Source organism: Durio zibethinus, chromosome 7, assembly GCF_047325235.1.
Source record: "Durio zibethinus cultivar Kanyao isolate XHJ-2024 chromosome 7, ASM4732523v1, whole genome shotgun sequence".
In the NCBI taxonomy this organism is placed as follows: domain Eukaryota; kingdom Viridiplantae; phylum Streptophyta; class Magnoliopsida; order Malvales; family Malvaceae; genus Durio; species Durio zibethinus.
Genome location: NC_143168.1, coordinates 19,392,767 through 19,464,855, shown reverse-complemented (window position 1 = coordinate 19,464,855; position 72,089 = coordinate 19,392,767). Strand labels below are relative to the sequence as shown.

Sequence of the window (72,089 nt, the reverse complement as noted above, 5' to 3'; positions counted from 1 at the left end):
TTAAATATGTATTATATATAGCAGTGATTGATAAACTGTCAATTGAGAGATTTTAAAATTAAAAATTTTGAATTTGAATCTCAATTATAATTCAATTATATTTGAAAATGTTAAGGGACCACATCCACTATATTAACTTTGTAATGCAAACCCATTCAGTGATTTCCCTCACCTAGCCTAGCCTTGTAGAGAGGAAGAGGAAGTCCATAACTCATTTTTCTTTTTTGATGCAAGAGAGGTAAAAAAATCCCTAGTTTAGGGAATGAATGAATTGATATTCCTGAAAATTTTAATTAATGTTAGATTGGTTGTTCGTTTGTCAATAAAAAACAATACTTGTCTTTCCCTTAAATTTATCTGTATCATGAAAAATATTTCAATAGAATGATTGACTAACAGTTTTTTATTTAGATTTTTATATATTTTCATGAATATTTGATCCTAATAATTAAGTGTTTTTCATTCTTCTACCATTTATTTAAGCAAATAATAATAATAATAAAATACAGCCCATTTCCAATTGTCTCACCCAACACTTGATTTTCTAAATGGAATAAACTATGAATGCTTTAATTTTTTTATCAACTGGTTCTAATGTCTATTTTAACAACAAATTTATTTCAAAACATGATAATATATGTGTAGACTTTGATGCAACTGATTGAGGATGGGGGCTTTCAAAAACAATAAATTGGAGATACACATACAATTTTTCATTAGTCCTTACTCCTTAGACCTGTCCCGTAACTTTTACACGTTTTTTACATGTAGTGCTGTGTTCTCTAATATATAAGCACTTATGGTTCTCATAACATGCAAAAGTATATTTAAAAGTGGACTATCATTTCTCCAACTAAAAATAGAACAGATTTTGGTACATTAGTAGGATTAGATATTTAATAGTAAATTGCCATTAATCATATAGTCTATTAATAAAGTGTTTAATTTTTAATTTTAATTATCGAAATTTAATTTTTAATAATTTTAAATATAATGAAATATTTTATGGTAAGTTTAAGTATATGAGCTGTGGACATTGATTTTGTCCGGGTCTACCTTTTTTATTTTATTTTATTTTATTTTCAAAATTTTTTATTATCAATAATAATTTTGATAATAATATTAATAATAATATTAATTTAATTAAAAATTAAAAAAATTAAGAATTAAAAATCAAAATTATTAAAATATTAATTAAAACAAACAAAAACAAACAAACAAAGGGAGAAGAAAGACAAAAAACAGAGGGCTGGTACGACGACGTCGTCGCCCCCTGTCCAGCCCTCTGCTCAACAGCCACCCTACCCAGTCCCATCAAACCTTTCAGCCCCCGACCAACCCCTGTCCAGCCACCTCTACAACTTACCCCAGCCCACCTATAGGCATCCAAATCCCCATCTTTAAAACCCTCCAGCTTTTCCCCTTAATTTCTCTCCCTAGAACAAAAAACAACCACTCAAACAGAAACTAAAAAAATGCAAACAAACCCCCCAATGTCGAAACAGAAAGCCAAAAAATCAACACGAAAAAAACATAAAAACAAAAATCACAGTCCTCACCGAATCGACGAGGAACCCAATACCAATGAGATACTTGCAACAAAAAAGAGAGATCATTAGTTTGAGTCTTTAAGAAAAAAAAGAAGGGGTCAAAAACTTCCAAACTCGATCTACGAGAATCGAGGCTATTTTCGGTGAAAAGGGTACCAGATCTGAGCTCAGGAGGTTGAACAAAACCTTTTGGTCAAAAAATTTTTTTTTTTCAATCACCGGTGACCACCATCGACGGTGACCCAGGAGGCGGCTGACGCGACGGTCTGAGGATTGGACGGCGAGAGCCTCGAAGCTCTCCCCCAAAACTCTCTCTCTTTTTTTTTTCTGAAACAAAAAAGAATGAACTGAAAAAAAAAAACTTACTTTTATAGAAGACATAAGACAAAAACAACGCTGTTTTGAGCATAAGACCAAAACGACGTCGTTTCAAGCATAAGAGGATCGCGCATAGACCGAACCTGACCCGAGATTCGCACAAACTAACCCCCCAACCTGCCTCAGCCACCCTCCAATCGGTTCGGACAAACCACTAGTAAATCGATCGAATTGGTTTGAACTGCTTGGCCACCAGAACCGCTCATCAGCCTGCTCAACCAAACCGCACGTCGAACTGATCCTTTTTCCCTTTTCGATCCAACCGAACCGTCGTTGACCGATCCGATTCAGGTAAAAAAAATTTTTTTTGAATTTTTGAATTTTTTATATATTATTATTTTTGTTATTTTAATTTTATATATATATATATTTATATATGATAAGTTCTTAAATTTGTTAGGATAAATTTTTAATTGTTTTAATAATAATAAAAATAAAAATAAGTAAGATAATAATTAAAAACATATATTAAAAATGCTAAAAAAAAGGTAATAATAATAATAATTTTTTTTATTATTTTCCCTGCCTAGATGTTGGAGGGAATAAAAATATAATCCTAAAAATATTTCACCTAGATGTTGGAGAATTATTGTTAATAAATTTTCATAAAAAATATATATATATGAGAATTTTTTAATTAATTTTCAAAAATTACTAAAATCGAACTTGCTCCGAAAATTCACCTAGATGTTGGAGATTTTTAGAGATGTTCGTATTTTCTTAAAAAAAAAAAAAACGAAACCTTAAACACTAATTCTTAAATTTCAAACCATAGGTTTCTAAAACCCCTAAAATCCAAAATCCTTTAAATTCAAACCCTTAAAGTCCAAAATCCTAAAATCTTCAAACTCTAAAATCTAAACCTTAAACCTTCCATGCCCTAAAATTCAAGCCTTAAGACCTTTTGAACCTTAAAATCAAACCATAAAACTCTCAAAACTCAAACAAAAACCCTAAAATCCGAGTCTTCAAAATCTTGAAACCCTAACCTTAAAACTTCTACTCAAGCCCCTACCCAAAACATTCTGAAAATTCTAAGGACACGTGTGAGAATCTCATTTGAAATGATTTGTTCCTAAATGCTGCCTAAATGATAGGGTATTACGGAAGCTTTATTTCATTAAGTTTTTCATACGAGTTCTTAATTCGCATTAATAATAACTTTAATAAATAAAGGAGTATAACAGTAAATTGGGATCTTAAATATAAATAGTTGCTATGTTGAAAAGTCGAGGTAGTCTCATTATACTTAAGAATCCAACTTTAAAATTGCATTTCATGTTACATAACATTCATTGGCATACATACGTTAGCATGTTATTATTAGTAATTATTTGTATTATCCCATCTTTAATTTTTATTTACTATTTGATGATAAAATATTTTATAATAAAAAAGAATAATACTTTTAAAAATTTTTTTGTGATATTATGAAATAAAACAAAAAAAATAACATTATGAAGGAAATAATTCTTGGAATTTTGCCTAGATGTTGGAGAGTCAGTAATAATTATTTTCTATAAAGATTGTTATTTCATTTTAAAGATTATCGTGTTAAATCTTAAGCGAAAAGAGTTATTTTAAATTCTGTCTAGATATTGGAGAATTTTAAAATAATTCTTTAACTTTAAGATTTTTTCAATATTCCTAAACAAAGAGCTTTAACAAAATTTTATTTTTTCAATTGAAAGGAATTAATGTTAAAATTTAAATTGAAACCATTTTTATCCAACACCGAAAATAACATGTAGTTAAATGGTACCAATTTATGGGCATTACGGGGGTGCTAATCCTTCCCCATACGTAACCGACTCTCGGATCCAACCTAGATTTTCGTAGATCAAAATTTATCTTTTTGATAAACTTTAAACTTGCTTTTATAATTTTATTAAAAAAGATAAACTTTTGGGTGGCCAATCACACCCTAATAAAGATTGGTGGTGACTCCCCCATTTATTTTGACTTTAAAATTCCTTTACATCTAGCGGTCTCAAAACCGTTATGACAGCTTGGCGACTCCACTGAAAACTTTTAATTCAAGAGTCAAGCCAAAACTTTTAACTATGTGCTATTAAGAATTGTTGGATTTAATTGGTTTTATTTGACATTTCATTTAATCTCCTTTATTTTGATTTTTCAAAAATATATATGTTAATAAATAAGATAAATTGTATGTTAGTTGTTATTTTAATTTTGTGTTTATGGTATTTCGATTAATACGTTATTTTGCACACACTTTGTATATTCATGCATGAGCTCTAGACCCGGGCTCTATCCCTTTTAGGAGGAAGTGAAGTAGTTACACTCTCGTGAGGTGATAACCTCTGTATTTGCTAGCGAAACACTTCTACTTAGATTGAACCCATTCTGTTAGTAGCTCGTAATGGGTGAGGATCGGGGAGCCTTACTAGTCTATAATGGACGATAATGTGAGGAATAGTTTGCGAACCTTTAGACATGTAAATCTTAACTCGACATACAGTGAGTTGTAAGGTCCAACCTTTGGATAGAATCATGCTGTCCTTTTCACGAGAAAATTACCTAAACTAGGATACTATGTATATTCTGTCATGACATATATTATACTTGTTCATTCATTTACTCATTCTTTATTTATTTATCTTATTTACATTATTAATTTGTTTAATTCTTTTGTTGTTTTCAATTTTGTTGCATGCATCATATAGGTACTATATTTCTTAGAGGGTATTATTTTGGACCAATCTTCAGCAAGAAAAATTTTCAAAAAACCTAAAAGATGTCATTCGTGTATAAGAGCTACCTAGAAGTCAAGAGCCAATCAAAAAGTATTCAGGAAAAAAAAAGATTGCTTAATAAATGGTCACATATCGGTACTACCACAGTCAGTGCATATGGATCTCAGTCAGAATGATATATCAGAATTGAAAGCTATTTGGAAATAGTGGGGAATAGAGAGAAAATAATCTTTTTCTAAGAAATACGAGGATGTGGCACTACTTATGTCAATGAAGGTTGATGAACAGTTGATGAGAGTCGCAATACAATTCTGGGATCCATCTTATCGATGCTTTGTATTCAACCAATAAGATTTGGCCTCCACGATTGAAATATATTTTTCTTTACTCTAAATAGAGTCTACAAATGAAGATAAGATCTATTGAAAGAAGCATAAGTCTATCAGATATAGAAAAAAGTTAGCTAGGATCACGCAAGTAAAGGTTAAAGAGATAGACAAGAAGGAAAAAAATGGGGTTGAGACTATTCCATCAGCTTTTTTGCTCGAGTACATAAAGAAGTATATTGATACTGATCAGGGGTTGGATGTGTTTATTTTAGTCGTGTATGGATTGATGATATTTTCTAAGGTGTTAGGACATATAAAAGCATCAGTGGTTGATTTCTTTGAGTAATTAGATAAAGGTGTAAACCCTTTACCAACTATTTTGATAAAGACTATTAAATCACTTAATTTTTGTAAAAAAAAGGTGAAAAACGATTTATAGGATGTGCACAATTACTTTTCTTTTGGCTCAGAAGTCACTTTTGAAAAAAAAAGACATTATTTCGACCATTCTCTGTTCATTTCATCCCTATCAAGGAGTTTGTTGCTAAAGAATAGAGGAAAGATTGGACAAAAAATTAGTGGTTGGCATTTTTTCTATAGCTCACTAGCGAGAATGTAACATGGAGGGCACCATGGATGCTTTTGATGGTCATCTTGTATAGTTGTGTAGATGAGTCATAGGTACCTTTGTTAAAAATATGAAGGACAGTGAGTTATGCACCTCTTATGGTTCAAAGACAATATGACTCACGACAGTTCATCCTTATGACTCATAGACTCAGTTCATTAGAGTTTGATTATGGGACATCTAGTTATGTGAAAAGGTTTTGTGAAATCATCAAAGCATGGAAGCAGGTCAACGAATGAGCCCAGCTAGATTTATAGATAATGTTACAGAATGTTATCTTACGTGAATGATGAAAAGAGTTAATGAAATTAGGCATCTACCAATCGATGTTTCGAAAAAGTTACCAACTCTTATTTTAGTATCGATATTGTCAACTTTTGAGATCACCCAATGAGAATTTGAGATTGAAAGAAAAAGGTTAGAAAAAGAGAAGATGGTTATGATGAATTAGGTTAACCAATTGAGATATGATTTGATGATGAGAGATAATGCAATATAGAAGTTGACCAAAGAACGAAAAGTATTAAAAGAGGATCTATAAAATCTGCATCAAGAAAATAAGAAATTAAGGTTAGACAGTAGACCTTTGAAGGGATCTAAGAAGGATATGGAAAAACTACAAGATATGGTGGAGTATTGGAAAAATAGAGCTCGAGAGAACAAGAAATGATCTCTGCACTCATCAAAGAATAGCATGAATGGAAAGAAAAACTTTTCAAAACTTTTTAAAAAGGTAGCAAGGTACCAAAGAGAAAGTGAGAAGCTAAAAGCCAAACTTATGAGGGAACAAAATAGGAACTCCAATTCGTAAAATGAGAAAAAAGGTCTAGAGCATGAATTAATGAGCTTGAAGCTTCAATTGACAAGCAATTAAGGTCACATAGATAAGATTTTGACTGAATGGCAAGAGAGAGAGGATTATTGGGCTCGCACTTGCAATATAGAGGTGGATGCTCAAGAGATATGAAGAGTTGAAAGTTTAGGGAGGTAACAATACATCAAACATTTGACTACTCAAATCTACAAGGCTGTTCGAAAGATGAGCAACATTGTTAAAAAGGCAAAAGTATTAGAACAAGAGATTATATCAACCCAAGGCCACAGTCAAAGATTATTGAACTTTTTATATGAAACTAGGGAGCAATACGCTCAAATCAAATATTTTTATGGTTTTAATATAAGAATGATCGGATGATGTATAAAGACTTCTATGGCTAATGAAAGTTTTTTTTTGTTTCGATCGATCCAAGACAATATCTTAATTTGCATTTCATTCATTTTATGCATGCATTTGAATAAATATAAATACTAACAACAATATCAACAACATTATATCATGCGATCTAATTCATGGTTAATAAACTAAGATTCAAAGATAGCAAAGTCGAGGAATCAAAATTAGTCAATTTCGCATAGATATTATACTAGCTCTCAGACTTGAGTTATGGAAGAAGAGAATACAGTCAGATTTGAAAGGGTCGAAAGCGCACAGAAGAAGATATAAGAAAGAATGATGAAAATACAATAAAGCATCGAAGCACAAATGGCTGAATTAAGACAATTGTTGTCTAGTTTAATGAAAAGAAAAAGAATCGTTGGTGCGTCAAGGACAAGGGATAAGGTTAATATGGAAGAGCCATTATACCCTTCGGGTTTCACTCTGCCTCAAGCTCAGGTTCAAGTTCCTCGGGGTATACACATATAGCCACTAAGTGCACAGCCATACCCCTATGTCAATCATTCTATAAGTCAACAACCAATACATTTGAATACTAACTCGAGACCTATCGTAGTTGATCCCATCACAATGCCAAATCTTAATGACCCTGTTGAATAAGAGAAGTCCCGTGAAATGTCAGAACTTGTTATAAATTTAAAAATTCAAAACAAGTATGATAAACTTGAAGAGATGCTCAAAGCGATTGAAGGTAATGACATTTATGAAGTTGTTGATGCCAATGAGTTTAGCCTAGTGCCTGACTTGGTTATCCCACTAAAATTCAAGACTTCAGATTTTAAGAAATACGATATAACAAAGTGTCATTCCGCTTATATTACCATGTTCTATAGAAAGATGATGGGTCATACTCATAATGACAAACTATTGATACACTATTTTCAAGATAGTTTGACTGGTTCAGTAGTAAAATGATACGTGCAGTTAGATCGGAGCAAGATCCATTTGTGGAAAGACTTGGCCAAATTTTTTTTTGCTCAATATAAGCATGTCTTAGATACAGCCCCTGATAGACTATCATTACAAAATATAGAGAAAAAATCAATGAAAACCTTCAAGGAATATGCACATCGGTGGAGAGATACAGAGGCTCAGGTCCAACCACCACTGACTGAAAAAGAGATAATGGTGCTATTTGTCAACATACTCAAAGCCCTGTATTATGACAGATTGGTAGGGAATGCCACAAAAAACTTCTTTGACATGGTAGTCTAGGGAGAGATGATAGAGAACGCTATCAAAAGTGGTAAAATTAAAGGGTCCAAAAAAAAGATAGTAACTTTAAAGAAGAAAGAGCAGGAAATATATGCTGTCACTCACAAAAATCTCTCGCACCATCCTTTTGTCTCATATAATCCATACCATTTTTACTATCCTACCGCCAACCAAATTTCTCAACAATCATACTATTACCGAACACCCCAACAACCACTGCCCAGACCAAGCTTTAACCCTTAACCATCTAATTATACATCTACACCTCCAATTCGACCATTTACCCAACCAACCTACCCAAATAGCAATAAAAAAAACTCACAAAATAATAACAATCGAGAAAGACCTCATTTTGACCCAATTTCTATGTTTTACACTAATTTATACTTTCAATTAGTGAGAGGCCACCTTATCATTCTTTCTTATGTAAAACCATTAAAACTACCTTACCCAAGTTGGTATGACCCTAACGTCAAGTGCGATTATCATTACGGAGTTACATGACACTCTATTAAAAATTGCATGATACTTAAACACAAGGTGCAAGGTTTGATAAATGATGGGCTTTTATCTTTTGATACTAAATTCAAGCCAAGTGTTAGTGGAAACCCTTTGTCAGATCACACCGAAGGAAAAATTAATATAGTGGGTAAAGAAAAATATGTGAAGATTAAAAGATGGATGGATCAAGTGAAGACCCCTTTTGAACGGGTGTATGACTATTTGTATGAGGCAGGTATTGTTCAACCATTACTTTTGGATGACAATGGAAGTCATGAAGACCCTGACCATTTTTGTAAATACCATAGAGAAACAATTGGACATTCAATTTAAAATTGTGAGGTCTTTAAACGAACATTACAGGGTTTGATGGATGAGGCCATCATTGAGTTCTATGATGAATATGATGAAAAAAGTGTGAATACAGTGGGTGACGAGCATCCTGGCAAGTCTTTTATCCCTAAACCTCTCACTGTCTACTATGATGAGAAATCAAAACCCCTAACTAGAAAAACCATCTCCTCTTTTAGGACACCAATGACCATTTATGTTCCTAGTCCATTCTCTTATCAAACTGACAAAGCAGTTCCATGGAGATATGATTATGATGTGATGATACGAGGGTCTCATATGACCTTAAATGATATAAAAGTATGAAGAATACTACCAACATAGCGAGAATAGGAAGAATGACCCGAAGTGGTCAAATTTACACTAATAAAATATCAGAAAGGGCCAAAAAAAGAAAAAGATAAGAGAAGAGAAAAAGACATAGGGGAAAACCAAGATTCTCAATTGGTAGTAAGCTCAGAAGTGTAAGTTAACAAATCGATGTCAGAAAAATAAGCTTGTGAGTTTCTAAAGATCATCAAGCACAGTGAGTATAGTATGGTTGACTAGTTAAACAAATTGCCAGCTCGTATTTCCTTACTGTCGCTATTGTTGAATTTTGAGTCGCATAAGAATGCTTTGTTGAAAGTGCTCAACGAAGCTTATACCAAGCATAACATTTTTATTAAGAAGGTAGATCACATGGTTGGAAATATTATAGCCCCAAATTTCATCACCTTCAATGATGATAAAATACCTCTAGAAAAATGCGATAGTGTTAAGGTTTTACATGTTATTGTCAAGTGTAAATCCCACACTATGGCCAAAGTGATGATCGACAATTGATCATCTATTAATGTTATGCCTCTGATGACATTGTCAAAGCTTTTGGTAGATCCCTCTCATATGCGAAATAGTAATATGATTATAAGGGCATTTGATAAGGTACGAAGAGAGGTAATTAGTGATATAAAAATCCCACTGCAGATTGATTTTTATACCTTTAACATTATTTTTCAAGTAATGGATATAGCTTCTACATATAATAATCTACTGAGAAGACCTTAGATTCACAGGATTAGAGTTATACTTTTATCTCTATATCAAAAGGTAAAATTTGTCGTGAAAGGAAAATAAGTCTGTGTGGATGGTAAGAAAGATTTATTGGTAACAAAGACCTTAGTTACTCCTTACGTTGAAGCAGTAGAAGAAGCGATCGAATGTTCATTTAGAGCTTTTGAAGTAGTAAATGCTACTTACATCAGAGAAAGGTCAAGGATACCGATCCCTCAATTATCAAAAGCTACAGATATGGTGATCAAGCAAACTGTTGGCAAAGGTTGGTGAGCCAGGCAGGGCTTAGAAAAAACTCTACAAAGAATTACAAGAGCACCATGCTCGACTAAAAATAAAAAAAAATAGGGGTTAGGTTATAAGCCTACGGCTACTGATAGAAAGAACGTAATGCTAGAGAAGAAAGAAAAAAGAATGGCATGCCTCAAAGGGCAAGATTCAATTGATATAAAAATGATGTTCCCTTTTTTGTACGAAACCTTTCGTTCAGCCAGACATCTCTATCCTGGGTCAATGGAGGTTGAACAAAAGAAACCAGTAATGAAACTGGAGGAAGCTTTCTCTCGATTTTAAATTGGAGCAAATGAAGGGATAATGCAGGATGAAGAAATCTTTTTTCCTTTTTAGGGGACTCGAAGAATGGTGTACCATTTTTGTTATCCTTGAACCTTTTAACTCAAAAATTCCAATTGTTTCTGCCCAAGAGCATGCGAAGGTTAAGTGTATGGGCTTATTTTCATTGTCTTAATAAAATGATGAATGCAATGCATTTCACTTATACCATGTTCTCTATTTTTCATTTTTTTTCTTTCATTATCATTCTCTTTGCCTTTGTCAAGATCAATATATATTTCTTTGTGATTATACCCATTTTCAGGTTTTTTAATAATGAATATTATGGATGACCAAGGTAATAACACCGATTTTGATTTTGAAAATTCAATTCACATTAGTAAGCTTGATAATGATGTTAATTCAGAAGACTATGATTTGTCCATGATCTATTGAAATGGATGGAACAAGAAAAAAAAATTATAGAACCCCACTATGAATCAACTGACCTACTAAATTTGAGAGATTGTGAGAATAAGAAAGAAGTTAAGATTGACATTTCATTATCACTGATCGAGAAGCAGAAGCTGGTGAGTTTGCTATAAGAGTACATGGATGTATTTGCATGGTCCTATCAGGATATGTGCGAACTTAGCACAGAAGTGGTTGAGCATAGGTTATCTTTAAAACCAAAATGATAATTAGTACAGCAGAATTTAAGACGCATGAAGCCAAAAATATTATTGAAGATAAAAGAAAAAGTAAAAAAGTAATTTGATGCTAGTTTCTTATAAGTGGCCAAATACCCTGAATGGGTAGCCAATATAGTCCCAATTCCAAAGAAAGATAGAAAAGTTAGAATGTGTGTGGATTATCGAGATTTAAATAGGGCTAGCCCAAAGGATAATTTTTCATTGTCACATATTGATACTCTTGTGGATAACACTGTTAAGCACTCCATTTTTTCATTCATGGACGGGTTTTTCAGCTACAATCAGGTCAAAATGGCTCACAAAGATATGGAGAAAATTACATTTGTGACAATATGGGGTACGTTTTGCTATAAAGTTATCCCTTTGGGCTAAAGAATGCTGGTGCCACATATCAAAGGGTAATGATCACTCTCTTTGGGTCACTCTCTTTCATGATATGATGCATAAAAAAATAAAGATATATATTGATGATATGATAGCCAAGTCCCAATAAGGTGAAGATCATGTCATTAATCTCAAAAAGCTTTTTGAAAGATTACGGAGATACCAGCTCAAGCTAAATCCAGCCAAATGCATATTTGGTGTTAAATCTAGAAAATTGTTAGGGTTTATAGTTAGTGAAAGAGGTATAGAAGTAAACCTTGATAAAATTTGAGCCATTTGAGAATTGTCTATACCATGTACGCAAAGGGAGGTGAAAGGCATTTTGGGGTGATTGAATTATATTTCGCGCTTCATATCCCAATTTACCTTAAAATACAATCCAATCTTCAGGTTGCTTCATAAAAATAATCCTAATAAATGGGATGAAGAATGTTAGAATGCATTTGAAAAGATTAAAAAGTATTTGATAAGCCCACCCATGTTAGTATCACCAGTTATAGGAAGACCATTGATTTTATATCTAAGGATTCAAGAAAAATCAATGGGATGTGTATTGGGGCAAAGAGATGAAATTGGCAAGAAAGAGCATGCTATATATTATTTGAGTAAAAAGTTTATGGAGTATGAGGCCAAGTACCCCCAAATAAAAAAAATATGTTGTGCCCTGACTTGGACTACTCGTAGACACAGGTAATACATGCTCTACCATATGACATAGCTAATATCGAAATTAGATCTCTTCAAGTACATTTTCGAAAAACCATCTTTATCAGGCAGGACAGCGAGTTGGTAGGTCATGCTTTCAAAATATGATATTGTGTATGTGACACAAAAATTTATAAAAAAGAGTGCAATTATCGATATTCTTACTGATCGAACTACAGAAGATTATGAACTTATGAAGTTTGAATTTTCAGATGAAGATTTAATGACGATCCTATAGGATAAAAATGAATAGCCTATAAGAAAAATGTGGAAAATGTTTTTCGATGGGGCATCCAATATAATGAGGCATGCATTGGGGTAATGCTAATATCCTCAGAAGGAAATTACTATCCCTGTACCACAAGCTTATATTTCAATTGCACAAATAATATTGCTGAATATGAAGCATGCGTCATGGGGTTATAAATGGTCATTGAAAAAAAGATTGAAACACTAAAAGTATATAGGGATTCAGCCTTAGTAATTTATCAACTAAAGGGTGAATGAGAGACCAGGGACCCGAAACTAGTGTTATATCAACGGCACATAACCAGCTTGATAAAATAGTTTAAAGAAATCCAGTTCCAACATGTTCATCGAGAAGAAAATTAGATTGCTGATGTCTTGGCTACTTTAGCAGCGATGTTCAAGTTAAATGATAGTATGGGAATTCAGCCCATTAGAGTACAAATGAAAATTTTACTAACCCACTGTACAAACACGAAAGAAGAAGTAGATCGACAACCGTGATACTATGACATTATACAATATATCAAGTGTTAAAACTATCCAAAGCAGGCTTCAAAAAATAATAAGAGGATCATTCGAAGATTAGCATCAAGTTTTATGCTTGATAGAGAAATCTGGTATAAAAAGAGTCAAGATCAAATTTTACTAAAGTGCGTCGATGCTGTGGAAGTAAGAAGGATACTTAAAAAAGTACACGAAAGAATTTGTGAAACACATGCTAACGTGCATATGATGGCTAAACAGATTATGAGAGCTGGTTACTACTGGTTTACAATGGAAAATGATTGCATCGGCTATGCTAAAAAGTGCCATAAATATCAAATTTATGTAGATAAAATTTATTTCCCTCCAGTCCCGCTGCATTTTTTGACACCACCATGGCCTTTCTCCATGTGGGGAATGGATGTGATCGGACCCATAACCCCGAAAGCTTCAAATGGGCATCGATTTATCTTTGTGATAATCGATTACTTTACAAAATAGGTGAAAACAGCTTCGTATGCTAGTATTACGCGATCAGTGGTGTGTAAATTTATAAAAAGAGAGATAATATGTCGGTATGGGCTTCCGAAAAGGATTATCTCAAATAATGCTAGCAATTTAAACAATAAAATGATAAAAAAAATTATGTGCATAGTTCAAGATCAAGTATCATCATTCAGCACCATATCTCTAAAAAATGAATGGTGCAGTAGAAGTTGTGAATAAGAACATCAAGAGAATATTGGGAAAAATGACTGACACATATAAAGATTGGCATGAAAAGTTACCTTTTGCTTTGCTTGCCTATAGAACATTAATCCAAACCTCCACAGGGGCCATCTTGTTTTCATTAATGTATGGGATGGAAGCTGTACTGCCAATCAAAGTAGAAATTCGTTCTCTGAGGGTGTTGATGGAGATAAAATTGGATGAGGCAGAATGGGTTCAGGATCATTTCGAGCAACTGAATCTTATTGAAGAGAAAAAGCACTCAGCACTCAGCACTCAGTTATGGATAAATGTATCAAAGAAGAATCATGCGAGCACATGACAAAATGATATGACCTCGATGCTTTCGTGAGGGCGAATTGGTTTTGAAAAGGATTTTGCCATATAAATATGACAATAGAGGAAAATGGATACCCAATTAGAAAGGTCCATATGTGGTAAAAAAGGTATTTTCTGGTGGAGCTCTGATCCTTGCAGAAATAAACAGAGATGAATTACCAAATCCTGTAAATTCAAACACGGTCAAGAAATATTTTGCTTAAAAAATTAAAAAAAAAACATAAAAAAATAATACCAAAAAAAAAGAGAAAGTGATTCAGAATGAAAACTAGAAAAATGAGGTTTAAATAAAAAAAAGGGTCATGTGAGATGAAAACCTAAAAAGACGGCTTAAATGAAGGTGGAGCTCAAAAAAAGTTTTTCAAAGAATGAAAGAGTAGCACCAAATAGACGAATTGTCACCAGAATTAAAAGAGAGGATTTTTTTGGGCAAGTTCTCATTAGTCACAGATGTGGGGAAAGTATTGGTCATATGAAATCACAAGTGACAAGATTGCAAATGTAACAAATTTTTGGAAAGGACCTGGTCTGAGTAGGTCGAGGTCGTCCAAATGTTCATTATTTAGATAACCGATATTTGATTCTTAAAATACTTGTGAGTTAACTATTCTTTATGTCTCGAAAGGCTTATCTTAAACCCAAAATACCCCGTTACTGATTGTGTTTCACACCCAATTTTAAACCTGAAATCATTGCATTTATTATTTAAAATTAAGATATTGATTGATGAAGTTCATAATAGACCAACACATCACTCGAAAAGAGAATGCAATATGAGGATGACAAAAATAGTAATACGGGGGTAAAAGAATGAAATGAAATTGATTGATTACTGAAGACAAAGAAGAGAAAAGGGATAAAAAATAAAAAAAAAAGAAAGATTTTAGGGCGATTAAAAGCCAAATGCGTCCGTCATAAGACAGAGATTCTGATCGAAAATTGAAAGTTTTAAAAGGATGAGATTACTGGAAGTGGTTTTTAAAGTTTGAAAGAATTGAACCAAAAGTTGAATTAACTTGGATGAAAAAGCATGATATAATTCGTTGACAGCATTTTTGTCTTTTCATTCATCACAATCATTGCAAGCATTACATACCTCTTAATAAGTTGCATAGAAATGTTATTTATGAGACATCAAGAAGAATCAATATTTTTCTTTCTTAAACCAAAGATGATGGCCTTGAAGGTGGTACGTTAGCACAATCCCTAAAATCGAAACTGTCGATCTATAGGGTATCCAATCTCTTACTTTTCAACTACAACTCAGTCTTCTATAGTTCCCTGACTCGTGGTTTAATCCCAATCATTTTTATTTTTTGACTTGCAGTTTAGCCCTAGTCGTCATTAGTCCCAGTCGTCACTGTTTAATATTGATCATTTTTATAGTTTTTTGACTTGCGGTTTAATCCCGATCGTTTTTATTTTCTAACTTGTGATTCAATCCAAGTTGATGTTACTTCGACTCGCAGTTCAATCTTGACCTCTTTATTTCAAAGTCACGGTTTAGTCTTGATTGTTGTTATCCTTTGACTCATGATTTAATCCCGATCTCCTTATTGTTTGACTTATGATTCAATCTAAGTTGACATTATTTCGACTCGCGGTTTAGTCTCGATCTTTTTAATTCAAAGTTACAGTTTAATCTCGATTGTATTTATTCTTCGATTCGTAATTTAATCCCGATCTCTTTATTCTCTGACTCATAGTTCAATCATGATCTCTTTAATTCAAAATCGCAGTTTAATCTTAATTTTTGTTTTCTGACTTATGATTCAATCCAAGTTAACGCCATTTTCTGACTCACGGTTTAATCCCAGTCTCTTTATTCTCTGAATCGTGATTTAATCCTGATCTCTTTAATTTAAAATTGTAGTTAATCTCGATTGTTATTTTCTGATTTGTGATCCAATCCGAGTTAACGTTATTTTTTGACTCGCGATTTGATCCTGGTCTCTTTATTTTTTTAATTCGCGATTCAATCTCGATCTCGTTAAGTCAAAATCGTAGTTTAATCTCGATTGTTGTTATCCTTTGACTTGTGGTTTAATCCCGACCTCCTTATTTTTTGACTTGTGATCCGATCTAAGTTAACATCATTTTTTGATTCACTGTTTAATCTCGATCTCTTTATTCTCTGATTCGCGGTTTAATCTCAATCTCTTTATTCTCTGATTCGTGACTTAATTTTAATCCTTAGTATTTCTCTGACTCATGGTTTAATCCCGGTCTCCTTATTTTTTTTGACTTGTGACTTAATCGAAGTTCAATCATGATCTTGTTATTCCTTGACTCGCGGTGTTGTCCTGATCACTTTCCTTATTATTCGACTCTCGGTGTTACTTTAATCGATTCTTTATTTTTCAACTCATGATGCCATTATCACTTGACCTGACCTTAAAAAAAAAAATCTACGATTTACTTCCGAGCAAAATCGTTGTCTTTGTCTTTGCCTTATTCTTGATTCTCAGTAATGTACAAAGAGGGACAGTTGTAGACACCGATTTTGTCCGGGCTTACCTTTTATATTTTATTTTATTTTCAATTTTTTTCATTATTAATAATAATTTTGATAATAATATTAATTTAATTAAAAATTAAAAAAATTAAGAATTAAAAATCAAAATTATTAAAATATTAATTAAAATAAACAAACAAATAAAGGGAAAAGAAGGATAAAAAAACAAAAAGGTTGGTACGACGGCATCGCCGCCCTTGTCTAGCCCTCTGCTCGACAGCCACCCTACCCGTCCCATCAAACCTTTTAGCCCCCGACCAACCCCTGTCTAACCACCTCTACAACCTATCCCAGCCCACCTACAGCCACCAAAATCCCCATCTTTAAAACCCCCCGGCTCTTCCCTTTAATTTTTCTCCCTGGAACAAAAAAAAACCACTCAGATAGAAGCTAAAAAAATGTAAACAAACTCCCCAACGCCAAATAGAAAGCCAAAAAAATCAACAAGAAAAAAACATAAAAATAGAAATCACAGTCCTCGCTAAATCGGCGAGGAGCGCCAAGGAGATACGTGCAACAAAAAAGAAAGATCATTAGTTTGAGTCTTTAAGAAAAAAAAAAGGGGGTCAGAAACTTTAAAACTTGATCTACAAGAATCGAGGACGTTTTCGATGAAAAGTGTACCAGATCTGAGCTCAAGAGATTGAACGAAACCTCTTGATAAAAAATTTTTTTTTTTATCACTGTCGACCACCTCCAATGACGGCCAGCGCGGCAGTCCGACGATCGAATGACGAGAGCCTCGGAGCTCTCCCCCAAAGTTATCTTTCCTTTTTTTTTTTGAAATAGAAAAGAATGAACTGAAAAAAAATTGACTTTTATAGAAGACATAGAAGCAAAACAACGTCGTTTTGAGCATAAGACCAAAACGACGCCGTTTCAAGCATAAGAGGATCAACGCGTGGATCGAACCCGACCCGAGATCCGCTCAAATTGACCCACCAACCTGCCTTAGCCACCATCTAGCTGGTTCGTATGAACCGCCAGTGAACCGGTCGAACCGGTCTGAACTGCTTGGCCACTAGAACCGCTCATCAGCTGGTTCAATCGAACCGTACGCCGAATCGACCCCTTTTCGATCCAACTGAACCGTCATTGATCAAACCGTTGATCGGTTCGATTCAGATAAAAAAATTTTTTTGAATTTTCTATTTTTTTATATATTATTATTTTTGTTATTTTAAGTATTTTTTTTATATATTTATGCATGATAAGTTCTTAAATTTGTTAAGATAAAAATTTAATTGTTTTAATAATAATAAAAATGAAAACAAGTAAGATAATAATTAAAAACATATATTAAAAATGCTCAAAAAAAGGTAATAATAATAATATATTTTTTATTATTTTTCCTACCTAGATGTTTGAGGGAATAAAAATATATCCTAAAAATAATTTCACCTAGATGTTGGAAAATTATTGTTAATAAATTTTCATAAAAAAAAAGAAATATATAAGAATTTTTTAATTAATTTTCAAAAATTACTAAAATCAAACTTGTTCTAAAAATCCGCTTAGATGTTGAAAATTTTTAGAGATGTTCACATTTTCTTAAAAAAAAATGAAACCTTAAACACTAATTCTTAAATTTCAAACCCTAGGTTTCTAAAACCCCTGGTTTCTAAAACCCCTAAAATCTAAAATCTCTTAAATCCAAACACTTAAAGTCCAAAACCCTAAAATCTCCAAATTCTAAAATCAAAATCATAAACCTTCCATACCCTAAAATTCAAGCCTTAAGACCCTATTAACCTTAAAATCAAACCTTAAAACCCTCAAAACTCAAACTAAAACCCTAAAATCCGAATCTTTAAAATCTTGAAACCCTAACCTTAAAACCTCTACACAAGCCCCTACCCAAAACATTCTGAAAATCCTAAGGATACATGTGAGAATCTCATTTGAAATGATTTGTTCCCGAATGCTGCTTAGATGATAGGATATTTAGGAAACTTTATTTCATTAAGTTTTTCATACGAGTTCTTAATTCGCATTAATAATAACTTTAATAAATAAAAGAGTATAACAATAAATTATGATCTTAAATATAAACAGTCACACCTAAGCTCTGCCTAGATGTTAGAAAGTTGGGGTGGTCTCATTATACTTAAGAATCCAACTTTAAAATTGCATTTCATGTTACATAACATTCATTGGCATACATATGTTAGCATGTTATTATTAGTAATTATTTGTATTATCCTATCTTTAATTTTTATTTACTATTTGATGATAAAATATTTTATAATAAAAAAGAATAATACTTTTAAAAAAAAAATTTTTTTGTGATATTATGAAAGAAAATAAAAAAATAACATTCTGAAAGAAATAATTTTTGGTACTCTACTTAGATGTTAGAGAGTCACTAATAATTATTTTTTATAGAGATTGTTTTTTCATTTTAAAGATTATCGTGTTAAATCTTAAGCAAAAAGAGTTATTTTAAATTATGCCTAAATGTTGAAAAATTTTAAAATAATTCTTTAACTTTAAGATTTTCTCAATATTCCTAAACAAAGAGCTTTAACAAAATTTTATTTTTTCAAATGAAAGGAATTAATGTTAAAATTCAAATTGAAACCATTTTTATCCAACATTGAAAATAACGCATAGTTAAATGATACCAATTTATGGGTGTTGCAGGGATGCTAATCCTTTCCCACACGTAACCGACTCTCGGACCCAACCTAAGTTTTCATAGATCAAAATTTATCTTTTTGATAAACTTTAAACTTACTTTTATAGTTTTATTAAAAAAGATAAATTTTTGATGATCAATCACACTTTAACAAAGATTAGTGGTGATTCTCTCATTTTATTTTGACTTTAAATTTTTTTTTACGTCTGGTGATCTCAAAACCGTTACGACATGAATTGACTAAAAAAATTTTTGCTCTGAATATCACTACATGGGCAAAGTAACTGTTTGAGTAAATTGTATTGGTCTAATTTTAGTTGGTTCTAGATTAAACTGGGAAAAAAAAAAGAGGAGAATATAGCTTTATAAGTGCCTTTTTATGGAGCTAGATAATAAGATAACTATTGATTATCATGGATCATGCAACCATAGAAGTCTTGTTGATGTGGGTTGCGTAGCTGATGAAAAAAAAGATGGTGAAGGAAAAATGGATATAGAGGGATCGTTAAGCTTTATGGGTTAGGCAGGAAGATCTTGAAATTGTCACTAAAAAAGGCAAAAGATCACAATTGTATGCAGCTTACCCCCACTCTCACCATTTTTTTTTGTTTTTTGACCTTCGGCATTGCCAATCCCCTGTCCATTTTCTTAATCCCCGTTTGTTTTGACAGATAGAGGGAAATGGGGAGTATGGGGGCACCCAAGGACAAGGAAAGAGAGGTCAACAACGTCATCACGTGTTGTCTTCTTCTTCTTCTTTTCTATGATTATATAACTGTGTGACAGGTAAAACACTTTGAAACATTTTTGGTCTTTGTTTGTGCATTTGTCCATATGTTATATCGTGGAGGTTTTTCTACCAGAAATGGAATAGATTACGACCTGTTTGTAAATTATAAAAATATATTTATAATTTATAAAATATGTTTATAACTTATAAATTTTAATTTTTTTTTGAATTCATTTAAATAATAAATTTATTTAATTCGAATCGAACTAAATTTAAAATAATTTAGAATCTAAAATAATTTGTATATGAGATAATTCTAAGTTTGAAATTATCCAAATTCAAAACGTTTTGAATTTAAAAATATTTAAATTCCAAAAAATTCGTATTTGAAACGATCTGAAATAAATCTTAATCCAAAAAATTTAAATTAAATATAATTCGATTCAAAACTCATTGAATAGGCTCGTTTGCAACAAAAAAAAAAAAAAAGGAAGAAATTGAGCAATAATCCAACTAATATCAACCAGTAATTAGTTGTATCAAATCAAAAAATTAACCTCAACCTACCAAAAATACAAGATGCATCACTTTATTAAACGAATTCAAAATTATAAAAGGTAAAAACTCATTTTCTTTGTGCTATATACTTTTTGTTAATTTAGTATTTAAAAAAATAAAATTATAAATTTTGTACTTTAACTTTCATTCTATCTTTTATTTTGATATCAATATTGTTAATCAATTTTTTGATATAGTATAAAAATTTAATAAGATATTGACACATATCAAAATGTTCAATCAATATTATATTATCAATTGTCATATTAATATTAAAAAAGTATTGAAAAATTCAAGGACTTTCTTAAAAAAATTTTAAAGTCCAAAATATGTTTTAAAAATTATAAAATATATAAAATATTTTTAAAAAATTTAAAAAATCTCAAAATTTTAATAAAAATAAAAAAATAACAATTCTATAAAAACCCAAAAATGAAAAATTTAATAAAAAATTTTCTTAAAATTCAAAAAAATTGACAAAAACTTAAAAAATGAAAAAAAATCTAAATTTTGAAAAACTCTGAAAGTTTTTCAAAAATAATAAAATTTCAAAAATTCAAAAAAATCTCAAAATTTTGAAAATCTGAAACTTCTAAAAAATTTAATTTTTTTTTTTAAAATAAAAAATCTTAGTAATTTAATAAAAATCCTATAAAATTCAAAATAAATTTTGAAATGTTCAATAAATATATAAAAATGAAAATTTTAATAAAAATAATTAAAACTAAAGATATTATTATTTTAATTAAAATTTTTATTTTTTATATTTTTTTTGAATTTCTTAGAAATTTTTTGAATTTTCTTTGATTTTGTATTAAATTGTTAAGTTTTCTATCTTTTAATTTTTCATAACTTTTGCAGTTTGTTTCAAAATTTTTAGGTTTTTTAATTCTTCATAAATATTTTAATTTTTTTATTCTCTATATTGTTTCATATTTTTTGAAAATTTTTTTAGAAAATTTTAAAAATTTTCATATATTTTTTAAAAACTTTAGAATTTTTAAGTTTTTGTGAATTTTTTTAAAATTTTTTTGTTTTTTTAATTTTTCAAAAATTTTTAAATTTCATTGAATTATTTATTAAAATTTTGAGTTTTTTCTTTTAAAATTTATTCATTCATAATTTTTAAGTTTTTATACTTTTTAAAATATTTTAGTTTATTTAATTTTATATAATTTCTTTAAATAATTCATTTTTTAAAAAAATTTTGAGAAAAAAATTTAAATGTTAACATTATAATTGATGATGTAGGATTTATTAAATTTTTTTTATAAATAATTATATTTTATTAGATATTTATGTCATTTTTTTCATTGATTGTTGAGTTAATGACGTTAATGCAAAGTAACAAAATAAATAACGAAATAAAAATTACAGTATCAAATTAAAAATTTATTTTTTAAAATTATCAAAATTGATATAAAATATATAATAAAAGGGCTAAATGTATATTTATCCTTAAAAAAAATAAAAATAAAAAAAAACCAATCCAAAACAGGATTTAAAGCAGTGAATAATCAGCTACCACAGAAAAAGACAAAGCACACCCTATAAACTCAGAGTCAATTTTCTCTTTTGTCACACCATCTCCACTTATCCAAACAATGGAAACTTGGTTCCTCATCCTCCTCACCATTTCCATCTCTCTTCTTCTCAAAGCCTTTCTCAACCTCTTCTCCCCTTCCAAAACGCTTCCCCATAATCTCCCTCCAGGCCCTTTCACTTTCCCTATCATTGGCAACATTTTATGGCTCCGCAAATCTTTCTTCGAAATCGAACCAATCCTCCGCAGCCTCCATACAAAGCTTGGTCCCATGGTCACTCTACACATTGGTCCTCGTCCCAACATCTTCGTCTCCGATCGTTCCCTTGCTCACCAGGCTTTAGTCCAAAGCGGTTCACTATTTTCAGACCGCCCCGAAGCTCTTGCTACTAATAAGATCATGACTAGTAACCAACACAACATCAACTCTGCCCCCTATGGCCCAACCTGGCGGCTTTTGCGGCGGAATCTGACTTCAGAAATCCTCCATCCTTCACGTATAAAGTCCTATTCTCATGCACGTAAATGGGTTTTGGAAATTCTTCTTGATAATTTAGAGTCAAAGGCTAAAACTGGAGAATCGGTTCAGGTTTTGGCTCATTTTCAATATGCTATTTTTTGTTTGCTAGTTTTGATGTGTTTTGGTGATAAGCTTTCTCAAGAGAAAATCAAAGAAATTGAAGCTGTTATGCGAAGGGTGCTGTTAAGTTTTGGAAGATTCAATGTACTTAACATTTGGCCTAGAGTGACCAAGGTTTTGCTTCGTAAGCAATGGAGGCAGCTTTTTCAACTACGTAAGAATCAAGAAGATGTGCTGATTCCTTTGATAAGAGCAAGAAAGAAAGCTAAAGAGGAGAAACTAAGCAAGGACAGTGATGATTATGTTTTGGCATATGTTGATACTTTGTTGGATTTGGAGTTACCAGAGGAGAAAAGGAAACTTGATGAAGGAGAAATTGTTAGTTTGGCCTCTGAGTTTCTTAATGGTGGCACTGATACCACCTCCACCGCTTTGCAATGGATTATGGCCAATTTGGTGAAATACCCATATATTCAGGATAAATTAGTGCTTGAAATTAAAGGGGTTGTGGGAGATGAAGAGGAAAAAGTCAGAGAAGATGATTTGCCAAAGATGCCTTATTTGAAAGCAGTGATTTTGGAAGGGCTAAGAAGGCACCCACCAGGGCACTTTGTGGTGCCTCATCGTGTGACAGAAGACACAGTCCTGGGAGAATTTTTGGTCCCCAAGAATGGAACTATCAATTTCATGGTGGCAGAAATGGGATGGGATCCAAAGGTGTGGGAGGATCCAATGGCATTTAAGCCTGAGAGGTTCTTGGGAAGTGATGATAGTAGTGGTGAAGCGTTTGACATAACAGGAAGTAGGGAGATTAAGATGATGCCTTTTGGAGTTGGGAGAAGAATTTGTCCTGGACTTGGCTTAGCCCTTCTTCATCTGGAGTATTTTGTGGCAAATTTGATTTGGAAATTTGAATGGAAGGCTATGGATGGAGATGAGATCAGCTTGGAGGAGAAGCTAGAGTTCACGGTTGTGATGAAGAATCCATTGAGGGCCCACATTTCGCCAAGGAAGAGACAAGGTGTTGATTTTCTACTTAGAAATTAAATTATATAGGTGGAGGTCAGATGTCAATTTAGCTATTAAGTATGTGCTTAATATGTATGCATGTTTCTTTCTATACATGAATCTAGAAAACTTTATATAGTAAGTAGTTTTCGACATGACTGCATCAATTGATCTGATAAGGAATACCAGTTAATGAATGGGGCAGCCTAGACCGTTACTTCTCCCAGAATAATTGGCAACAAACTTTATTGGTTTCACACCATTTAAGCTTTTCACAAACATATGGACATGGTATTCTGCTTTTGGCAAGGTGTCCTGGAATTTTTATGGCATCCCCTGGATTTCTGTCACGCAAATTTCATTGGAAAAGCTGATATTTTAATGAGTTTTCTTTGAAGTTTTCTTCATAGTTAAAGTTAATTAATAAGACACCATCGAATGGATCACTTAAATAGCGAAAAGAGTATATTCTCTTTTTGTTGCATAAGATTTGAATATATTAAGAAAGTAATTTTTTTTATAAATTTATTACATTTCACGTAAATAAACTTGCTACTTGCTTGAATCAGTCTAAGAAGGGATTAATGGATAAAACCCAAAAACCTATCACTGCTTCAAAAAATTATTTACCAAGACAAGTAATAGTTATTATCATCCAGTTGGCTTGGTCAGTTACTTATTTTTTGCTTTATTGAATAAATAGTGGGTTAAGAACATTTGATCTTAATCCGAATACAATATGCAAATAAAAGAAATAACATGAAATGAATCAAAGTTACTAACAGCTTTCCTAAATGTCAAAAAAAACATGCATAGAAAGTTCAATCTTGGAAAGCACGACAAAAAATCAACCGTAGAGTTTTAGTTATTTTATTGGAAGTCAAACACATTCAAATCCTTCCATAAAACCCTCCGCATGACTTCTTGGTGTGAAGCTGCTGTTTTGTCCCTAGTAAATTTGTAATCCACGGTTCCCACATGCGAAGCTGCACCTTATAAACTTTGTTGTATTGCTGTTTTAATTGATATGCAATAAATAAATAAATAAAAACAAAGCTGAATCACTACTTCCTATGTATGCATTTTCTGGTCAGGATGAGTAGTTCATATCACAATTGTAAACACAATATAAAAATATAGAAGGTCAATTATTGTAATGGCTTTATATTTTAATAAAATTTAAAAGTTAATCTCTCCATTATAATTTATAAAAATATAATTTTTATATTATTTTAATTTGATATTTTTACTTTAATAATTAATTTTATCAAATTTTTATCGTTAAAATATTGAAATAGTAGTTGATTTAATGATGTAAGTATTGACTTTATTGATGTGATATTAACTTTGTTAATGTGACGATAACTCTGCTAGTATGACGATATGAATAAATGAAATCGATTGTCAAATTGTATAAATGATCCTTGTATTCATACAAAATTTAAATTTTAGTTTCTTTAATACAATTTATAAGAATCTTGTCCTTATATAAATTGAATTTAACAATATTAATCTAAATATTAATATGATCAATTATTCTATTAACTTTGCTAACTTTATCATTAATTTTTAGAAAATCATCTAAAAATTAAAAACATCTTAAAAATTTTTAAAGAATCTAAAAAATTATAAATTTCAAAATATTAAAAAATATATGATTTTTCAGTTTTTCCCAAAATTTTAAAACATTAAATTTAATTTTGTTCAAATATTTTAATTTTTTTAAAAACGTCATATTTCTTGAATTTTTTTAACAACTTTTTTATTCTAAAAATATTAATTTTATTTTTTCCCAATATTTTAATTTCTTATAAAAATAAATATTTCTTGAATTTTTATGAAAAATCTGATTCATTTTTTTTAAAAAAATATATTTTTAAAATTTTTATAAAAAATTAAAATATTTACCAATATTTTATTTTTTAAAAAAATAATATTTTTGAATTATTTTAATAAAATCAGATTTTTTTAAAAATTAATATTGAAATTTAATATTTTTAAAAATGAAGAAAAATTCTAAATAATTAATAAATTTGAATTTTTTAAATTAAAACCTTATTCTTCTTAAAAATTTTAAAATATTAAAAAAAATTTAATTCAATGTTTTTAAAACATTCAAAAAGCCTAAAAATCATATTTTTTTAGTTTTTATTTTTCTAATTTTTCAAAAATTTTTGAATTTTTTATGACTTTTTAATTGTGAGATGGTTGGATAAAAAGACAAAAGTTACGTAAGTAAAATTAACGAATAGTAATTGACCGGATTAATAATTGAATCAATATTATTAAATTAAACATGTACATGGATGATATTTTTATAAATTATATCAGAGAGATTAAAATTTAAATTTCATGTAAATATAAAAATTATTTACATAATTTACCAACTGATTTTATTCATCTATACTATTATATCAACAAAATCAATGTTATAAATCAATATCATATCAATAAAGTCGATATAACGTCAACAATTATATTGCCTATGTCATTAATCAAATGCCATATTAGTATTTTTAATGGTAAAAATTTGACGAGATTAATAATGGGATTAAAATTATCAATCGAAATACTATGAAAATTATATTTTCATAAATTATAATATAAGAATTAAATTTCAAATTTCGTTAGAATACAGGAACCACTATCATAATTTGACTTTAAAAAAACATAAAAACAATATAATTCAAAATTTTAATAAAATTCATATAAAGGTTTGGTAAAAATTAAAAGATATATTTTATGTTTGATATGTTAACATAAATTATAATATTATAATATTTTCTATTTTATAGTTGTTTAATATGAAATAAATAGGCACTATTATATTAATTACCAATCCAATTTTTTGTTAAGAAGTGACAGCGTTTATCGTGGCCTTCCATTTTTTAAGGTTTTTGGAATATACATGCCATCTAAATTCAAGTTTGCTTGTCTTTGGTTGTAGCAGCTTTGGAACCTAATTTCATTGGCAGAAATTAAGAGCAAAAAAGATGACAAATGTTTTTAGAATTATCCTGTTGTTACAACTCAAATATCGGGTACAAGGCCTGGAAAGCATTTTGCAGTTCAGACAATAAAATTGCATAATCTGTTACTTTGCGCCTTAGTTATGGTATTTTGTCTGAATGATCATACAAATTAATTACAACGCGTTGAATTTTGTTAACAATAATTTAAATTCTGTTCTTTTATAATCCAGACGTAATCTAGCTGTTTTGTTTGTCTACATAAGTGAAATGCAGACACTAATTGGTGCAAATTTTATTTTGTTTTTTGTGATTGGGCAAAATTTTCATGTGTAGTCTTGGCGTTGTCGGTTGATATTTCGAAGGACACCGCTTTCCTGGCATTGCCCATTTGGTTTGGAAGCTTTCGCTTGATTTTGCATTGAATTTTGGTCAAGATGAAGGGGAAAATCTTGTGCAAAAAATTGGATGGATTGGAGAAGTAGAACAAAATCTTTTATATCTTGATTAGTACGAGAGGGTAATACCAATGAGAGCTTATCTCAGTGGCATCGGAGCACGCCTTGGACTTCAGAATTTTGAATGGATTAAAATATTAAAAAAGTGTTTGAATAATTTTATATTTTAAATAAAATTTTATTTTTTATCGTGTTTAAATAAAATTTTATTTTTGAATTTGAATTCAAATAAATTTTTATTTTCAATAAAAATTTAATTTGTATTCAAACAAATTTTTATTACAAACAAAAAATTAATTTATAATAAAAATTTATTTAAGTACAAATTAAAATTTATTTAATTTATTTTGATATAAATTAAAATTTAAAAATTTATTTTAATACAAATTAAAAATAAAAAAATTATTTGAGTATCATAAAAATATAAAATTTATCCAAATAAAATGATAAAATGATAAAATTTTAAAATTTTTTTATTATTTTATTTTGACCCTTTTGAATTCCAACATTATTCGTGACCCAAAATAATGGGTGCCAGTAACTCGACCAAAGTGCTAATAACCTCTTCTTCAATCACTTGGTCAAGAAGCTGTTAATATATGTTATTTAATTACGTTGGAGGCCCATGCTCATAGCAAACGCAGACACAACGGCCCATTAAAGATAATTTGGATTTGTTTCGTCCATTTCAGCCCAAAGGGCAAAGCAGAGAATTGACCAAGTGTTTGTTTGAAGGCCAGCCTCATTCTCTGAATCTCTATCCAATTCATCTTTCAAGTTTCAAGTAAAGCCCTCAATTCTCTCACAGTTTTTTCTTCAATTATTCAGTTTCTTCTACAACAATTCCTTATCCATTCCCATTTTCACCAATTTCCAGGGTCATCCATAAAACCCAGAGTTGAAAATGGTGGCTATGGCAATGGTCACAGATTGTGGGAGTAGTAGATGGAGTGTGGTGTCTTTAAAGTAAACTCTGCCGCCACTCACTTCCACAGCTTGTTCCATTAAGTTACCATGTCGTCTTCATCCTCCGACCAAATCCCCTCAGCTTGTTCGCTCTTTCACTGTTCTCTCTACTGTTAACCCTCTCCATTCCCTCGGCTTCTCTGGTAATACTATTACTTCTCTCCTGCCCCTTTCATTTTCATACCCTTTTCTTATAATCACTTCAATTTTCTTTCTGAATATTAGAGATAACAAATTGTAGCCCCCACCTTTTATTTTTGTGTGGTGAATGAAATACATTTTTTTTGTACTTTTATAAAGAACAATTATGCTAGAATTAATGTTAAATTTTTGTTCATTTGGCATCAATTACTGTGCTTAAGTTGTTATACTTGTGTAATGTTATCATTCAAGTTGTTGTCAGCTGACTCTCTATCATGATAAGTTAGAAACTAAGTGCCAAGAATATGCTGAACTGTTTTATTACTGTCTTAATCCTTTAAAAGCTATATGGTTTGAGAGGAAGACTGGTTTATTTATTTATTTTTATTTCATTTCTTGATGCAGAACAGAGACAAGCTGAACAAGGACTGGTTTTTTTTGTTATTTCTAGTAAGGTGTTTTATGGGTTGTGCTTGTGATGCCCAAACACAGAAGCTGAGTTGTGTTTGTGTAAGGGTTGGTTTAAACAAAAAATGAAAAAAAAAACAAAAGTTTAATTAATTGATAAGTTTAAGCAAAGTATGGATCGTCTAAATAGTGACCTTTAAGTAGCTCAAATCCCATCAATTTAGCATTCAACCAAGAAATCAAGGCATACCTCCTTGAAAGTGTATCTGCCACAATGTTGAGATTTTCCTTCTTGTACTTTATGACATAGGGAACCTATTTGGTAAGTCTTCTATTCAGCTTATTCTAATTCAAGTGCTTCAAGGATTCATGATCAATATTAATCACAAACTCCTTTAGCAATAAGTAGTGCTGCCATGTCTCCAAAGCACGAATTAAAACATAAAACTCCTTATCATAGATAGAAAAATTTAAGCTAGCCCCACTAAGCTTCTCACTAAAGTAAGCAATTGGGCTCTTTTCTTACATTAACATAGCTCCAATTCCCACCCCCAAGGCGTCACATTCAATCTCAAAGGTCTTCGAAAACTCAAAAAGGGTTAATATCGGAGCAAACCATAGTTTCTCCTTGATAAGCTCAAAGTTCCCTTGTGCTTCTTCACCCCATTAGAGTACAACTCCCTTCTTTATTAACTCAGTCAATGGAGCTAAGATGGTGCTGAAATTCTTCACAAATCTCCTATAGAATGAAGTGAAACCATGAAAACTTCTTACTTCCAAAACATTGGTTAGAAATGGCCATTCTTAAATTGCTTTCACCTTTTCTTTATTAACTTCAATCCCATGCTGGAACATCACCTAACCAAGAAAGATAACTAAGTCTTGACAAAAGTGGCACTTTTTCAAGTTTCTAAACATTCTCTCTTGTCATAAGACTTCAAATACTTCTTTAAGATACTGCACATGCTCTTCTAAGTTTCTGCTATACATCAAAATGTCATTAAAATGCATCACAACAAACTTACCAATGAATTTACGCAAGACATATTTCATTAGTGTCATGAATGTGCTTGGTGCATTTGATAAACCGAATGGCATCACCATTCACTCATACAATCAATGCTTGATCTTGAAAGCTCTCTTCCATTCATCTCCCTCCTTCGTGTGAATTTGATGATACCTGCTCTTCAAATCCACCTTGGAAAACAACCTTGACCCATGTAGCTCGTCAAGTATGTCATTAAGCCTTGGAAGTGGATAACAGTACTTGATAGTGATCTTGTTGATTGCACGGCTATCAACACACATCTGTATAGTCTTATCCTTCTTAGGAACCAACAAAGCAGGTACGAAATAAGGACTTATGGGCTCCCACAATGCCCCTATCTAACATCTCATTCACTTACCTTTGTAGTTCTTTGGCTTCCTTGGGATTGCATCTATAAGCAAGTCTATTTGGCAAAGCAGCCCTTGGAATAACATCAATTTGATGCTCAATCCCCTTAATTGGTGGTAATCCCATTGCAACTCATCTAGAAAGACCTCTGCAAACTCCCCTAATAACTTCTTAACTTGTGGTGGTAGTGGATAATCCTCCCTTTGAGTCACTTCTTTGACAAGCAACATTAACACCAAATCAGAATTTGACAAGGCCCTCTGCACTTCTTTCTTTTTTACAAGCAAGCTTTCGTTCTTTCCCTTTTCCATCAATAATTGGTCCTTTTGCACTTGTGTGAGCTGAGTGGTGCTAATTAAGGGTGTAAATGATACATTAGTATTCGTAAGTTACTCGGGTTCGATTCGAATAAAATTCAAATTTAATTCGATTATTATCGAGTCGAGCTCGAGCTCGACTCATCGATTGAGCCGAGTTCGAATATTCTTATACCCGGTTTAAGTAGCTCACGAGTTTAATCGAGTTTTTATATTTAAATATATTTTTATTATTTTAATTAATAAAATATCTCAAATTCGAATTCGAACACAAATAATCAAACTTTTGTCGAGTATACAAATCAAACTTATTTTTATATATTAATCGAACGAGCTCGAGTAGCTCGATTTCGATCACGAATCGAGCTCAAGCTAGAAAAATGAAACTCGATTGAGTTCGAACCGAATATTGAGCCACGAGTTAGGAGTCGAACTCAAACTTCTCACTGTATCGATTCGACTCGACTCGATTACATCCTTAGTACTAACACAATTTATTTCCCATCCTTTGTGCAAGAATAGGTATTTTTGAAAACATCATGTATAGTACACCTATCAAACTACCATGGTCGCCCTAGCAAAAGATGTCCCACGCTCATTGCTACAACATCACATGGCACTTCATCTTTGTAGGTCTTCTCAATCAAAAACAGCATCATCACTTGCTTGATAACTTTGATCTCCCCTGACTCATTCAACCAATGCAGTTTGTATGAATAAGAATGCTTGATTGTGGCTAAATTTAGGTTCTCCACCAAAGTAGTGGATGCCATATTTGTACAACTCACCCCATCAATAATCACACCACAAAATTTTTTATTGACAGTGGACCTAGTGTGAATGATGTTTTTCCACTGCTCATCACTAACCTTAGCTTGTAAATTCAAGGCTCACCTAATGACAAGTATTCACCTTCATTTGGATGTTCTATGGCATCCTCTTCTAACCCATCTTTTTCTTCTTCTTCAAAATTTGCCTCATCCTTACTTTCAATAGTATTTGTGCTTTTCAAACAATCATAACCCTCTTGTTTGGACATTTAACTACTATATGCCCCAAACTGAGATACTCGAAAAACTTGGTATCTCAAGCTCTCCTTGGAGGTGTAGGCTCAACCACCTTGTCTTTCCCTTTCATTACTTCAACCGGTGGCTTGCTCGAACTTTCTTTCTTTTGCTTCCTTAGAGTCGCCTTAGAAATAGCCCATGGAGGTATAGACGTAGATCCATTCCCCTTGCTCCCAATCGGCTTTGAAACACTAGATCTACCTTGTCCCCTTTTAAGTTGCCATTCAACTTTTACGACAAGCTTAATCACATTTTCCAAAAATACATAAGGCTACAACTCCACAGTATGCACAATCTCCCTATTCAGCTCTCCTAAGAATCTTGCGATGGTCTGCTCTTGAGGCTCATGCAACTAGCACCTCATCAACATCATCTCAAATTCCTCGACATAATCTTCCGCGCGCATAACCTTTTGTCAAAGACTTTGAAGCTTGATGTAGAGTTCTTGGGGGTAATATTTTGGAGCAAACCATTTCTGCATTAATCTCTTCATCTTACGTCAACTTTGAACTTTATCCTCTCCATCAGGCTTCCTTTACGTCTTGATGTTCTCCCACTATAGATTAGCATAATTTGTAAACTCAAGGGTAGCAAGTATACACTTTTTCAATTCAGAATAATCATGGCACTCGAACACTTTTCTACCCTTTGCATCGACTTCAAGTACTCCTTAGCTAAACTAGTACCCTTAAAAGTTGTGATTGTTTTCCTGAGGTTGCTTCCTCCTCTGGCCATGGTATTCATCCATGCCGCAATCTATACCGACTCATCATCATCTTTGTCGTGATCATGGGTAGCCTCTTTTTGTACTTGAGGCCCTCGTTGTCTTGCGGGTTGTTGCACTTCCAATCTTTCACAACCTTGAGTCAAACGGGCAAATTGTTCCATCATTTCTTCTTGCCTTCGCTGGATTTCTAGAACTTGTCTTGCCTTCTCTGGAATCCTAGTACTTGTGCTTGCTCCAGAGACATCCCCTTCGATACTCCTCTTTTGGCCATATCTCCAATCAACATCAAATCTATAAATATTCGACTCACAAACCACAAAAACTTACGCTCTGATACTAATATGATGCACCTCAAATTCAGAAGCTGAGTTGTGGCTAGTATAATGATTGGTTTAAACAAGAAAAGAAAAAATAAAGAACATAAACCGAAGCTTAATTAACTGTTAATTTGGTACACCACAATCAATCAAACAATGGGTTGATTGGATACACTCTTAGAAGAGAAAGAAGGAATAATGATAAGAATTTGGGTAATTTGCCACAAAACAAGGGTGATTTTTTTTTATAAGAATTGAAGAAGAATGCAATGCAATTCTAGTTATTATTCTCAATAATGATTTGTGGCTATTACATTACTAAGACATTTATAACTCTAGAATCTAAGATATATTCTTGATTAATGAAAGAAAAATCTAGGAAAGAAAAAAATCTAAGATACTTAATAAATAAGATCTTTTACCAGATCTGGTGAAAGATAAAAATCTCTAAAACTAAAATAGGAAAGATAACGTACTAAATCTAAAATAGAAAAGATTACAAGTAATTAACCTAATAATCTTCCAAGATTAGTCACAAATCTTCATATTTTCATTCTTCCAGCCGCAAATCTTCAAATCATCTATCTCTTACATGCAACAGCCCATATGTGAGCCTTATTAAGCCATAAGTGAGGCCCATGACAGCATGACCCAATATGTGAAGCTCAAATTCAAGCAATAAACCCAAATAGCATGAAACAGCCCAAATGTGCACAAACACCTTCACAAGTAATGAAGGTGACCATCCTAGGCTCGCCGCCATACAATAACTGTATATGAGTTGAAATCTATCCAAGTAAAAGATTAAGAGCCGAATGCTTTTTAGCTCTAGAACGAGTTATAAGACCAATAATTGGTGTAATTGAGTGTTGGTTCATGTCTTCATCATTATGAGCTAAATCAGCCTCCACTATATCACCATAATGGATCCCATAAGCTTGGTATTTTGCATTTATATCAAGGATTTGGTTTTTGCTTGTAATTACCTTTATTGATTTAGTTTCCGGTAGTTTTAGGAGTAGGAAATATGGAGCTTTCTCTTAATTAATTTACTATGAATTACTGAAATTTGGATTATTGAGACTTTTAAGTGTTATCTTTTGATAATTGAAAATTTGGTATTAGGAATTGATTACTGAGAATTGAGATTGGAGAATTTCTATTGAAAATTTTACATTATTTCTTGAGTGTTTTATTTGAGATCAGTTGTCTTAATCATTTCTATACTCTAGTAACTCTGCTTTTTTTTTTTTTTTGTATAATTTTTTCTTTCAAGTTATGCAAAACAGATACTTTTATAATCTTTAACTCTAATTATTATATTACTAATCTCACTAACTGGCAGACCTCACCAGCTTTGAGCACAATTTCACCATAATTGATAATGGTGGTCGATTCTATGCCAAGGCATGGCAGACGAGTACCTAAACTCAACAGGCCTCCTGACCAGCTTCGTGCACTCCTTCGAGGGCTCACGATGCAGCTCCTAGAACATGGTCGGATCAAAACCACCAGGGCTGGGGCAAGCACTATGAGGAATTATGTTGACAAAAATGATCACCTTAGCTAAGGGTGGTTCTCTTCACAAAAGTAGGCAGGCTCTTGGCATCATTTATGAGAAACAAATTGTGCATGCTCTATTTGCTGAGTTGCAAGATAGGTACGGTGATAGAAATGGTGGATATACACGAATTATTAGAACACTGCCTAGGGAAGGGGACAACGCACCAATGGCCTACGTTGAACTTGTATAGGTACTTTCCATTGTTAAGGCGTATTGCATGATTGTATGCACAGTTGCCTGTTTGATATAAATTAGTGCAGCTGAACAAGCTTTCTCTTATTTGTTCAAGTGTTTACCTTCAATTATGTTTGTACTTTGATGCTAGATGATGTTCTAGCTAAATTTCATACCGGTTTAATATTTATTGAATGAATCCTATTCCAAGTAGAGGCACATAGGTAAATTGCAATGAATGGAGTGCCTTGTCCTTTCTAATTGCTACAACTATACTATAATTTACCTTCCTCCATATCTTTAATGGTATCCTTATCATATTTCACATGTCAGGTTGAAAAGGACCAAATAATCCAAATTCACTTAACTTATTTCTGCCCCCATATGCACTACTGCATATACCTATTTTCAAATGTTCATTTTTTTATCACTCATCCATCCCACCATACCCAAGTGCTTGTAGCTTTAGCAACTTTTTTGGCTTTTTCACATTCTGCAATGTACTTTATGCCTCTTTTTGAAGTTGAATTCATCCTTTAATCTCATCAATAATGTTTAGAACTATTGCCATTAGGTTCTGAACCTGCATGGTTTATCACTCAATAAGATGTAGAAGCTAAGAGGTAGGATGTGTTCATTACTAAGAAACGGGCAATTTGATGGATAAAAGTTTGGGGACATGCTGCTTTTGTGCATTATAGGTGCTTGTGTGCTATCTGAAGAGGAATTGCACCCTTTCCCACGCCAATCTTGTCGCAGTTATGGAGTTTATTGTCTAAAAATAAATTTCGTTGGGAAAAGAATAATGTAAAGGTGGATAGCGAATTGGCAGCGTTTGGTTCTGAGCAGCAGCATTCAGAGTTTGTCAGTTAAGCACAGGTTTTCAGCTGGATTGGTTTTTAGCTGATTTCTACGTACGTTTTTGCTAGTTGGATTTGTTACTTTAGGCATGTATGTATATTGGTCTGCCTGGAATTTCCTTGAGAGGGGTAATTGTGAATCGTAATTGGAGGCGGACTGGATCGCCTAGGTCTGTGTTACGACATGACATGACATACATTACGTAGCAACTGCCGGAATATCGTTTTTATTTTTTTTAATTTTAGTTGAGAAGAGGTTATTCCATAAGGTCTTAAATGAAAATTTACGTTGGATTTAGAGATTGTTTATAAAAAAAATTCATAAAAAATTATTGAAAGTAAGAAACAAATTTAAATTTTATAAATAAAATATTTTATTTTTACTAACAAAAAATTTTCAATCTTTACCTATTCAATAAATTTGTATTAAAAAAATCATGTGTAAAATAAAATCGTTAATTTTTTTCAAACCACGTATACACTGGAAAAAGAGTATTTTTTATTAAACATTTCATCATATTTTATTGATTGATAATCTGAAGGTGAAGTTCATTAATTTGGAGACACTATCAATATATGTCACTAGTCAATATAATTTTACTACAAATTTCTGCACCCATGATGTCGTATAATTTTTTTAAATCATAAGAAATACATGACAACGAGATTAATTATTAGAGGATTTAAACTTAAATTTTAATGGAATTAACCAAATCGTTTTAATTCAATTAGTTGATTGGCTACAGAATAAATATCACTCCCTTTTCTAAATTCATGATACCAAATTTACATACCAAACCATTTATTATCATTCTTATAGTTTTTACATAAAAACCATATAATATAGCAATATTACATAAGTGGACCGAGATACCCAAAAGAAAGATTATTACACAAACCAAGAGTAGCAAAATAGCAATACAGAAAATTAGCATTTAAGATGAAAAGCTATGCATTATGTATTAGGATAACCATCTCTCCATCAACTGCAATTTTGTTGGCCCAGACTTCTTAATTTTAAGCTCCTGAATTACCTGGATAGGAAAGAAGATAAACAGAATTAAAAATCACATTGAAATTGAATCAAGGATTGTAGTAAAAAAAAAAAAAAAAACCTAAGTCAACTTTGCATTTTAGGCAGTTTACAAGCGGATTTATAAGCATACCTTTGAATTAAATGTGTTAAAACTAAAAATAATATAAGCATACCTTTGAATTAAATGTGTTAAAACTAAAAATAATCTTTCGAATTGATTTCTTTATTTACAATTAAATCTATATTTTGGATATGTATATAGACTCAGTTGTAGAATTTTTAAATTCCGTCACCAAAAACAAACTCTTGTTTCCAAGTTAGATTCACATATTATGAAGAAATAATTTTTGATCATATTCTCTCTTTCCATTTTATTAAAAAAGAAAATACTTGTGCGTGTGTGCACGCGCTTTTTTGTGAGTATAAATCCTACAAAAAAATTTATAAGGTGATATTATAGAGTACATATTAAGCAGGACTTGGCTTACACCTCTAAATTTAGCATAGAATTAATATTTCAACCCCTTTTTATAAAGATTCTCAATTATTGAATCAAACTAAATAATGATGGAAATTAAATACGAAAACAAATGTAACATGAAACTTACGATTGGACCGAGAGAGAAGAAAAACATTAATAACGGTAGATTTTATGCCTCCATCCATGATCTTCTCGCCTGATTAAGTCCACGGCTCTGATTGTTGGTTGATACTGAATTTCTGATGATCCACATATTTTGTCTATAAGCCCACGCGAAACGTCCTGCAAAAAAACTTGTTTTAGATCAGGTAGACTTTCCCAACCATGCGGCAATGTCATCATCTCTTGGCATCTAACGATTTCTAGCTCTTGAAGACAAGGCATCACTCCTTCGTTCATCGCAATTTCTTTCAATCGGGGACATTCAACAATATGTAACCGCTTAAGCTTTTGGAAACCTTCAAGGAAGTTTAATCTCTCTCCTTCATAAGCTTTTAATAGTAAAATTTCTGCCAGATTAGGCAATGCTTGGATGTGAGGAAGAAAATCATCCCTCAGTCCAGACCAATGTAAGTACAAACATGTAAGGCTATGGAGCGAATGAAACCAGTGCGGCACCTTCTCTAATTTCCCAGCTAGAAAAAGTTTCTCAAGGTAAGGAGGGGCTGATTCAAGCGCGTCCATCTTTAATTGCTCATCCTCGTTACATGACTTCACCAATAAGTAGTGAAGACGTCTCATTTTTGAGATGGCGAAGCACAAAATTTTCTCATCAGCTTCCTTCACATTTGCAATGCTAAACCTTCTCAGTTGGGTCATGCTGCTCAGTTGTTTGATAAAGCTTACCCTTGCTTCTACAAAGCTCAAAACTTGTAAGCTCTTTAACCTGCAAATGTTGGATGGTACACTTGCGCCCAAGGCATAGTGGAATTCGAAACCGGTGACGTTGTAACGATAAACAATTAGATGCCGAAGATTTTTCAACTTCACAATTCCTGGCGGAAGCTCTTTAATTTGGGTCCTCTTTAAAAGTAGAGACTGTAAGTTGTAAAGTTCTCCAATGGATTTCGGAAGCTCCTTCACTTGAGTGCTTGTCAAGTTAAGATATCTCAAATTGAATAACTTCACCAATTCACCTGGGAGTTCATTGACTGGGGCATCTTCTAAATCCAACACTCGTAACAATTTAAAACCAAAGGGTAACCTATTGAAGGAAGATTGAGAGACCACATCAATAGCAAAAACAAACAATGAACGAAGCCTGGATAGACCAGCCTTGCCTGATGCTTTCATCTCTTTCTCCCTTGCTTCAATTGACAAACGACGGATTCCATCGCCTTCTACTTCTTCTTTCCCATCAGATTTGGCAACAAACTTTTCCTCTTTCGATATTGACAGTGCAAGCTCTCGCAAAATGTCGTGCATCTTACATGTTTTGGGCCTCCCTGATCCATTCCTCGTTACAACTTGAAGCAAGCCTCGGTAAACCAACTCCTCCAGGTATCCATCTGCTACCACTTCTGGGTCTTCTTCCTGCTGTTCAACAAAGCCTTCAGCCATCCAAAGTCTAATGAGCCTTTTTCGCTTAATCTCATAATCTTCGGGGAATATGCAACAATACAAGAAACAGTGCTTAAGTCTGTAAGGCAAATCATGGTAGCTAAGCAATGAGATATACTTGAGTCTTTTCAGTTTATCGTTTTCGCTTAGCTCCCAATTTAAGTTTTCATAAATTCCACTCCATTCCCTTGTAGACTTCTTGGAAGCCATCAAACCACCCAAAGCCACAATAGCTAATGGCAAGCCTTCACATTTTGCAACCAGTTTTCTTGCCAAAGATTCAAGATATGGTGGGCATCGGCCAAGCCCGCTGGGGAAAGCTTTCTTGCAAAAAAGGGTCCAACCCTTGGCATCTGTTAGGGGTTTAAGTGGAAGGCGGTGTCTTAAAACCCCAAATTCAAACGAAGCTACGTCCTCCTGTCGTGTGGTAAGCAAGATTCGGCTTCCATTCATACTAGTAGGAAGTGCGTTGCTGAAACGCTCCCATACAGCGGTGCACCAAACATCATCCAACACAATTAGATATCTCTTTGTCTCCAAGGACTTCCTCAGTTCCTCCACCAAATCTATATAGGTCATGGCGCTCAGGTTTTCGATCCGTGGACCATTTTCTCTATTTTCCTTCTTCTTCACCTCTTTGATCAAGGAATTGAATAGCTCTTCGATCGTATACTGTTGTGAGACAGTGATCCAGGCACAGCATTTGAAATGTTGCTCGACAATTGGTTTTTTGAAGGTGTTCGCAGCAAGAGTTGTTTTCCCTAAACCGCCCATCCCGACAACTGCAATGACAGTCCTTTGAAGCTCTTTATCCATCAACCATCCCAACAACTTACGTTGTGCCTTTTCGATTCCAACAAGTTCATCATCTTTAAGAAAAAGAGAAGATTCACTCAGATTTTTCACCCAGTTAGTATCATAATTGGCAGCCACTGTTTTTCCTTCTCTTTTCTCGTTACATTTTCCTGATTCTAACCGAGAAACTTGGAATCGTTGGCTTCTCTCTGTGATTCTCTTAATCCTTTTGTCGATGTCTTGTAACTTGACAGCTACTCGATGCCTGACCAGCAGATTCTTGGGAAAATGAATAAGCTTTAACAAAAAACTTGAGCATTTACCCCTCCATTGTTTTTGCTTGTTGAAGTGGTACATAAATTCATCGACGACATCTTCAATTTCGTAGGCAATGTCTCGGACGCTGGCCACCCACTCATTCTCTGTTTTATTGTTGGCTGCTACTCCTTTTTTCTCTTCAGCATCTTCAAGGAAAGATTTCATGGTTTTGAGATCAAGCTTGACATTGTCGATTGCAGCTCTAACCTCCGTCAACAGTGACACTTCATTTTCTAAGATGGATATTGCCTTGCCCGTTACTAGATCGACCGAGCTAGACAAATCCATTGCTATATCATTCAAGGAAAAGTTCCAAGGAGGCTATACCATTTACAAAATAAGCAGCAGGAAGCAGGAAAACAAAGAAAAAGCTAGACTTAAAGGAAAATGGAAGGACAAAAGAAGGAAAGATATTGTTGTAAGAGCTGGTGCTCATTACAATATGCACCCCCTATTTATACAAAAGTTTGACCCCTTATTACACACTGGTTGAGTTAATAATAAACCCTAGGTAACAGTAAACCTTGGTTGAATTTGTCAGCAAATTGCCTCTCATCCATTCCTTTTAAGAAGGAATCTTATCTTGAAGGAATCTTCTTCTGGGATGTCATTGCATTGATTTTGATGGTTACTTTTATTGGACATATCCAAGTTTACGACCTCTTCATCATTTTAATTAAAAATAGTTGAAGAGGTTAGTTTCTGATTCGTTCTATTACTGTTAATTTCATTTAATATTGAAATAGCAACAACGTGAGTAATCAATAACTTTCATTTTAAATAGTTTTTTCAAAAATTCAACCGGTTGGGGTTCGGAGGGTTCCTGATTATGTCTATTATAGTGTCTTATCATAAAAATTCTTTTATCATCTGATGTTGTAGTAATATTAAGGATTCTTGGGTAAAGAACTGAGGTCTACGGGATTTCATTTAATAGTTTTTTTGGCTTTCTCAATTATTGCAATTCTAACTTGAAAATTATACAAACTTAGTCAGTTAAATTATTCAAAAGCAAATTTTAAATTTACTTTATTTTCATTTGTTGGTAATGTTAGAAATTTTTAAAATAAAATATGACAAATAATCTCACATTGAAAATAAAAATAATAAAAAAGTTATTTAGATTAAGATACTTAAAAATTCATTATAGTTGGATTTAAGTGACTAATAGACCATGGGCTTAGTTTCTCAAGCTTGATTAGTCTTGCATTAATTAAATAATTAGTATATATTAATATTTAATTAATGACACTTGGCACTTGACAAGTGTAGTGTAGTAAATAAAATATTATTTTATTTAAAATTTATAAATAAAATTTTATTTAAAGCAGATAAATTTGTTCAAAATGAAACAGTTTCAATTATTCAAAACTAGACAGCTTCTGTCTATTTAAAATAGACAGTTATGTTTGTAGGAGAAAAAGACACTTATCTATTTTTATAAAACTACTATGGTTTTCTGAAAAAAATAGAAAAATAATTCTTGAAACTTTCCCTCTTTCTTCAAACTTTAAATTTTTTTTATAAAAATTTTGCTACAGAAAACCTTTATAGAAGTTTAGTGATATTACGATACATCGGTGAATGTTCGATGGACTAATTTCGTCAATACAAAATGCAGTCAGTCATTGGACTTATTTCTATTCTCAAAGTTTATTGCTTACAACCCTTTTGCACACTTATTAAGTGAATAATATGGTAGGGGCAAATAAAAAATTAAGGAAAGTGGCACAGTTATACGTCTTGGAGCCTTTCTTCAAAATTTTCAATATATTAAAAGTAGTAATTCCAAATTTTCAGTATTTGTACTAATAATCTTAAGGTTTTATACAATTCAACAACGGCTATAAAAGCAAATTCAGGGAATGTGCTTCTAGTTTTGTCAAATTGGATCGTTTTGACAGTGGCAATTTTCAAAGAGGGCAGAAGAAGATACATTTCTTACTTTCAACCTTGAAGGTTGTATATGTTCTAACTACTCCCAGGCCAATAGAAAATGAAATAGAAGAATCTATTACTATAACAAAGGAAAGGCAAAAATGGGATAATGCAAACTATATGTTTAAAGACCATATTTTAAACGATCTGTCTGATAGCTTGTTTGATACGTACCAAAACGAGACTACTATAAAGGAGTTATGGGATAAATTGAAAATCAGGTATATGACCGAGGATGCAACAAGTAAGAAATTTCTCATTATTTATTTAAATAATTATCATATGGTTGATGGACGTATTGTGGTTGAACAATTGCATGAAATTGAAAAAATGCTTAATTAATTTAAACAATATAATATGAGTATAGATGAAACAATTATTGTGTCTTTTGTAATAGACAAACTTTCTCCATTGTGGAAGGACTTTAAAAAAAGTCTGAAACATAAAAAATAAAAGAAAATCACTTTTAAGGCTTTGGCTAATCATCTTTGAATTGAAGAGGAATACAAAAAGTAAGAATAGAATTTTGATTTTGGTGATGCCAAAGTTCATGTTTTGGAAGAAAGACAGACCACAAAGCCTAATTAAAAAAGATTAAGTTTAAGTAGATTACTAATGGACCTAAATTAAAACAGAATAAAAAAAGACAAAAAGGCTCATGTTACCATTGTGGTAAGCTAAGACATTTCAAGAAAGAATGTCGGTTGCTACAGAAGAAAAATGATTCCTCAAAAGGTGATACTTCTAAACTATTTGTTGCCATGATTTCCAAGATCAACATGCTTCAAAGTGATGGGTGGGTTGATTATGGGGCAACAAAACATGTGTGTAAGGACAAAAGCATGTTCATAACATTCAAACCAAGTGAATATGGCAGTGTTCTCTACATGAGAAATTCTTTTATAGCAACAATCAAAGGCAAATAGACTGTTGACTTTGAATTCACTTATGAAAAAACTCTAACTTTGAATGATGTTTATTATGTATTAGAAGTTAAGAAAAGCTTAATGCCTGGAAGTCTGTTGAACAAGTTTGGTTTTAAGCTTGTATTTGAGGTAGATAAATTCATTTTGTCTAAAAGAGAAATTTTTATTAGGAAAGGGTATATGTATGAGAGAATGTTCAAACTCAATATTGTTAATAAGAATAAGAATGTTGTTTCTGCTTATATAGTTGAATCTTCATATTTATGTCATTACAGATTAGGTCATTTAAATTATAGAAAATTGCATGATATGAGTAAGCTTCTATCAATTCCTGAATTTAAACATGACATTAATAAATGTAATACATACATGTTGACTAAGATTACCAAAACTTCTTTTCCTAAGGTTAAAAGAAATACAAAGTTACTTGAGTTAATTCACAGTGATGTTTGTGATATGCATAGCCTTTTACATTATCTGAAAAGAAATATTTTGTCACATTCATAGAAGATTGTACTAGATATTATTATATTTATCTGTTATGTTCCAAAAATAAAGTACTTGATATATAAATCTGAAGTTGAACTTCAGTGTGAATCTTTTATTAAGTGCTTGAGGTCGGATAAGGGTAAAGAATGTTATAGTCCAAGTTACTTTAAATCCACTCGAATAATCCACCAATTTATAGCTCCTTATATACCGCAATAGAATGGTGTAGCTGAAAGGAAGAATAGGGTCTTAATAGAAATGGTAAATGTAATGTTATCATATTCTAGTATTAGACAAGGATTTCGAGGTGAAGCTTTCTTAATAGCTTGTCATATACTAAATAGAACTCCTAACAAAGAAACAAAAATAACCCTATATGAATAATGGAAGAAAAGAAAACCAAATATTTATTATTTAAGGATTTGGGGATGTAGAGCTGTAGTTAAAATTTCAGAACCCAAAAGGAAAATGTTGGGTGAAAAAGGAATAGAAAGCATATTTATAGGATATATAAAAAATAGTAAAGCATATTAGTTCATGGTTATTGAACCAAATGATTCAATTTTACTTAATACTATTATTGAATCAAGAGATGCAATTTTTTATGAAAATAGATTTAAATATATTTCAAGACAACTATAACCATTACAAGCAATTCATCCTATAAATGGAAAAGAAATTCCAAATATGTTAGAACAAACTGAAATTAACAATGAATTTTGTCAAGAAATAAGGACAAGCAAAAGGGTTAGAAAGGCAAAAGATTTTGGATTAGATTTCTTTATGTTTCTTATGGAAGGCATTGGTGAAAGCATAAACAATAAAATTTCTTATTATTTTAATGCGGAGTTTGATCTTGTTAGATATGAAAAAGCAATCAAGTCTCAAGATTCTGCTTTTTGGAGAGAAATAATAAATGATGAAATGGACTCAATAATGGGAAATAACACTTGGATTTTGGTTGACCTTCTATCAGGTTCTAATCCAATAGATTGTAAATGGATTTTTAAAAAGAAAATGAAGGTGGATAGTACCATAGATAAATTTAAACCAAGGTTGGTAGCCAAGAGCTTTACACAAAAACAAGGAATAGATTAATTTAAAGTAAGGGACATATATGTCCATTCATAATGAAACAGTTTCAATTATTCAAAAATAGACAGTTTTTATCTATTTAAAATACTCTAGATTTCTTTTATAAAAGTTTTACTACAAAAAACCCTTATAGAAGTTAGTGATCTTGCAATACGTCGGTGAATGCTCGATGGACTGATTTCGATAGTGCAAAATGTAGTCAATCACTAGGCTTTATTATATCCTTGAAGTTTATTGCTTGCAATCCTTTTGCTCACCTACTAAGTAAATAATATATTTGAGGCAAATAAAACCTTAAGGAAAGTGGCACTATTACACTCCTTGGAGACTTGACTTAAATTTTCAAATTTATCAAAAGCAATAATTTCATATTTCAGTATCTGTACTAATAGGTAATAAATCTAGTTCATAAAGCACCTTTTTTACTTCTCAGATTAGGTATGGCTAAATCTTTCTCTTTGAAAGAGTCTTATTAAACTTGTTAAAGTAAAATGTACATAAGAAAAATATTCAACGTTTTTTACAAAGTAAAAAAAATTTTAAATACCTTATCAAATGAAAGGTTAAATTTTTAAAAGTTATAATACCTACAACCACATTTCGATACTAAGTATATCGTAAATATCATGATCTAATCTAAATTTAATTTTAGGAAATGCTTTTGAAATGCCATTAGTTTTTAAATAAATTGAAAAAAATATTCGTGAAACTTTTCATGAAGTAGATGATCTACTTCATAATGAATTGAATAGTAAATTTTTTATAGAAAACTTCTTTTGTCAAGACCTTATTAACATTTTCATATATTTTTTTCTTTTTAAAATAGAATAGGAAAGTGCTTATTCCTCTTCAAGAAAATTACAAATGTCTAAGAGATTGTTTATCTCTTTGAACGAGTATTCTTTTCCATCAAGTTAAAAAATTTATGGTTCTTTCCAGTCATTTAAAGTCAAATTATTTAAAATAAGTTTTTGAAATCTTTAAAATCTGTTGACCTGGTTGGTCAATCTTTCAGCAATCTTTGTTAAATTTCTTTAAAATGTAGCTATGTTTCCTTGAAGTTGGGGTTTTCAAACTTCATTGATGAGGTTATATAACTCATTTAAGTAATCCTACATTATAAAAATCTTTAATTGCTTCATGATTAATTTGTTATGGTTTCAACAAGTTCTCGGTTCTTTGAATAATTTCAGAATAAGACATAAGAGTCTATTGATTTTGATCTTAAGAAAATTGAGAAATTTGAGAAATTTGTGAGAACTAATACGGTTCCATTACTTATTGTAGAGGGATCCGTGGCATTTATGGATATGGTTGCCAATGGAAAAACTATACTGGGTTAGGACACGATATCAATGGTTAAAATGGTGACTAAAATCTTAATCCATGGTTAGGATAAAAAAGTTGAGTAGAAGAACCTTGTGTGGGTTGCTTCCTTTTTATTGTGATCCATCATTCACTTTGTTGTAAAGGTTGTTTACCTTTGTGCATGTGGTCTACTCAATAAATCAGCACGAACATTGTTAGTTCCTTTGATGTATTTGATAGAAAAATTATATTGACATAAAAAATTATACCATCTAATTTTCTAGGATTATTTTCTAATTTTTAATTTTTTTAAGAAATCTTTCACAACTGGACTATTCTAATAATAAATTTTTCATGTGCTAGATATATATGGAATCTAATTATTGCATTCTTTATGGTAAGCAACTCTTTTTCAAATATACTGTAATTTATTTTGTTATGTTTAAATTTTCTAGAGTTATAGGTACAAAGTAGTTCTTGATTTTGGACTTTGGATTTAAGTATATATTCCTAATGCTAATCTAAGGCATCAGTTTCAAGAATAAATAATTCACCCGATTTATTAAGATATATTGTAGGTATAAATTTAAGATATGATTTTATCTTTATGACAATAATAAATTACTTTTCTATCTATAAAAAAGTTTTATCTTTTTTTAATTTATCTTGTAAAACCATTTCTTTTTTCGATAGGTTTTTGATAAATTGTCTACCATAGTTTAATATGCCTAAGAAACTTTGAAATTGTTTTTTATCTTCTATTATTTCTAGAAATTCTTTGAGTATTACAATTATATGATCTTGTAAAGTAAGTCCATCTAAAGATAGGTTTAATCCTAAGAATTCTATCTTTGTTTTCTCTAGCTCTTTCTTTTCAAGGCTTAATATTATACCATGTTATAAAAATTCTTGAATTATTAAATTTAGATGTTTCCTATGTTGTTCTAGCTCATCAAAAATATATATATCATCTACGTAAACTACACAAAATATTTATATTTTCCAAAAATTGTATCCATCCATCTTTGAAAGATTTGTGGAGCATTGCAAAGTTCAAATGGCATGACTCTCCATTGATAATGACCTTTTGGGATGCTAAATGCTATTAATGGTTTTGATTCTAAAAATTAACATTATTTGCCAAAATCCTGATTTGTAATCAAATTTACTATAATATTTAGCATTTTTTGTTAAATAAATTACAACATCCTTTCTTGGAATAAAATATCCGTCAAATACTAGGTTTTCATTAAGCATTTTATAGTTGATTACCATTCTAGGCGTTCCTCATTTTTGTTCAACATGGTTTTTACCATAAATGTTGGACTAAAGTGTTGACTAGTAGTTAGTTCTATTAGTCCTTTTTTTTGTAAGAGTTCAGTAATTTGTATATCAAATTCATCTATATCTTTTTTAGTCTAGATCACAGGTTTGACTCTAATTACTTTATTAGGATCTAATATCTTTAGGTTACAGAATCTAAGGCTTCTAGACCATAGTTTTAATGGCTCTTCACTATAATTATCTTGTAATATCTTAAATAACCAATATGTCTCACTAATTGGTTTAATTTCCACCTGTTTAGCTTCTAGTCAAAAACTAGTGTTACATATGTGCTTATGATTTTTAAGCCAAAGAATTTCGAAGGGTTTTTTTTATCTATAGTAAATAATATACTATTGGGTCTTAAGCAAAAATGTAAATAACTATATATTAAATTATTTCCTAATAACATATCTCCTTGCATAAATGGAAAATATATAATTTTTGGAATTATAAATTTTTTATTCATAAAGTCAATGGGTATATTTTTTGCTTTGCGTTGGTATATTTTTTTGCTTTGTGTTCTATTTTAGTTTGTTTACCATTTATTCTTATTACTACTATTAGATGCTTAATTGGCTCTCATTTTTTTGTTAGTAAAACATTACTTCTACAAATACATATTGTAGCTCCAGTATTTATTAGAACATATAAAAAGTATGGTATATACTTTTTAAATTTAAATTCTACTTGAATATGGATAATGCTCTTTTGGCTGATTATTAGAAAATGTTATAACCTCATCATCTCTAATTTTGTTTTAAGTTATGATGGCTAAACTCTTTATATCTTCTCTTATAGTATTTTTAAAAAAGACAAAATTTAAAACTGAATATACAGAGTTATAAATAGAGTTTTTTTTTATTATTTCCCAAGTTATCACCTGGAAAAATAGGTATATTGACATTTTTTATTCCTATAGATTGAGGTTGCAAATAATGAATGTCTATTTGAGCAAAATGATTGTTAACTCTTGAGACTTTTAGTATCTTCATTTTCTCTGTTTGAGAAATAAGGTATTGAAGAGGATGGTGGTAATACTAGGTTTTTACTAGAACTTTTGTTTTTTGGGATTTTAAAGTGCAAGTTGTTTCTTGATGTAAAAAATTCTACTGGTTTGATCCTTCTATTAGAAGGTATAGGTTCTATGATTCCTTCTAATAGCCAACTAGTGGGTATTGACAAATCTTTAAGATTCATTAATATTCATTTGATTTCTAAATAAAAAGATCGATGTTCAAAAATTTCTATAACCGTAGATTTGATTTCTTTAATAGAGGTATAAGTTTGATTAGTGAATTCATTTATAAATGTCTAATTAATGGACAAATTGAGTCGTGTTTTGAAATCTTAACTTTTTTGTCATTATTCACTGTTGTAGGCAATCTTCTATTAGTGGGTCATTGATTAAAATAAAGTAATTTGGTTTTACTTTAAACAAGACTACTCCTGTTACTAAATTTGATTAAATTCCTCTAATTAGAGCTTTAATAGGGTCTTTAAATCTTTAATCAATTAGAACTTCTATGATTGGTGTACACATCGAATTTTGTTCGAGATATTTTTTAATATAATTGATCCGAAGCTTATTTGAGAGCAAAAGGCCAAGACCATTTACGAGAACCATTTGAGACCCGTAAAGACCTCATAAATTTGCCAATTCAAAACCTAAAGTCAACTCGAGTCAAACAAAGTCAAATTATGTAAAATTTGGTTAAAATGAATAGTCTGGGTTAATTCTGAAATTTTAAAACCTTATTGAAATCAAGGTGTTATTAAATTGAATTTGAGATTTTTTTCAAAACACTGAAATTTTCATTATGCCTTAGGAAAGGCCAAATTACCAAAATACCCTTATAAGGGTATTTTCGTAATTTAACCTTCATGAGCTTGGATTTTCGTAAAACCTTCCAGACCTTAATCCTATAATATTTTATGATTTTTGATGCATTTAAAATCATAGTAGTACCCCAGAAAGTGTGAAATTATCCAAATATCCTTATAGGGGTATTTTTGTAATTTGGCCTTTTCAAGCTCGGAATTTCGTGAAACTTTTCAGATCTCACTTTTGTAACATTTTATGATTTTTGGTAAGTTTGGAATCATAGTAGTATCCCGAGAAATGTGAAATTACCAATATACCCTTTGAGGGATATTTTCATAATTTGGCCTTTCTGAGCTCGAAATGTCATGAAGCTTTTGAAATCCTAGTTTTATAATATTTCATGATTTTTGATGCATTTAAAATTACAACAGTACCCTGAAAAGTATGAAATTACCAAAATACCCTTATAGGGGTATTTTCGTAATCTAGCCTTTCTGAGCTCGAAATTTCATAAAACTTTCTAGATCATAATCTTATAATATTTTATGATTTTTAGTTTTTTAAAATCCCAAAAATGACCACGGGAACCTTGATTTCTAAGAAAATAACCATAAATTCCAAAACTTGCATTAAGGGCAAAATGGTCTTTTCCATGGGATTGAGGGGACATAAAAATGCAATCTTTGCAGCCTTCAATATGGGCCATTGGATTGTTATTGACTTTTGATCTAAAGGCCAAAAGATGGCTCTTTGTTCCATTTTTTTACACCTGTTATGGCCTTTATTGCATAGCTTTCTTATTCATTCTTTGCATGCTTTATGTCTAATATTTGGTAGTAAAGTTCCAAGCTCTATTTGCTTTGCCTTTGCTTTCATTTTATGGTTGCATTTTCAGCATCTTCTTGGGCTGTCGAACAGCCCCTGTTTCCTCCCATGGCAGCAGCTGTTTAGCCCCCCATAAAGCTTCCATTTTGGTTCCTTTGCTCCATGGTTCTTGCTCCCTCATCATGCATTTCTAAATGTTTTATGTTTGATGTTTGTTAATAAAGTTCCAAGCTCTATTTACTTTATCTTTGCTTTCATTTTATGGTTGCATTTTTAGCATCGTCTTAGGCTATCGAACAACCCCTGTTTCCTCTCATGGCAGCAGCTGTTCGGCCCCCCATAAAGCTCCCATTTTTGTTCCTTTGCTTCATGGTTTTTGCTCTTCCATCATACATTCCTTATGTAATTTGTGTTTGATGGTTGTTTTTTCTTTGTTTCTCTAGTTCTTATTTTGTTGTACTATCAAATGGCTTCTACTTTCTCCATGGTAGCAGCTATTTGTTTCTTGTCATAAATCCCTCCACCATTGTGTCTCCATCTTGGTTTCTTGAATGTTTGCATGTTATTGCTCTGTTTCTTGCATGATTGGTTGATTGAAAACCCAAAGCTTTGTGTTTTTTTCATGTTACTTGCTTCCTTTATGTGTGTAGTTTATGGATACATGATTGAAGCTTCGTTTTTTATGGTTCCAATTTTTTATTTTTATTTTATTTATTTTTTTATGTATGTTGCTGCCCAGAGCCTTAGGAGTCCTTGAAAGCCAAACGTGGAGACCACATATGATGCAATTAGAGTTTGTGTTTTTCTTGATAATTGACATGAACAATAAAATAGGAAGAATACTAGTGTAGAAAAATTTTAATTAGAACACTATGGTAAATAAAAAATAAAAAATTAAAGTTTATTTTCATAAGTTTATTTTTAAGTGTATTCAATTTTAATTATACTTATACAATTTGTTTATGATTGTTTAAATTCAATTATAAGTTTAATTCTATGCATTGTTAATTTCTTTGTTGTTTTGATTCTCATGCTTATTTTAATTTAATATTTTGTGTTTAAATTCATGTTTGATATATTTTATTTTTCATGCATATAATAATGGTATGAATGAAATTTTTCGAGGATGATATTTTAAAGAAGTCTGAGTAGAGATTTTCTAAAATGTCTAGATGAGAATTTTTTTCTAAAAATATTGCCAATGTATGGGGTATTTAAAAAAAATTTCAATAAAAATTTTATTTCTTTTATTCCTTTCAAATTTTTAGTGATAATTAGAGATTGATTAAAGAAGATTAATTCCCAATGAATATATATTTTTGTCTACATATTCTACTTTATTGTTTGCATTGCATTTTTTCCAAAAAAAATTTCGATGATGGGACTCCGAGAAGTCCGAATAGTGATTCCCAAGAATTCAATAGGTGAGAAAAGTCTTCTAAAAATTATCAAAGTAATGGAATATTTAGAAGTTTCTTTTCAATATGAAAAGTTTTCATTTTATAATTATTTTCTTTAACTTGAATAGTTTTTCTTAATAAGTAGAAAATTGGTTTTTTTTTTAAGAAATAAATGTATTTGTGGATTATTGTATTATAATTTTTAATGTTTTAGTAAAAACAAATAAAAAATCTCCGAGAATAAGATCCTAAAGAAATTTGAGTAGTAATTCTTTAGGAATCTTTAGGTAAGAAAATCTATCTAAAATGCCACCAACGTATTGGAGTATTTAGATTAATTTTTGATAAAAATTTCTCATTTTTCAGAAATAAGTCCCAGAAAAATATTATTTATTTTAAAATTACTTACTACTTTATGTTTTTAAATAACTAGTGAAAATGAATATAAACCACCGAGGATAGGATTTTCAAAAATTTCGAGTAGTGATTCTTAAAATTCCTTAGGTGAGATTGTTCTTCTTAATATTGTCAGCATATTGGAATATTTTTAGGAATTTTTTCAATATAAAGTTCTTATTTATTTTCAAGCTTATTAAATAAATCAAATTATTTTTAGAAAAAATTAATTTTTTTGAATACCAAGATTATGACCATTTTTGTCAATATTAAAAGATAACATATAATTAATTGGTACTATTTTAAATGGACATCATGGGAGTGTTAATCCTTCCCTACATGTAACCGACACCTAAACCCAATTTGTTTTTCGTAGACCAAAAAAATATCTTTTTAATAAAACTTTAAATATGTCTATATTGTTTTATTAAAAGATAAATTTTTTGGGTGGCTAATCACACCCTAAAAAAATATTGGTGGCGACTCCATTTCTTTTGTTTTTCCAAATTCGTCTAACGGTCCTCAAAATAATTACGAAAATTGGTATATCATTACTAGCTCTAAATAGAGCTTTGATAGCTATCATTATGATTCCTAAATGAATATATCTGACCTCAGGTTATTTTTGTTTAATACGCTTGATTTTTTCATTAGTGAATATCTACTGATCCTTTATTAGAATCATTAGCTATAGTGTTTCCACTAAAGTTTTCTATATGCCTCTGAACCTAAGGTGTAAATTTTGAAAAAACAAAAAGTTTATAGATTTCGTCTTTTTTTAATGATTGTAGTTCATTTAGCCTATCATCTGAAATATTAAGTTCTTACCTACAACATCACTTAACTTTGTCTGCTGCTATTCTTTAGCACATATCTTTGTAGCTTTTGAAATAATTATTATTAGGATTCATCATAGAAATATATTCATCTTCGGAACCTAAATCTGTTTTCAGAGATTAATTCATAAATAATTTCATCTTCAAAAAAATTTTCTCTAAAACATATTTTCAAATCTCTTTCTTCGAGAGTTTTGATAACTATTTTAGCACTTTTTCCTTTGTTAGGTTGTTTAGGTACGATGTGCCATTCTTCATTACAAATAAAACATTTAAATTTGGATTTCTTAGAAGTTTTTCTTCCAACAAATTTTTTCTTTTTATCAAACTTATTCTTTTTGGGCTTCCGTTTGACTAATTTATACTTTCTATTCTTTTTGTATTTCTTAGAATAAGTTGTAAGTTGTGATTTACAATCAAATTCCCATTCATTATCTAATTTTTTGCACATAGTCTATACTTTTAACTTGCTTAGCAGCTTTTTTTTAAGATAATGTTCTATAATTTGCTTTGAAGCAAAATAAACTCTATTTCTTATAAAGTCTAATTAGTCTCGATTTTCTACCATAAGGTTATGATATTCTAAATGTCTTGGCCATTGTTGACCATAGATTTCGTCCCAAGGTGGGGGTAACTTACGGAAATATTGTTCTTTCCAAAATTTTGAATGTGTTTCATCCAATTTTTTATATTCATGAATATATTTTTTATAAAATTCCTCTAATTGTTTTTATCACAAAGTTTTATCTTTGTTAATATATAATTTGCTTCACTGTTTTGATTAGCTAGTTCTATTCTTCTGCAAAATTCATTTTTTAACAAATTTGTTATGTTTTTTTAACAAATCTAGTATAGTGGTAGTTTGATTTAGAAAAGTTCTTTTTTGAACTTTTCTTGCTCCTAAATTTTCCCATTTTCTTAAGAATTATAAAAAGTCTCATTGAAATGTTCCACAAAAATAATTTAAAAAATTTTCTTTAGACCAATTGTCTTTATAGTTGTTTAATACAATAGTTATAGATTGCACCCAATCTTCTATGGTTTTCCATAATCATTAATAGAAACTTTTGAAAGATCTATATCGGTTCTGCCTTGAGCTATTGATATTTTGTTTAAAGATTCAATAATGTTATATTGAGGTATCAGTTCTATAATATTTCTAAAGGCGTTCTAGTTTGTTTTATTTCATCTTTATGAATATCTTCAATTCTATTAAAAATTCTATGTTGATAATCCATTTCTTGATTAGAAATTTCGTCTACTTTTCTTTTTCCTTTATCAACTTTTTGTTGATCTAGATCCATAGGTGTAGTTTTAATCTGTATTTCTTCATCTACTTTTTCAGAAGATGAAGAGTTTGTACTAGTAGTTTCTTGTTTTTCTTTTACTACTGGATTAGTAGCTAAGATTTTATCTTTTTCATTAACACTTTTTTCTTCTGTACTACTTTCACCTGTAATATCATAATTAAGCATATAGCGACAATTAAAATTTTTAAAGAGTTCTATATATGTTTCATATAGTTATTCTATAATGCTTAAATACTCTATCCTTTCTTTAGGAACTGTTACCTTTTCCATCTTATGCTTAAGATGTTTTATAAGGATTTTATAAGATTCAAAATCCAATTTTTCAGCTTTTGAAAACTTTGATGGTTAGGAAGATGATGGTTTATCATGATTGAGCGTAAGAATTTCATTTCCATAATATAAGGGTCTAAAATCATTTGTTTGATTTTTATCTATATCAAACTATTCTAATTTTTTATTAATATTTATTAGTAACTATTTAGATTCATTGTTTAAATCTAAACTAGTGACTTGTCTTAAACTATTTATTTTTTATTCTAATATGTCAACTCTATTAAATAATTTTTTAAAGAAAAAGGTTGACAAATATACTAAACCATTTATAATATGACTAACTATAGATATGTGATTTTCGAATTGAGGATCTATATGTAAACTATGATTATGAGGTTTTCTGGACAAACATAGTTTTTTATTTCTTATTCCATATTTCTAGTACCTAAAAACCGTTTGATTACTACAAATTTTCTCCTAAAGCTAGCGTAAAAAGTTAACAAAATGCCAACATCTATTCCTTTTTAAAAGGAATCTTATCTTGAAATAATCTTTTTTTAGGCTATCATTTCATTAATTTTGTTGGGCTATCATTTCATTGATTTTGACAGCTACCCTTCTTGGATATTATCCAGGTTTATAGCCTCTTCATCTTTTGGATTAAAAGAATTTGGAGAGGTATTCTCTGATTTGTTCCATCCCAACCTTCTTGGTACTAGAGTAGCAATGAAAGAGGGTCAAGTTCTTCTATTCTAGATTTGTTTTAGCAGTTCAATCACTTAGGGTTCGAAAGGTTCTCAATTATGTCTACCATAGTGTCTTATCACAAAAATCCTTTTACCATTTGTTGTGTCAGAGATGTTAAGGATTTTTAGGTAAGGATCTAAGGTCTAGGGATTTCATTTAATAGTTCTTTGGCTTTCTCAATCACTACAATCCCAACTTGAAAATTATACAAACTTGCTTTGTTAAATTATTCAAGAGAAAATTTTAAATTTTCTTTATTTTCATTTACTGGTAATAAATCTAGTCCATAAAGTATGTTTTTAACTTTCTAGATTTGGTATGGTTGAAAAAATCTTTCTATTTGAAAGAATCCTATTAAACTGGTTAATGTAATATGTACAAAACAAAAATATTTGTCATGTTTTACAAAGTTAAAAATTTTATAAAGAAAAATGCCTTATCAAATGAAAGGATAAATTTTGCAAAGTTATAACACCTACAAACCCCATTTTGATACTAAGTATATCATACAGATCATGATCTAATCTAAATTTAATTTTAGGAAATGCTTTAAAATTCCATTAGTTTCTAAATAAATTGAAGAAAAATATTTATTAAACTTTTCATGAAGTAAATGATCTACTTCATCATGAATGAAAAGAAAATTTTATTGAAAACTTTTCTTAGTAAGACTTCGTTAGCCTTTTCATATAAAAGAATTTTTTAATTTTTAAAAGAGAAGAGGAAATATTTTGTTCCTCTTTAAGAAAATCACAAATGTCTAAGCGATTGTTTATCTCTTTAAAGGACTATTCTTTTTCATCAAGTTCACAAATTCAAAGTTCCTTCCAGTCCTTTAAAGTCAAACTATTTAAAACAAGATTTTGAAATCTTTGAAATCTATTGACCTAGTTGGTTAATCCTTCAACAACTTTTGTCATATTTTTTCTAAATGCAACTCAACTTCCTTGAAGTTGGGATTTTCAAACTTCATTAATAAGGTTATAAAACTTAATGGATAATCCTAGATTATAAAAATCTTTGATTTTTTCATGAGTGATTTGCTGTGGTTTTAACAAGTTCTCGATACTTTGTATAATTTCATAATAAGATATAGGAGTCCATTGATTTGAATCTTGAGAGAATTGAGATGATTGAAAAATTTGTGAGAACTGATATGGTTCCATTACTTGTTATAAATGAATTTATGGCATTTTTGGATGTGGTTGCCGATGTAAAAAAATCCTGGGTTAGGATACGATATCAATGGCTAAGATGGGGATTGAAATCTTAATCCTTGGTTAGGATAACAAAATTGAATAGAAGAACCTTGTTTAGGTTGCTTCCTTTTTATTGTGATCCATCACCTGCTTTGTTCTAAAGGTTGTTTACCTTTGTCCATAGGGTCTACTTAATAAATCAGCAAGAACATTGTTAGTTCTCTTGATGTATTCAATAGAAAAATTATATTGACATAAAAAATTATACCATCTAATTTTTCTAGGATTATTTTTTAATTTCTAATTTTTTAAGAAATCTTTCATAACTAGATTATCTGTTCTACTAATAAAATTTTCATATGCTAGATATATATGGAATCTGGTTATTGTATTCTTTATGGTAAGTAACTCTTTTTCAAATATATTACAATTTATTTCATTGGGTGTACGTTTTCTTAAGTTATAGTTGCAAAGTAGTTCTTGATTTTGTATTTTGGATTTAAGTACATATCCCTAATGCTGATCTGAGTCATCAATTTCAAGAACAAGTAATTCACCAAGTTTAGGAAGATATAATTTAAGTATAAATTTAAGATCTAATTTTATTTTTTCGACAATAAAAGAGTCATTTTCTGTCCATAAAAAAGGTTTATCCTTTTTTGATTTATCTTGTAAAACTTTTTCTTTTTTAGATAGGTTTTTGTTTACCATAGTTTAATAAGACTAAAAAACTTTGAAATTATTTTTTATCTTCTATTATTTTTGGAAATTCTTTGAGTTTTACAATTATGTGATCTTGTGAAGTAAAACCTTATGAGGACAGGTTTAATCCTAAGAATTCTATATATGTTTTCTTAATCTCTATCTTTTTAGAGCTTAATATTATACCATGTTGTATAAATTCTCAAATTATTATATTTAGATGTTTCCTAAGTTGTTCTAGCTCATAAAAAATATATATATCATCTATGTAAACTATACAAAAATCTTTATATTTTCCAAATATTGTATCCATCCATCTTTGGAAAATTTGTGGAGCTTTGCAAAGTCTATTTGGCATGACTCTCCATTGATAATGACCTTTTGGGACTCTAAATGTTGTTAATGGTTTTGATTTTTCATTTAGCATTATTTGCCAAAATCTTAAATTGCAATCAAATTTATTATAATATTTAGCTTTTTTTTTTGTTAAATTAATTAAAACATCTTTTCTTAGAATAAAAAATTCCATCAAAGACTAGGTTTTCATTAAGCCTTTTATAGTTGTTTACCATTCTAGGCTTTCCTTATTTTTGTTCAACATTGTTTGTTATCATAAATGCTGGACTAGAATGTTGACTAGTAGTTGGTTTTATTAGTTTTTTTTTGTAAGAGTTCAGTAATCTGTATATCAAATTCATCTATATCATTTTTAGTCTAGATAATTGGCTTGACTATAATTATTTTATTAGGATCTAATATCTGTAGGTTACGAAATCTAGGGCCTTTAGGCCATAGTTTTAATGGCTCTTCAATAAAATTATCTTGTAATATCTTTTATAACCAATGTGTCTCATAAATTAATTTAATTTCCACTTGTTTGGCTTTTGTTTAAAACTTGTGTCGCATATGTGCTTATGATTTTTAAGCAAAGGAATTTTGAAGGGTTCTTTATCTATAGTAAATATTTTACTATTGGATCCTAAGCAAAACGGTAAATAACTATATATAAAATTATTTCTTAATAACATATCTCCATGCATAAATGAAAAACATAAAATTTTTTAAATTATAAATTTTTATTCATAAAGTAAATTGGTATATTTTTTGCTTTCTATTCTATTTTGGTTTGTTTACCATCTATTCCTATTACTGCTATTGGATACTTAAGTGGCTCCCATTATTCTATTGGTAAAGCATTACTTCTACAACTACATATTGTAGCTCAAGTATCTATAAAACATTAAAAAAATATGGTTTTTTTTAATTTAAATTTTGCCTCAATATAGGTATTGTCATAACTTATAGATTCGTGGACCTACCACTAGACATAGGTTAAAAGGGAGTTGTCATCAATCTTTTTTGTCTAGATGCGATTGGCCACCGGATTGCATCTGATTTACAAAAGAGATCTTAGGTTCAAGAGTCGGTTATGTATAGAGAAAGTTGTAGTACCCCCACAATGCCCATCCAAGGATGGTATCAATTTTGATTTCAAATTATCCAAGCCTTGATTATTTTTATGATTTATCAAATAATTTAATATTGAAAATTAGCCCTAAAATTGTCCAATAGTTTGGTAGCAATTTAAGATAATTCTCTCACCTCAGGAGTATTCATGGAGACTAGTGTCCCACTTTGAAAAGGCTCCGTCGTCAGATTTATTAACTTTTATTCCATAAAGAAAATAGTAAAGCTCTCAAATTTTATTTTATTTTATTATTTTTTTTTAGAACTTCATTTTTTCTTTTTACTTTTTTACTTTTTTTTAAATAAAAGTGCCAGAAATAACTCTATCTTTTTAAAAAAAATAAAAAAATTGGGTTAAAAATAAAATAAATCAAATCAAATCAAAAAATAAAAAGAAAATGGAAAAAGAAAAACCTGTGATTAGGTCAGGTTGATATTAGGTCAGCGTACGGATCCTGAGTAGGGTTCACGCGAATCTTAAGCAGTCAAAATGATGTCGTGTAGAAACGGTATATAAGCCAAGTCCAACACCTTTATGCTCAGAAACCTCTTCCCCTATCTCTCTCTCTAGCCAATTTTGCTCTGCCCTCTTTCTAGAAAATCCACCGGCAAATTCAATCAAAAACTGAGAATCTCATCGATTTCTAGAGATGTCATTGAAAAATTCAACTGAAAACTAGAAAACCCACCAGTTTCTAGAAAACATGCCTAATTCTGGAAACCTTGTCGAAATCTCGATAAAAACTTCAACCTTCGTTGAAAAATTCAAAGTTCTTCAAAAAGACCCAAAAAATCCAAAAATTCTAGAAAAACCCCAGAGTTTTCCAAATTTTGCCTAGATTGCTCCTAAAACCTTCAGAATCGTCATGAACCCTAATTCTAACCTAAAAACCTAAGATCAAACCCACAATTTTAGATTAAAACCAGAATCCCAAAATTAAGCTCTCAGAACCCTTTCTGTCTAAAATTTTCTAAATTTTTTCAATAGCTCTCTGTCAAAATTTTTGTGTGTCCGTCTTCTATAGAATCAATAAAATTTATAGGCAGTCATAGGAATAATTTTAGGAAATGGCTAGAATCAATCCCATGCTTGAATCATAGGATTGTATTTTGTCCAGCATGATTTTTTGGTCCAAAATTCCAATCGATACGATTTTGTGTTTTACCAATTTGATCCCAATTCCATCCTTTGTGCACGTGTGAGTTGGATTAAAAAAAAAAAGCAATAAAGAAAGAAAAGGAACTCAAAAAAGAAAAAAATGAAAAAGAATAATAATAATAATGATGATGATGATAATAATAATAATAATAATATAATAATAATAAATAAACTTCTAGTTGGGGCCTGAATGGGCCTAATCGAGCTTAGATTTGGATGGGCTTAATTGAGCCCAATCACAAATGGGCCTGGTTGCACCTAAACAGACCTATTTGGGCCCATACACCAATGGGCCCTAGTGAGCCCGAACACAAATGAGTGTCTACAGTTGCCCCTCTTTGCACATCTTTGTTAGACAATGATATTGCAAAGATCTAGACACCCACTCTATTTGAATCAAATCAAAAAAAGATCTTCGAATATGAAAAATGACTTGGGTTGAACTAAGATCAGATGACCGAGACTAAATCACGAGTCGAGATGGAGCAACTAGGATCAAGTCGAGGTCAAAAATAAGTGATCGAGATAAAATCACAAATCATAAGAAATGATCTGGATTGAACCAAGATTAAATGACCGAGACAAAACCATGAGTAAAAATAAAACGACCAAGATTGAATTGTGGTAAAAAATAAATAAAAGTGACCAGGACCGAGTTGAAATCGAAAATAAATGACTGGGATGAAACCATGAATCATAAGTAATGATATGGACTAAGCTAAGATCAAGTGACCGAGATGAAACCACTAGTCAAAATAAAGCAACCAGGACTGAGTCGAGGTCGAGAATAAATGATTAGGACAGAACCACGAATCATAAACAATGATCTGGATTGAGCCAAGATCAAGTGATTGAGACAAAGCCATGAGTCAAAATAAAGTGACTAGGACCGAGTCTAGGTAAAAAATAAATGATCGGGACAGAACCACCAATCATAAAAAATGATTTGGACTGAGCTAAGATTAAGTGACCAAGAAGGAACCACGAGTCAAAATAAAGTGACCAAGACTGAATCGATGTTAAAATAAATGATTGGGACAGAACCATGAATTATAAGAAATGATTTGGACTGAGCCAAGATCAAGTGACTGGGACGAAACCACAAGTTAAAATAAAATGACTAAGACCAAGTTGAGGTAAAAAATAAATGACTGGGATGAACCATGAATTATAAGAAATGACCTGGACTAAATCAAGATTAAATGAGTGGATAACGCAAATGCATGTCCTATCTAAAATGCAAATGAAACATTAATTTTGGTACTAAGGCTTTTGCATCCTCGTTTCTGCACATCTTTAGCAAAGAAACCATCTTTTATTATCCTAAATATTTACCTTTACTGTACATTTTAGTGAAGAAACCATCCTTTATTAACCTGAATACACATATTTGGCAGAGAAACTATTTTTCATCAACTTGGAGGAGCATCTTTGGCAAAGAAACCATCTTTCATCAACCTGAATGTTTATCTTTAGCCTAAAGAAAGCCATGGAAGTCAATTTCCCCTTTTTGTTTTATGAGGCATTCATCATTTGTCTTTATCTCCTTTAATTCTTTAAGGCAACACACAACTTTTTATGACTTTGTTCAGTTATTAATCATTATCCTAATTTCAAAGTGTGGGATGCAAGTTATGCATTTCTTCCATTCATGAATAGGTATAAAGAGAACGGACAAATATATTGGCAATGTATAAAACTAGAAGAGAATAATAAGACAGTTTTCATTTATTTAGATAAGCAATAAATTACAATTAATGGTATAAAGATAAAAGATGGTATTCAAGAATAGCTATTTGGGATAGCAATGCCCTAAGACAAATGATTAGATAACCATGACAACAGATCTTGGACCTCTTTTAAAAATTCAATCAAGATATGATGCCTCGACATTTTAAAGCTCTTTGAAATTCACTGTCTTGGTATGCCTTCCCAAGTGATGCCACGTTTTATTCATCCAAGCGACCTTTCAGAGTTTTCAACTCAAACCCTTTCCCTTGGATCCAAGTTACCCTTTCGGGTTTTTAACTTGAACCTTTTTTTTTTTTTTGGGTTCAAGCCGCCCTTTCGGGTTTTCACCTTGAACTTTCTTTTTTTTTTTTTTTGGATTAGGCAAAGTACTACTTTACTGAATCAGAATTAACAGGATTAAGAAGTTCATCTCTATCCATTTTTGACAGGATCAAGGTTCCACTTGAAAAAGCTCTTTTTACAATATATGGTCTATCCTAATTCGGGGTCCATTTCCTTCTATCATCATGCTACTTGGAAGAATTCTTTTCAGTACCAACTTTTCTTCTTAAAAACTAACGAGGTCTAACCTTTTTATTGTAAGCTTTCATCATTCTTTTTTGGTATAATTGGCTATGGCAAAATGTCGTCAATCTCTTCTCCTCAATAAAGTTCAATTACTTATAGCGCTTCTGAATCCATTTAGCTTCTTCTAACTTCACTTCCCTTAGGACTCTTAGAGATGGGATTTTTACTTCTATTAGCAATATAGCTTCCATTCCATAAACCAAGGAAAAAGGAGTTGCCCCAATAGAGGTGCATACGAAAGTTTGATACGCATGTAGAGCAAAAGGTAACTTTTCGTGCCAATCTTTATATGTTTTCATCATCTTTTCTAGAATTCTCTTGATATTTTTATTTGCATCTTCTACTGCCTTATTCATTTTTGGGTGATATGGAGTTGAATTATGGTGTTTGATTTTAAACTAAACACATATTTCTTGCATCATTTTGTTATTCAAATTCTTTGTGTTGTCAAAGATGATCCTTTTTAGAAGCCCATATCTATATATTATCTTTTCTTTTAATGAATTTGCAAACCACTAATCTAGTCATAGTTATAAAAGAGGTGGCATTGACCTATTTAGTGAAGTAGTCAATCGTCACAAAAATAAACCTATTCTCGTTTAAGGTCTTTGGTGTGATGGGACCAATGACATCCATTCCTTACATAGAAAATGGCCAAGGTAGTGCTATAACATGTAAAGCACTGGGTAGAGCATTAACTTATTAGCATAAATCTGGCATTTGTGACATTTTCAAGCATAATCAATGCAATCTTTTCCCATTTTCATCCAATAATATCCAACCCGCATGACCTGTCTTGCCATTATATGCCAATTTGTATGTGCTCCACATACATCATTGTGAACTTCCTCAATAATCTTTTTGGCTTTAGAAGCACTTACACAGTGTAATAACACTTGGTATTTGCCTCTTTTATACAAAATTTCCCCATCTAAAAAGAATCCCATAGCCAATCTTCTCAAGATTCTCTTATCATTTTTTATTGCTAGATCTGGGTACTGCTGATTCTTTAGATATCACATAATATCATGGTACCAAGGGTGGCCATCCTCATTTTCTTCCAAGTTAGCATAATGTACTAGTACATCCTTGATATCTAATTTGATGGGCTAAGCAATCTTTACCATTACAGCTAAGGTAGCCAAGGCATCTGCAATCTGATTTTCTTCATGAGGCAAGTGTTCAAAATGAACTGCTTTGAATTGTTTACATAGCTCTAAGATGTATTTGTGATAAGAAATAAGCTTTGAATCCCTTATTTCCCATTCACCTTTTAGTTGATAAATAACTAGAGCTGAATCCCCAAACACTCTTAATGTTTCAATTTTCCTATCTAAAACAGCATGTAATCTCATGACACAAGCCTCATATTCAGCTATATTATTGGTGTAGTTGTAATTCAATCTTATTGTAACAGAATAGTAATGTTTTGTTGGAGATATTAAAACTACTCCAATCTTATGCCCCATGGCATTAGCAGCTCCATTGAAATACATCATCCATATCTCTTCTTCATCATCATCCTCTTCTAACTCTGAGATGACCATTAGTTCCTCATATGGAAAATCAAGCTTCATGGGCTCATAATCATCAGCGGCCCTATCTACCAAGAATTCAGCAATGACACTTCTTTTAATCACTTTTTGGCTCACATATGCTATGCTATATTCCAAAAGCATCTCTTACCATCTTACGATTTTTTCTGATAGTGAGGGCTTTTCGAAGATGTATTTAATGGGATCAGTTTAGCTATAAGCCAAGTTGTATGGTAAAGCATGTACTGTCTAAGTCTTTTAGTTGTCTAAGCTAAAGCATAACATATTTTCTCTAGTGATAAATACTTAGACTCATATTCTGTGAATTTCTTGCTCAGGTAATAAATAGCTTTCTCTTTCTTGTCGAATTTATCTTGTTGGCCCAACACACATCCCATTGATCCCTCATATACAACTATGTATAGAATCAATAGTTTTATCGAAACATGAGGTGCTAATATTAGAGGGTTTAATAAGTACTACTTAATTTTATTGAAGGCTTATTGGCATTATTCATTCCATTCCCCAAGATTATTCTTCCAAAGGAGTTTGAAAAAGGGGTAACATTTATGAGTGAGTTGAGAAATGAATCGGGGTATATAGTTCAATCTACCTAAAAAACTTTGAACCTTTTTTTATGTGCTTGGCGGGGATAAATTATGAATAGCCCAAATTTTGTCTGAATCCACTTCTATCCCTCTTTCATTGACTATAAATCATAACAACTTTTTTAACTTGGCTTTGAATGTACATTTGGTTGGATTTAGTTTGAGCTGAAACTTCCTCAACCTCTCAAATAATTTTCTAAGGTTGACTACATGAACCTCTCCCTTTTTGGATTTTGTAATCATGTCATCCACGTACACCTCAATCTTTTTATGCATCATGTCATGAAAAAGTATTACCATGGCCCTCTGATAAGTTGTCCCTATATTTTTCAGTTCGAAGGCATGATTTTATAACAAAAGGTCCCCTATATAGTGATAAAAGTGGTCTTTTTCATGTCATTTAGAGCCATTTTTATCTAATTATAGCCAGAGAATCCATCAATGAAAGAGAATACTGAATGTCAAGCTGTATTATCCACCAAAGTATCAATGTGAGGTAAAGAAAACTTGTCTTTAGGGCTAGCTCTATTTAGATCTTTATAGTCTACACACATCCGTATCTTTTCATCTTTTTTGGGGATAGGTACTATATTAGCCACCCATTCAAGATATTTGGCCACTTGCAAGAAGCCTACATCAAATTGCTTTTTGACTTCCTCTTTGATTTTCAATAGCATCTCCGATTGCATTCTTCTTAGCTTTTGATGTACCGATTTGTATTTTGGCTTTAATGGTAGCCTATATTCCACTATTTTGATGCTTAGTCTAGGCATATCTTGGTAGGACCAAGCAAATACATCCCTAAACTCCCAAAGCAAATCCTCTAACTGATGGCGGTTAAGAACTGAGAGTGAAATACGAATCTTGACTTCTTTTTTGTTTTCGGCATCACCTACATTGATTAATTCAACCACTTCTTGATGAGGCTCAATGGTTTATCTTCCTATTCAATTAGCCTCATTAAATCTGAGGACAAAGTGTATTTCTCAGAATTTTCTTCAGTATCAAGTTCATCGGTATTAATTGAATTTTCAAAGTTAAATCCTGGATCATTGTCATGATTACCTTCGTATTTATTTAGGGACTTGAAAGTTAATAGAATAGGAAATATTGGCAAAAAATTTTGATGGGGTAATGAATGGAATGGAAGAAATGAACAAAATGCATGCTCTTACTTTTATTAAAATAATGAAAAATAAAAGGCCCAAACATAAGAGTTTATCCTAATGTTTTTGGGCATAAGTAATTAAGAGATGTGATTACATTGAAGAAAAATAAAAAATAATAGGTATTTGGATGACCCTTCAATTTTGTAATTCATATCCTGACAGGTAGGGATAAACCAAGGCTTTCTCGTTTTGGTTTCCATTATCCACCATGTGAATGGATAGCTTGGCAAAAGCTTTCTCCCACTTTGGTTCCACTTTTGTATCTTTTTCAGCTTTAAAAATGAAAGTTTCATTTAAATGAGGGAAGATCATCGACCCATTTTGCACCCTTTTATTATTGCTTTGCCATTCTTTCATCTCATAACCCAATCTCAATCTGCAACTGTAATCTTTAATCTTAGGAATTTCCCTTATCTCTTGAAGGCTTTTGCCCAAGTCGAGCCCAATACTCTAACCTTTGTTAACCATCTGATTAATCATAATCTAACTAAATTTAAGTCTTTCACCCATTACATTAGTAGGTTTAAAAAATCGATAAGAGCACTCTAATGATTCTTCTGTCGCTTCCACATATAGGGCATTTATAGGTTGGATCACCAGTAAATCTTTTTCCCCAGCTACAATCACTAATTGTCCTTCTACATTGAATTTGATCTTTTGATGCAATGAAAAAGGGACATCACCCACCTTATGGATCCATGGTTTTCCTAATAAATAACTATATGATAGAGAGATATCCATGACCTAAAATGTTATGTTGAAGACACAAGGCCCAATCTGTATAAGTAGCTCAACATCCCCTAAGACCTCTCGTCTAATCTCGTCAAATGCTTGAACCACCATCTGACTATTTTGGATATAGGACATATCAAAGGGTAGCTTGGCTAAAGTGGACATATGCATGACATTAATAGCTGATCCATTATCAATAAGGACTTTAGCTACTATGTGGCCTTTACACTTAATAGTGACATGTAGTGCCTTGATGCTCCTTCTACCTTCCGATGAAATCTCATCATCACTGAAGGAGATATGGTATGGCACCACTAGATTCTCTACCAAGTGATTCATATACTCTACAGAGACATTATGGGTCACATAAACTTGATTCAATACCTTTAACAAAGTATTGCGAGTGGTTTAGAGTTTAGGAGAAGTGATAGTAGAGAAATTTTGGCTAGCATCTTATTAATTGCTCAATCACAAAATATTTATTGTGCTTGACTAACTTCAAAAACTCGCAGGCCTTCTTTTCAAGCATGAATTTTAAGGCATCTAGAATCTCTAATTTAATCTGATTTTTTTTCTTTTTCCAAAGTTGTCAGAGTGTAACATCTCTCACTTCTAGTTATGCCCTCTACCTTTATTATATTGGCAATTTTAGATTTTGGTATATTTTTTTTCTGCCCTGAGTCATCATCTCAAACTTATACTTCCAAGGTGCTGTTTTGTCATCTTTATAAATAAATGGGCGTGGAACTTTGAGAGCTACTAGTTTGGGAACAAACTTATTCCCATCTAATTGTGGCCTCTCCTTACAATGTATAGTGATAGATTTTGGCACCTACTTATCTGTCATGGCCACCTTGATGTTTTCAGAGGCTTTTGACTCTTCATATAATTCTATCTGGTAAGAGTCTATTAGTTTTTACACCTATTGGTGAAATTATCAATATTTCTCAATAAAATACCCCGAAGCTCCATTGTGATACTTACACTTTTGATTAGGGATGTGTCCTCTCATGTAGGTGCATAGAATTACTAGCTGTATCAATCCTACTTCATGTAGGACATCATACAACTGGCTAAATGGCATTTTAAGCTCATATACTCTTTTTTTCACATGTTTTCCACCCACATCCAAAGCATTGATCATATGACTGGGTAAAGGCTTCCCACTAACATTGGGCGTTGGATTCCCTATAGTGTCGAAACTTATCAACCCTTCCTTGATTAGGCTTTGTACTCTATGCTTGAAGGGAACATAGTTTTTGGTAGAATATCCTGCTACTCCAAAGTGTTAGTCACAATGAGCATTGAAATCATACTATTTAGGATATGGAGGTTCAAGCTATTTGGCAGGGATAAGAGCAATTAAATGATTTTTGTAAAATTTTTGATATAGTTCTATATAGCTTATGGGTATAGGGTCAAAGATGGCACTTTCCTTACTTTGTGGTTCTTTATTATTATTGGTAGTACTGACTTTATGAGCAGGAAATCTTGGTGAATATGGATAAGATGATTGGGTAATTAATTGATAAAGAGATACATAAGTATGGTTTACCGTATGGTGGTATATAGGGTAAGTAGGTCGAATGTAGCTTATGAATTACTGCACTTCAAGACTCATAGCTTAAGTTTCACTCTCCTTCTTCTTGGGTGTTCTTTTAGAAGACTCACCCCCTTCAAGCTTACCATTTTTATGGCATTTTCAATAATCTCTCTTGAAATCACCATATTAGTAAAATTTTTAGTCACATTTTTTATCATCCTCTCATAATAAAGCGACTTTAGAGTACTCACAAATAGCATAATAGTTTTATTCTCTATTAAAGAAGGTTGTACCTAGGCAACCACATCCCGCCACCTTTAAGCATATTGCTTGAATGATTTCGATGCCTTCTTTTTTATTGCTTGTAGGAAAAGTTAGTTAGAAGCCATGTCAATGATATAATAGTACTGATTAATAAAATATCTAATTAGATCTTTTCATGTCTTTATGCAGGTCTCATCTAACTGAACATATCACCTTACTGCGAATCTAGTTAAGCTATCTTGAAACACATGCATAAGCAGCTTCTCATTACTAGCATGTGCCATTATTTTACGACAGTTCATAGTGATATGTGTGATAGGACACTTAGTACCATCATACTTCTCAAACTTCGACACTTTAAACTTGGGTGGCATCACCACATCTGGTGCTAGGCAAATTTTCATTGCATCCATAGATCCATAAAAATCAATGCCCTCTATAGCCCATAATCTTTCTTTCAGCCTATTTATTGCTTGATCAGTTTTAGAACTTTTTAAGGGCACAACTATCTGTAGTTTTTTTTCTCTTTTGCCTCATCTATAGTAAGAAGCTGAATAGGTTCAGCTATATTTTCAACATAAATAGGATTATCATAACTTTAGATATTTTCGTGATCGGGTGCATAGGTCATTCCCGAGTAATTGTATCTTGAAAGAGCTGCCTGTTGAGGTTAGAATATTAGAGCAATTTGAGTTTATTGTAAACCAAAACCTGGAGGATATGCTGATTCAGTAGCTTCCAGTGAGGCATCCCCCTCTATTTTTTTTCCTCTGTTTGCCTTTTCTAACGCTTTTAGAATCCTGCTCAACTTTTCTTCCAATGCCTCTTGAGCTTTTTCTATCCTCTCAAGGCAACTTGCATTGTCCTATTCCACCCTCTTGGTTCTAGCCCGGGTATTGTATGGATGTGTATCTATTCTTGCACCTTAGTACCATAATTAATGATAATGTTATGCTAATGAATGAATAAGTGTGATGCAAATGCATGGAAATGAAAAAAAAAGAGAAAAATAAAAAAGAAAATCCCTTAAAAGAAATTCAATAAAAGAAAATTTTTATTTATTCCACAGGAGTCTGTTTTACCTCAAATCTAATATTGTTCCTCTATAAAAATGCCTAACTTGCTCATATTGGTCCTTAGCCTCCTTAATGAAGTTTAACAATTTCTATCCATGCTCTTATGTTGGTGTAATCGAAGCTCTCAGTGCCTTAGCCTTTTCTGCCATCTCACTTGCTTTAATCACGGCCTTACCTATCTAAGCTGTGAGGTGCTCTATGTATCTTTATCTTTTCAACCCTTCTCTTTTGTCGTATCACACCTGATAGGATAACTCTCTATACCTTTCTATGAGGGTTCTGACATGAATTTTTTATTCATTCAACTTTGATGTCAGAGTCAGAATATATCTGAAAGCCATTGATTCTCCTGCTCAACCTTTATAAAAGTATCTTTTATTTGATCACGCTCTTCTTTCAACTCTTCATTTTTATGCACCAGATTAGTGTTATTTATTTTTTTAGCCTACACTTTTGCGCAACCTCTTATGTTCTTGTCGTAGTGTTTTTAGCTCCTTAAGGGTATCATCCCATTCTCTAACAACTTTCTGGGCCTTGCTATATTGCTTGGAGATCCTATGGACTTAGATTTCTAATTTTTTTTACTTTATTTTACCACTGGTCCTTTTTTTCCTATAGCTTCAAAATTTTTTCCTTCAGTTTCTCTTTTTCCATTTCATGTTCTAACTCTAAAAGCTTGTTGTCTGACTTTTGGCCCACTAGTAAGTGATGATCCTAAGGCACAAATGTAATCTCTTAACCCTTTTTATTTTTTCAAATCAAATAGCCTTCAGTGACTCTAGTAGTTAATGGCCCTACGCTGACTTTTTTAGGCTTTTTCCCAATCTTAATCATACTATCAATTTTTTGATAAGTTCTAGGCTCCCCATATGAATAGTCAAACTGGCTGAGTTTGGAGGTCATAAGAGTAAACTGCTTGGATCCATGTTATCTCTTTACCATCAATTGTGCAAACTTGTTGACCCCCATAGACCTAAAAATGGGACCATTGTCTCATCTCCACATTGATACAACATAGGTTCCCCTGTTCATCCAAAAAACTAACCATTTTACTTAACCAACTGTGAGCCCTTGCAGTAGACACTTCCACTCCTTCTAAGTCTTTACTTTTGGCTAAATACTCTGATAAAACTCCTTAATCAGATTTTGAGTATAGAAATAAAGTTTGGTAAAAGCACTTTTCTTGCATTCAAAGCGGCTTTTCATCTATACATATAATAAAGGTATGTAGCCCATGAAACGTGCTTTATCATTCTGCTTACAAAAAGTCAGTGATCTGATGGTTTTTGCCAAGATAGCTAGTGAAAGATTACACCCCTTTTCAATATGCTCAAATAAATCCACCACTTCTATCTCAATGTGGCCTAAAACCTTAGGAAAATGACCAATCCATATATGGTAAGAGCAAATGCATCTATTCCCTGATCATCATCTGGATGCTTGACAATGAAATCTGGGCGCATCTCTTATGGAATACCCTTGTGATCTCTTTTCTCTTGGATGTATTAATTTATGACCTCTTTTCCCACTCTTAAGATCTGACCCAGCTTCTTGTGACTTCCTAATTTGTATTTTTTCATGTATACTCTATCTAGATATAGTAGATGCATACCCACTAGAGTTGAGTATTCCTTTATTATTGGTACTAGATCAACCTCATTCATGATGAAACATCGATAGGAAGGATCCCAAAACTGTACCATCATCTTGATAAATGAGTAATCAATCTTCACGGATAATAGATGTGCAATATGCCTAAACTTCTCACAAAAAGCCTTATGCCTTGAAGGGGTCATATCATTCCACATGTCTGATAGGCTTTTCAAATCATTATGTTTGAGGAGTAAATGGACTTCTCTTGATAATGTAGAGATATAATCTTGTGGTAAGCAATATCCTTTTTTTGTTGCTTTTTTTCTGATTCTATCCTCACTTCTATGGGAAAGTCACATTTAAACAACATAGATGAGACGTAAACTTGACATTCTGTGGAATCTATGAGGGTTTTTGTTGAAATAGCTTTGGGGTACAAATACTATGCAATTTGTAAACGTATTTATGAATGTGCACAAAAGGAAAAAAAATAAAAATAAGACAAAGAAATTAGTTAGTCATTTCAATAAAACATAGAGTAAACATCACATTGCAATTAAAATAACAATATGACCTAGAATTTTGGATTATCTACAAAGGGTGGGAAGATAAGGCTCTATCTATAGTTGGGCTTCTAAAGTTAATTATATATGGTTTGGGTTATTTCTAAAAGGTTCTCAAATTGTTCCCCATATCATGGTCCATTATAGACCAGCAAGGCACCCCAATCTTCACCCATCATAAGCTACAAGCAGAAAGGGTTCAATTTGAGTGAGAGTGTTTCGCAAGCTCATGCAGAGACATGAAATCTCATGAAGGCATAGATACTTCACTCCCTCTTAAAGGTAGAGCCCGGGTGGAGGGCTTATATTATGCACATGTTGATGAATGATAGATATATATATATATATACAACTAATAAAAGTAAATATGAACAACTAAATAAGTAAATATATACAAGGAAAATAAATAATAAAGTAGATATAAGCAATAAAAGGGAATAAAATAATTTTAAGCTTATTAAGCAAGGCTTGGATAATAAGAAATCATTCATTGGCTTGACTCATAATGTTTCCAATGGAGTCACCAAATTGTCGTAACGCATAGATCCGTGGACCTATCACTAGATATGGGTTAGAAGAAAGTTACCACCAATTTTTTTTGTCTAGGTGTGATTGACCACCTAATTGGATCTCATCTGCAAAAGAGATATTAGGTTCAAGAGTTGGTTACGCATGGGGAAGGTTGTAGCACCCCCATAGCGCCTATCCAAGGATGGTACCAATTTTGATTTCAAATTATCCAAGCCTTGATCGTTTTTATGATTTACCAAATAATTTAATATTGAAAATCAACCTTAAAATTATCCCAATAGTTTGGTAGCAATTTAGGATAATTCTTTCACCTCAGGAGTATTCATAGAGACTAGTGTCCTACTCTGAAGAGGCTCCGTCATCGGATTTATTAACTTTTATTCCATAAAGAAAATAGTAAACCTCTCAAATTTTATTTTATGTTATTTATTTTTTTTAGAACTTCATTTTTTCTTTTTACTTTGTTTCTTTTTTTTTTGAAATAAAAGTGGTAGAAATAACTCTTTTTTTTTTAAATAAAACCAAAAAATAATAAAAATTTTTTGTTAAAAATAAAATCAAAAAAGAAAAATAAAATGAAAAAAAAAAACCTACGATCAGGTCAGGTCGATACCAAGTCAGTGCACAGATCCTAAGTCGGGTTCACGTGAATCCTAAGTTGCCAAATGACGTTGTGTCGAGGTGATATATAAGCCAAGTCTATTGCCTTTCTACTCAAAAGCCTCTTCCCCCCTCTCTCTCTCTCTCTAGCTAATTTTCCTCTGCCCTCTCTATAGAAAATTCGTCGACAAATTCAATCGAAAATTAGGAATCTCGTCAGTTTTTGGGGATGTTATCGAAAAATTGAATCAAAAACTGAAAAACCCATCGATATATGGAAAACGTGCCTGATTTGGGAAACCTTGTTGGAATCTTGCCGGAAACTTCAATTTTCGTCGAAAAATTTCATCGAAAAATTCAAAGTTCTTCAAAAAAACCCAAAAATTCTAGAAAAAAAAAACCCAAATTTCTCCAAATTTTGCCTATATTACTCCCAAAACCTCCCAGAATCATCCTGAACCCTAATTCTAACCCAAAAACCTAAGATCAAACCCACAATTTTAGATTAAACCTAAAATCCCAAAATTAAACTCCTAGAACTGTTTTTACCTAAAATTTCCTAAATTTTTTCAATAACTCTCTATCCAAATTTTTGTGTGTCCGTCTTCTATAGAATCAATCCAATTTATAGGCAGTTTTAGGAATAATTTTAGGAAACGGACAGAATCAATCCCAGGCTTGAATCCTAGGATTGTATTTTGTCCAGCATGATTTTTGGGTCCAAAATTCCAGTTGATACGATTTTGTGTTTGACCAATCTGATCTCAATTTCATCCTTTGTGCACGTGTGATTTGGATCAAAAAAAGAAAGCATTAAAGAAAAAAAAAACTCAAAAAAGAAAAAAATAATAATAATATAATAATAAATAAAAAAACTATCTAGTTGGGGCCTAAATAGGCCTAATCAGGCCTAGACGTGGATGGGCTTAATTGGGCCTGATTATAAATGGGCTTGGTTGGGCTCAGATATCAATGGGCCTATTTGGGCCCGTACATCAATGAGCCCTAGTTGGGCCTGGACACAAATAGGTGTCTACAGATATAATACTTTTTTGGCTGATTATTAGAAAATGTTATAACCTCATCATCTCCAATTTTG

General features: G+C 31.5%; 1 protein-coding gene and 4 pseudogenes across 4 annotated transcripts; 3 read left to right on the top strand and 2 right to left on the bottom strand.

Annotated features, from left to right (window-relative positions):
• The first annotated feature begins 22,003 nt into the window (after positions 1-22,003).
• On the top strand, positions 22,004-23,838 carry LOC111276931 (cytochrome P450 89A2 pseudogene; annotated as a pseudogene). Its single transcript, XR_016343579.1, has one exon. The product of XR_016343579.1 is annotated as a cytochrome P450 89A2 pseudogene (transcript).
• A 3,914-nt stretch (positions 23,839-27,752) lies between these two features.
• LOC149518085 (large ribosomal subunit protein bL17c-like) lies at positions 27,753-34,489 on the top strand (annotated as a pseudogene). Its single transcript, XR_016343582.1, has 2 exons — positions 27,753-28,221; positions 33,797-34,489. The product of XR_016343582.1 is annotated as a large ribosomal subunit protein bL17c-like (transcript).
• A 1,258-nt stretch (positions 34,490-35,747) lies between these two features.
• On the bottom strand, positions 35,748-39,669 carry LOC149518084 (disease resistance protein RPM1 pseudogene; annotated as a pseudogene). Its single transcript, XR_016343578.1, has 2 exons — positions 36,694-39,669; positions 35,748-36,083 (listed from the first exon to the last, which is right to left on the bottom strand). The product of XR_016343578.1 is annotated as a disease resistance protein RPM1 pseudogene (transcript).
• Positions 39,670-40,854: 1,185 nt separating this feature from the next.
• LOC149518083 (uncharacterized) lies at positions 40,855-41,630 on the top strand (annotated as a pseudogene).
• A 20,255-nt stretch (positions 41,631-61,885) lies between these two features.
• LOC111277442 (uncharacterized) lies at positions 61,886-62,455 on the bottom strand. Its single transcript, XM_022863889.2, has one exon. The coding sequence runs from the start codon at positions 62,453-62,455 to the stop codon at positions 61,886-61,888; it is 570 nt and encodes a 189-aa protein (XP_022719624.2).
• Positions 62,456-72,089: the final 9,634 nt, after the last annotated feature.

Coding starts and splice junctions, on each gene's coding strand:
- LOC111277442 (XM_022863889.2), bottom strand. CDS start 62,455: ATGCTTTTGGAATATAGCATAGCATATGTGAGCCAAAAAGTGATTAAA.